This window comes from Vombatus ursinus, unplaced genomic scaffold (assembly GCF_900497805.2).
Source record: "Vombatus ursinus unplaced genomic scaffold, bare-nosed wombat genome assembly UNPS02014942.1, whole genome shotgun sequence".
NCBI classification, from domain to species: domain Eukaryota; kingdom Metazoa; phylum Chordata; class Mammalia; order Diprotodontia; family Vombatidae; genus Vombatus; species Vombatus ursinus.
Genome location: NW_020954720.1, coordinates 19,332,399 through 19,404,487, shown reverse-complemented (window position 1 = coordinate 19,404,487; position 72,089 = coordinate 19,332,399).

The following is a 72,089-nucleotide window of genomic DNA, read 5'->3' as shown; positions in this document are numbered from 1 at the left end:
AGAGGCAACAGAAAAGTGGAAGGAATGAGGTATAGCAAGGAAGCTTCAAAGTGAGGGAGACCAATTCAATTCAGTTCTGTTCAATTTTAAAAGTGCAGGTTTATACTAAATATTGGCCATACAAATACAAAACATCCTGCCTCTAACATATACTCTGTAACCATAGGTAAGTCATTTAAACTCTAGGCTACTCTCTAAAACTGGTATTTTAAGAGTTTAAAAAACCCTATTCTCCAAGGTTATTGTGAGAATCAAATGAGATAATAATTTTGACGGGTTTAGCAAAACTCGGTGTTATATAGATTATCATCATCATCATCATCATCATCATCATCATCATCATAATTATCCTATTATGAAAGCATCCTGATCTTGGAAATTTACTAAAAACCTGAGTACCCAGAAGTTTCAATAGCATAAGTAGAGATACACCCTGCTATTATGGTTATTTTTGGCATTCTATATGAATATATTAAATTATATTTACTTTTTGGTTTATTTTCTCTTCATCTTTTGTGCTAAGATGTTAAACTATACACTCATGCACATTCATACACACACACATGGGAAGAAAGGAATCTTTGGAAGATAGTTAAAGCACCAGGAGGTTTGTAGGTGGTGAGTGGGTTGTGAAATACTCACCTCATTCACTCATAAATAAATATAGTTGGGAAATATCCAAATTTTTCAACATACAATAGACTGTCTCCAATGACTTGATGTAAATAGCTGAAATGGAGACCATATGCATAATTAGAGATGAAAGAACAAGAACATGCCTTTCTGAGTTAAGAATACACTTGGATCTAGTAGGATTGGGGCTTTTAATTAAAATTCAAACCTTCTGGGATTTAAGTTTTTGTTATTTTTGGCAATATGTAATGTTTTATTTCTAAAGAAAAGCACAAATGTCTCATGAAATATCTACATTGAGTAAAACATACCATATTATCATCTGGTTCCTCTTCAGTGTTTTCATGTGACTGGACATTGATGGCCAGGCTCCTTACCTTTCCCAGGTACCAGGCATTCTTTTGTATATAGAACATCAACCATATTTGGGTAGAAATTAGGCTAACAGTGGAAATATCACAAGCTAGTTATTTGAATCACAGATCACAATGAAAGAAGAAAATCTGTGCTAAACTCACTATAAGTCCCTTTCTTTGGTAAATTTCCAAGAGCAAGGTACACACCAAGACTACAAGATAGCAATGAGTACAATAGTAGTTGGAGGATAACATGGAGAAGCCAGATATTCTTCACAATGGTGAGCAGGTAAGATAGTTTTAGATACTCTTAGGACAGCCAACTTTCCACATAGAAAGGGACATAATGGTGAATTTTCTTATAACCACTGAAATGAATGAAGAAATACCTATCAGATCTGTGTTTATGTAGAGTAGGCATTTGGTTAGTCTTTGTATTTTTCCCCCAATCAAATACTTTAACTTTAATAACAATATGGCTAATGAGATTCATGGTATAGAAAATGATCATTAACACTGACATCTGTATGTACTCTAATACTTAATGCATCTATGATTTAATTAATGTGGAGATTCCCTCCCATAGTATGTATCATAATCTATCCAGTCAGTCATTCAACAACAATTATTATCCTCTTGCTATGTTACAGGCATGGTTCTAATCACTTGAGATACAAAGAAAGGCAAAAACACTTCCTTTGCCCTCAAGAAACATACATCTTAATGAGAGTGTCAACATATAAGTAACTATCTAGGTCTATCTATCCTATGCCACTTCTACTCATGTCCTTCCATAAATTCACCATAGGGGATGCACTAAATATGCTAAAAGCATTCCTTTCTTTACATTGTATTAACATTGCATGGATATAAAGGGAAGCCACAGGCCATCTATCAGCTGACAGTTTTCCCTTTCTCTTTCTATATTAGTTATCTTTTTTTTTTGGTCATATACTTCTCTAATGGCTTCTTTTATTACTACTTTGGTACAACTAATAGCTAACATATGCATAGTACTTTAAGATTTGAAAGAGCACTTTTCAAATTTTATCTCATTTTATACACATACACACACACACACACAGAGCAAAACAAAACAAAACAAAACACAAATCCTAGGAGCTAGGTGCTATTATAATAAAACTAATTTTGCAAAGGAGGAAATTAAGACTGAGATGTTAAGTGACTTGGCCATTTCAAACATCTAAGAAGTACATAAAGCCACATTTGAACTCAGGTCTTCCTGATTCCAGCTCTAGCACTCTGGCCATTGAGCCATCTATCTGTCTATTGGATAGCATTTTTATTGCATAATTCCTTGGGTGTAAGATACTATAGGCTGTTCATATATACTACATACCTCTCCATTGCCCTTTCCCTGATCAGTCAACTACATATGATTGATTTATGGGTCACAAAGAGATAGATATAATTTATTTTTCTTTATGGCTAAACATTTAAATTTAGATATCATTTACAACCAAACTTTTTAAAAAATATTATTTACAATGATGCTTTTAAATGATAGCAATATAGATAATGATACAGTTCTGCAGTATATTTTGTGACAAATTCAAAATATGTAGTTTTCTCAATTCTCATCTTTAATGCAATTAAAAGCTATTTAATAAGTGCCTGGTGTATATAGAAGAATATAGTAGACAAAATACTTAACATAGAGAAGACACTGCCCTTATCCTAATGGCTCTTAAAATTCAGTAGAGGAAATTAGAAAATAAAATATATAAAACATGTTTTACTTATATAGACACATATGCAAATTATAATAAAAATAATACCATAGCAAGCATGTGAGATATCAGTAGGAAAAGTCATTAATAATAATGATAAGGAAGGAAATCTGGGAAGATATGCTGCAGGATGGTTGTATTTTGATTGGTTTTTAAAGGATGTTGGAGTTTTGTAGGTGAACAGGTGAGGGCTAGTATTCCATGTATGTAAAAAAAAATGTAAGCAAGGCATGGAAGTGGGATTAAAAAGGATGTGTGCCAAGAAAAAAGAAACATCTATTTAGAAAAAGCATGTTATGATACAGCACTTTAAACACTGGAAAAAAGGATTCTGACCTTTTTTTTTTTTTTAAATGAGAGCCATTGAAAGGATTTGATAAGAGGAATAAGATGACTAGGTATATGCATTGGTAAGATAAACCAAATAGTGCTACGAGGGATATTTTGAGTGAGAGAGAATGGAGAAAGAGAAAAGATCTATTGGAAGATTATTGAGATAATATTATTAAGTGGGTTTGAGGAAACATTATAAAGGCCTATACCAGGGTGGTGGCTGTGGGAAAAGAAAGGGGGAATGGATGACAGAGGACTTAATAAATGCTTAATGAGGGGTGAGAGAGAAGAAAAAGTGAAATATATAATACAAAGGTTTATAATGTGGGGAATTAGATAAATTGTGATGTCACTAATAGAAATGATGGAGAAGTGATAGGATAATGATTTAAGTGAAAGATAATAATTTTAGTTTTGGACATGAAACTGAGGTAAAAGTGATACATTTAGTTAGAGATATCCTGTAGAAATCTGAGGGTTCATGTCTGGAGTCTGGGAGACAGTTTGGGATTTGTGATCTAAGTTTGGAATTCATTTATGCAGAAATTACAACTGAAGTAAACAGAAGTTGCCAAGGAAGAGGTTGTAGGAAAAGGAGAGAAGGGTGAGGAACAAGCCTTGGAGGGGAAATTCACTATGAAGAATTTGGGAAAAGATGAAAAAGTAGCAAAGGACTGGCTAAAAAGTAGGAGGTGAATTAATAAAAAGTCATTTACATTCAGAAACAGAAGAGTGTATTGTGCATGAAATCAAAGAAATAAGAGAATATCTGAAAGGGTCAGTGGACAACAATACTAAAAACTGTAGATAATTTAGGGAAAATGAGGACAAAGTAAAGGCCATTGAATTTAATATGTATGAAGCCATAAAAGTACTTTAGAAAGCACTTTCAATAAAGTGAAATGGTAGCAATCAAATGTAGTTTATGAGAAAATAAAGAGTACATATATGGTAGGAGAGTGGAAGCTTCAGATGTAGCATTTTTTTCAAGAAGATGAAAATCACATGGTAGTTGGATAAATTGGAAAGATTATTGAATTTGTAATTTGGGAAAGTGAAACATTTTAGTAGGCATATGGGAATAATTTAGTTGAGAAGAAATAGAATTAAGGGTCTTAGAAAGGAATATTTCGCTATCTTTCTCCGTGACCAAAGGGAAGGAGAATAAGAATATCTGATGAAGCTGAATAGTCTTGAGGGATAGAAGAAGGGAACTATGGATGCTCTCATCATTTTACCTTGATTTTCTTAATAAAGAATGTACCATGTCATTTGTAATTTGTAATTTATGGGATACCTCTGCTTAGAAAGTTAAACATGGAATCCACAGAAGTAAATGATCAGATACATATTAATAGTAATATTAGAATTAATTCTATTTAGGAAGTAAGAGAACTGAGCATCACTAACTTAAATATCCAATATATTTTTAATGCAGCTTACATTGGCAATTGTTTAAGATGTTTGGATAATAATGTTAATGAGACCAGGGTAAGGGTGGGCCTAGAAAGTAGTTTTAACCCATCCAAGTGCAGACAGCTTTCTACATACAGAGAAAGACACTTCTCCAAGGTTGCAATGCCTAACATAGGCCATGTATCTTGGAAATAACTATTATTGGTCAGAACATGCTCAAGGGAGAAAAGTCTAGGCAGTAAAACAAATGTAATAGCATAGTAACAGAAGAGTTCATTATTTGTGCTATAGTTCTGAAGTACAAATGTCTTACAAAGACAACACATGCTATATTTCATATGGCTTACAGGTAAGGCATCATTAAATATCTTCTAACATTTTGTTTATAGGAGTCCTAGAAGCCTAGTTGCAAAAATATGCAATGGCATAATGAAAAAGAGAAACTAGGTTTTATGGGGTAAATTTGTTGTTGTTGCTGTTGTCGTTGTTAGTGATGAAAAAATCTAACCTTTGCTTTGTATTTCAGAGTTTCACATATAGCAGAGGTCATCTCAGTACTATCTGACAAGCCTCAGATGGTCTAAAGAAAATGGCTATGTTTTTACTGGACAACTAATTGGCATCCTTATGATGTCAAAGTCAAGGTACTCTGGATTGAAAATAGCTTTTTTCCCATAGGTGGTTGCTCAAGCTTAAGCCTAAGGCATAGTCTCTGAGTACAATAAAGAATGCTATAGTGATTGTACATATAAATAGCAGACTTGTCATCTTGGCCTGTCAAGTTCATATCTCTCATGAGTATTGAATTCATTTTAAAAATAAGAAGAACTACATAGGATAGTAGCCACTGAAGTCATTCCAGAAGAGATCGTAGAAGTCCTTGAAAAAGATATATGAAAAGCACATTAGAGGAGAAGTCAAAAGTGAATATCTTTAAAAAGTCCCACTTTCACTCACATTAGATACCACTCACTGTCCTGAAGTAAGTAGTCTAGAGCATTTTCCCCCAAGTAACCTTTCCTTGCCTTTTATACAGAGCTAGCAAGCAAAGATCATCCATTAATGGAGGACCTTGAACAATGTCATATACCCAGGAGGTGCTCAATAAATGTCATTTGATGATGGTATTTGAATAATACCACTGCTAGAAATGACAAATGTATCCATGAAATATAGCCTGCTGCCTTGAATCAAGTCTGACCCTTCTATATCTATTGAGTTCATGTTTTCTCTGCAGTCATCACAAAAATAATGGAAAGAAAATTGTTGCATTCAAGAACCTTTCCAGATGAAACCTTGGGAACTCATTTTCTAATTTCATCTTTTACAAGTGTTAATTGTATATTTAAACAGATCTGTAAATGAATAGTCCAAAGTTTATCAATGATAAAAAGATAAATAATACATTAGAAGAGATAATTGATAATAATTTATTTTTTAGTTTCTTAAATGAATATAATGTGTTACTCATATTGATCACACTAGTAATAAATTATTCAGGTATTTTAAAGCACAACAAATATTACCAATTGTAATTGAATATTATGAATTTTTTATGTGACAAAATTAGATTTTCTTAGGAAACCATCCATAGTAAATACCTTTACTTTTTTTGGGGGGGGGTAAAATAATGATTGCTTTTAAAACAATGATGGATTCTAGCCCTAAATATAGAATGGAGATGTCTTATAATCATCCTTAAGAATAAATATTTTAATAAGTTCTACCCTTAACATGGTAATTTTAAATTTATTTTTAGATTTCTTGACAATATGGGTAGGAATTTAATTTGATACATTTTATTGTTATCATATACTCTTAAAACATTGAATGGATGATGACTATATATATATGTATATGTATATGTATATGTATATGTATATGTATATGTATGTATATATATATATATATAAAGGATGGGGACTGGACATAGGATTGTATGTGTATAGGAAACTCCAGGATAAGGGAACTCTCTATCTGATTGTAGGTAAATGCCTTCTCTTCAGCTTATAGTCTTACAGAACTGCCTATATCACTCACCCAGGGTCAAACGGCAGGTACTTATCAGATGTAAGATTTGAACTCAGTTCTATTCTGGTTCTGATGCCAGCTCTATAGCTGCTATATCAAGTTGCCTCTCCTATGAAATCAAAATTAAAAAAAAAAAACTTACATACTACACTCCTGTTTTAAATAGATCTATGATAACATCTTTTTAAAGAGAGTAATTACATCTTACACATAACTTTCCTACAAATAATAATTAATATTAATTTAAAATTCTCACTAATGTTCACAATCTGGAAAAAAATTGAAAATTTAAATTGAAAACCTATTCAAATTTCCAATTGGGGGAGGGATGGTAGGACACTCACCTTGACCTGAAATAATTGTGGTAGAAAATGATTTTGGTTTGTTCATTGGAGCTTTTGTTTTGTTTGTTTTTTAATGGGCAGCAGCAGGAGAAAAGGGTGTCAATTGGGAATCCTGCAATTCATTCTCTGAGTGTAGATATATAACCAGCTGATACTGAGATTGTCTACATAGTAAAAAAAGATGCTTGTTGAATTTGAATAAGTAACTTTTTAGCTTATGCTAGAAAACTAATTTTGGTTCTAGATACTTTGTTCCTAACACAAAGATACTCTTGATAATGTCTCTAAAATTGTAACAGGTACAATACATGCCAGTGTTGATTTGAATTTGTTGTTATTCTGTGGAATGCGACCCAGTCAGAGCTCTGAGCAAACTGTACATCTTTAAATGACCAACCGAAAAAAAAATATTTCACCAGCATGTTTCCACTTTTCAATGGACTCTAACCTTGTATTTCAATACAACAATTTCCCATTTTATGTTTCCTTACATGGCATTCATAGATGAAAATGAACCATTAATCATTCTAAGCACTTTTTTACAATATCTTTGCAACAAACTCACTTCACATTTACACAACATGGCTTTTTATATGCAAATAAAGCTCCCCAGTTTCCTAAGATGTCTTCTCTGGCAATGGAAGTGATTAGATGTTGGCATTCTCAGTAGCAAGCTCATGACAAGCTGATTATCCCCCTCTGTGCTTGCAGCAGTCACAATTTGTAATAAATAAGAGGCTGTAAATTCTAGGGACCACTCATTTTCCCATTTTACTGTCTGCAGAAGCTAGTGAGAACTGGAACCCTCCAATTCTGCACTTTTGTGTCAGTTAAAATAATACATAAAATCCTTTTTCTCCCTACAAAACATAATTGAGCTATAGACAATGATTCTAATCTACATAGCATATTCTGTTCAAAGGTCAAATTAGTTGTTTTTGTTTTTTAATTCTGCACACTCAACAATTCAAGGATTTCTGGTTTTGTTGTTAGCATGGAAAATTCTGAGATAGCACCAACAAGGGCATGAGTAGTCTTGCATTTCCTTGTGGTCTTCTGTCATGGTGTTTTCTTGTGCTGCTGTGTTGCTATGACATTTTGCATTATTGTTCTGGGCTCAAGGACACAAAACCTTTCAGGAAAGAAATCATGAATAGAAACATTATTCTCAAAAATGGCTGATCATGCTATGTTGTCAAAGTGTTATATGATAGTAGGTCTTCCAAGGGAAAGAAAAATAGAAAAAAAAAGTAAAATATTTTCATTTTGTTGTTTTCTATTTTACAGTATAAATTTAGACCTAGAATTAATATTTTATCCTAAAAAATAATCCTTTAGTATTGTTTGATGAGGACAAAAGTATATATGAATGTAGAAGTAATATAGACTAATTGATGGAACTGGACAAATAATGTAAAGAGGACAAATAATAGTTGAGCTTGCTACTCAGAATATTCTTTTTTTGGTTTTAACGTGATGGGTATATATTTACTGCTTTCTAGGTGATGTGAAGGAGAAGTAAAGTTTAAGTGGAAGAGATGTTTTATTATTTCTGTTCTAACATTTAGGAATTTTAAAAAGTATGTAGGTAGATATTCACTGTTAGTCTTCACTAAGGCCAACACCTTTTGCTTTCTTTGTATATTATTTTAAGTCTTCAATAAAGTACATCCATGTAGCACTAAATAACCTAGTGTATTCCAATAATTGATTGAAGGTCTCTCTCTAGGAAAAAAAGAGTCATCAGAAGTTTACACACAATGTAGTGAGGTAGGGATCTGATAAATATAGTCTGAAAACCAAAACCTCAGAACATTGAACAGATCTACTAAAAATAAGTCTGGGAATTCTCCATAGTATAACATGTTGGCCTTCACCAGTCAGCTATCCAAAGAAGAAGAATATAGTTATTTTCAACATTATATTACAAAAATGAAATTACTTAGTAAGATTAATCAATATTAGGTGGATTTGAATAAGACATTGCGAAGATAATAGAGTGAAAATAAATCACTGAATGAGTAAATGAATATCTATAGACCCATCAACAATCAATCTGTCCTGTTGGTCAATGGACATGCTTTCTAGTCCCAGGTTACCACTCTGGGCAACTCAATAATATATGGATTTATCTTAGTTGAATCACTATCATGTCACCGATAGTGTTTCCAATCCTTTTCCACACTTTTCAATCCTGAACCATAGGCTCTAAAGATAACCTGAACTCTTAATTTGCCTGAAATGAGGTCATTCCTCAGAATACCTCACCTCCACTTAAACACTTCTATGATTCTTAATGCAACTAATTCTCCTTACCTTAATGTCTTAAAGGAAAAAGTGTCCTTTGTCCTCTCCCAGATCCGCTGCTTCATTTGTGCCCAGGATCATATCCCCTTTTGTCTACTCTAGGTTCTTGTTTCATAAATCTTTCCTTCCTTTGACTTCAAATAAGACTTCATAAGTATTTTCCTTTGTACTTTTCTTATAACATTTAGTACCAAAGTTGTGAGTGTGTGTGTGTGTATAGGGTGTGTGTGTGTGTATAGGGTGTGTGTGTGTGTGTGTGTGTGTGTGTGTGTGTGATGTCCAGTTATCAGATTTTTGAGCATCTTGAGGAAAGAGACTATGTCTTCTATCTTATTTCTCCACCATGTCACAGCTGTCTTCTCATCATGGAATTTCACTCCACCACTGGCCTTCTTACACTGGAAGTAAATTTTACTCCTTTGTCTCCTTCATCTGACTGGTCATTTCCTCCCAGAATCTGCATTTAAGACAAATGACAAGACCAGCCATGGTTTTCATTCCTATTAGGGCTTCAATCCAGATATTCCATACTCTTTCCAACAACACCTCCAACAGTACCTTGTGGTTCTTAATAATTTCCTTTATAGCAAAAATCAAGCTTTCTCTAAAAATAAAAACAAACCCAATAACTTGCAAATTGAAAAGAATTGATTGCACTACTTGGTCACTTCTAAAGTAATTGTTATTTGTTTAATTTTCATGTGTTTCTGTGGTTTATGGGGTTTGCTTGCAAAGGGAATAAACTCTTCAACTTTGAATTTTGTTTGTTTGCAGGAATGAATATTTTGTTGAAGATATATCTGTCTTCTTTTGATGATTAGGCTCATATCCATAGTACATTTTATTTGACTTATGGCCAAAAATCATTTGATTTTTGTCATATACTATTGAATTCTCTTTTGTGATTTATGGTTAGTGAATAATATTCCATTGTTACTGAAATTACCTTTCCTTCACATACGGAAGTGTTTCTGCTGACTTTGTTAAATTTGCTGTCTGCTACAAAACTATTAAAGATTAACCACATTGAACCATTTCTTCCAGTTCTGGAAATGTATTCTCTCAATCAATATCTTATATTTAAAAGTTCTAAGTAGATTATCTTGCTTTATTTCTAGATTTGACTTCCCAGATTCCTCAGAAAGAACTTATGATTCTTAAATTTTCTTCTGCACATCCTATCTTCAAAGTGAGACCCTTTTAACAGCATAGTATTCATGTCTTCTCTTACCATGGTGGTCTTTGGCTTCTATTCAGCAATATTTTTTCCAATCCAGCATGTCAGTAATTCACATCTGCTATTCCTTCTTTCAGACCTTCTACATTAAAAAAGAAAAAAAAAGTAATTTCTACCATTTATTCATTTTTCCTTTTCTGCTGTGTGTTTTGTGTTGTATAAAGAACTGTTCTTTTTTATCCTAAAAAAAATTCTAATTTCTTCTTGTGAGAGTTTCTTTTTTTTTTTTTAACAATTATGGAGTTCTTAATGTTGTTTCATGATCTTTTGGTGTCCAAACTATTCTCTCTTCAGTAACATAATATTTCTTTATCATCTTTTGCATTTAAAATATTATTTATTTTTAACATTCTTTTCTTTTTAAATTTTGAGGTCCAAATTCTCTTTGTCTCTCCCATACTCTACCCTACTCACTGAGAAGGCAAGCAATATAACGTCAATTATACATGCAAAACCGTGTAAAACATATTTCCATATAAGCCATACTTCAAAAAAAGCAAGAAAAATAAGAAAAGTGAGAAATTATACTTCAGTTTGCACTTAGGAGTTCATCAATTCTTTCTCTGGAGGTGGATAGTACTTTTTACTGTGGGTCCTTTGTGTTTGTCCTGGATCATTGTATTGATCAGAGTGGCCAAATCCTTTATAGTTGATTATTATTGCAACATTGTTGGTACTGTGTACAATGATGTCTTGATTCTTCTCACTCCATTTTGAATCAGTTCATATACATTATGTTAAGTTTTTTTTTTCTGAAATTATCCTCCTTGTCATTTCTTGCAGCACAATTTTGTACTCTATAACAGTTATATGCCATAACTTGTTCAATCATTCCCCAATTGATGAGTGTCCCCTCAATCTCTAATTCTTTGTCATGACAAAAAGAGTTGCTACAAATATTTTTGTACATATATGTCCTTTTCCTTTGATCTCTTTAAGATACTGACCTAGTAGTGGTGTTGCTGATCAAAGAGGATACATAGTTTTACAACCTTTTAAGCATCATTCCAAACTGTTTCCCAGAATGGTTGGGCCAGTTCACTACTCCACCAATGGTTCATTAATATACCTATTTTTCCACCCCCTCCAGCATTTTTCACTTCTGATAAGTGTATGTACTTCAAAGTTGTTTTAATTTGTCTTTCTCTAATCAAAAATGATTTATAGCATTTTTATAAGACTACAGACAGCATTGTTTTCTTCAAAAAATTGTCTATTCGTATCTTTTGACTATTTGTTAATTGCAGCATGACTCTTATTTTTATAAATTTGACTCAGTTCTATACTCAGTACGTAACTGAGAAATGAAGTCTTTATCAGAGAAACATGAAATAAATTTTTTTAATATCATTTCTTTACATTACCTTTTAGAAAAATATAGTTGCCCTGAATATCTCTTTTAATTAGATCTATTTTTCTTTTGATTTATCAGAGATCATGATTGTTAAGCCTGTATCTTTTACTTTAGCTGAAGCATATTAGATTTTATTCCAGCTCTTTGCTATAACTCTGTTTTAAGTGTGTCTTTTGTAAACAACACATTGTTGGATTCTGGTTTCTAATCTATTCTGCAAACTGCTTCCACTTTATGGGTAAGCTCATCCCATTCACATTCAAGTTATGATTACTAACTGCATATTTCCCTCTATCCTATTATCTTCTATTTCTTCTTCTCTCTCTCTTTTTGTCTTGTCTCTTTTTGAAAGTATATTTTACTTCTCACTACTGCCTTAACTTTATCTTCCTTCTCCTTTATTATTTCTCCCTTTCTCTTAGATCATTCCCCTTCTATTTTCTTTTTAAGTAAGTTGTATTTCTACCTACAACTAATTAGATAGATAGATACATGGATAGATAGATGATTGATAGAGTTTTTCCTCTGTAAACCAATTCCAATGAGAATGTTTCAAGCGTTGCCTGCAACTCCCTATTTTCCCTTCCATTGTAAAAGCTTTTCCTTGCATGCCTCTTTTATGTGTGAACAATTTTCCCCATTCTACATCTTCCTTTTCCTCATGCATTGCTTTTTCTTACTCCTTCATTTTTTTTAGATCACTCCAGCATAATTGACCTATACCCATGCCATCTGTCTCTGTAGATGCTTTCTAATTGCCTTAATAATGTTAAAATTCCTAGGAATTACATGTATCATTTTCTCATATAAGAATGTAAACAATGTAAACAAGTTAACTTTATGGAGTCTTTTATGATTACTCTTTCACATTTACTTTTTTTTTCTTCTCTTCAGTCTTGTGTTTGAATGACAATTTTTCTATTCTGATCCAGTCTTTTTTTTTTAAATCAGTAATACTTGAAAGTCCTTTATTTCATTAAATACCCATTTTTCCCCTGAAGGATTATATTAAGTTTTCTGGGTAGGTGATTTTTGGTTGTCATCCTAGCTCCTTTGCCTTCCAAAGTATTATATTCCAAGCCCTCTGCTCCTTTAATGTAGAACATGCTAAATTTCATGTGACCTTGATTGTGGCTCCACAATATTTGAATTGTTTCTTTCTGGCTGCTTGACTTATTTTCTCTTTGACCTGGGAGCTATGGAATATGGCTATTATATTTCTGGGATTTTGCATTTTGAGAACTCTTTCAGGAGGTGATTGGTGGATTTTTTCAATTTCTATTTTATCCTTTGGATTTAAGTTATTGGGCAGTTTTCCTCGATAATTTCATTTTTGAAATATGTCTAGGCTCTTTTTTTGATTGTGGCTTTCAGGTAGTCCAATACCTCTTAAATTGTCTCTCCCTAAGTTATTTTTCAGGTCAGTTGTTTTTCCAATGAGATATTTCACATTTTGTTCTATTTTTATGATTCATTTTTACTTTGTTTTGTTGTTTTCTTGATGTCTCATGGAGTCATTAGTTTCAATTTTCAAATTCTAATTTTTAAGGAATTATTTTCTTCAAAGAGATTTTGTACTTCTTTTGGCAAATTCTGATTTTTAAGGACTTCTTTTCTTCAATGAAATTTTGTGCCTCTCTTACCATTAGGCCAATTCTCTTTTTCAGGTGTTACTTTCTTCAGTATTTTTTTGTTGCTTCTTTTATCAAGCTGTTAATTCTCTTTTCACAGTTTTATAGAAATCACTCTCATTTCTTTCCTCAATTTTTCCTCTACTACTCATTTTTTTTTCTTTAACTCTTCCAGCAATTTCTGTTGGAATTGGATCCAAATTAACATTTTTTTTTCTTTTGAGACTTTTTTGTATCTATTTTCCCATTGTTGTTTTCTTCTGAGTTTGTGTCTTGGTCCCTGCCACCATAGTAGCTCTTTATGCTCAAATACTTTTTGTTGCTGTTGTTGTTGCTTCTGCTGCTGTTCTTTGTTCATTTTTCCATTCTATTTCTTGACTTTGAACTTTATATTACAGTTGGGCTCTGCTTACCTGGGTGTGAGGAGGCAATGTATCAAGCTGTTATTTTCAATGCTATTTCTGGATGTTGACATATTTCTGTTGATTTGAAGGTGGTATGAATCTGAGAAATGTATGCTCACTGTTCCCCTATTCTGGGCTCTGGTCTTTACTAAGGAAGGGCCCCCGGACCCCTGGAGCAGCACACACTAGTGCTCTTCTCTGCCTTGGAACAGTAACCAGGGCTACTACTCCTTTGTGACTCATCACTAGCACTCCTCTCTTCCCTGGAACTGAGAACCAGAATTGTCAAACAGTACCAGCTGTACCCACTGCCAGCAAAGGATCCCCTACAATCTCTTTTTGACCAGTTCTTTGACTATCTTACTGTCTTTGGGACCTCCAGAAGCTGCTGCTGCTGATGTCGCAACCACCACCCCCCACATGTGAGATCTGGACAACGTCTACCAGACTGTCTCCCAGGTGTTACAGATTTCTCCTGCCTACCTTTTAAGTTTTCTTAGGCCGTAAAAAAAGAAATCCCACCCTGACTTTTTGTTGGATCTGCCACTCCAAAATTTAATGCGAAGTATTATTTTAAAGTTATTAGGGATGTTCAGTTTGGTGGCTGCCTCTTATCTGCCATGTTGGCTCTGCCTATACTTTCAATGTGTGTTTTTGCACTTTTTTTCCCCTTTGTAATTTTACTGTTTTGAGCAGGGATAAGGTCATTGGCTTTGTTGGTTTATCTGCTTGTGAGCTAGGTTTATATCTATGTATTCACTTGATCTTGTAATCTTTCAGATTTTCTTTTGAATTTACTATCTCTGCCATTAGGATTTCTCCTCACAACTATTATTGGCTCCTCCTAGTTCCATTGCTTCATAAAGTCCTGAGAATGAGTTAGTAGTTACCCTTATATCTTTGAGTTTGGGGATGTATTGGTTAGCTGGACCCGAGTCCTTGAACTGAATATACCCGTCAGGAAAAGGAATAGTTCCAGTTGTGTCTGTAGTCCTCTTTCTTACAGACTTCACTTTCATTTATCTTTAGCCTATGACTTTGAGAATTACGTGATCCCTGAAGGGTACTTGGGGTATCCCTCCAGCTGGATGCTGAGTCATAAGCCTGAAAGCTTGTTTGTGTTCACTAATAGAAGTGGAAAGAATTGTGAGTTCTAAATGATCTATTGCTAATTATGGTGATACTTACTATGTAAATAGTAAATTTACATTTTATCTTTTGGCTTCAGAGGTGATGAACTTTACCTTTCAGATCAGAGTCAAATCACTTTCCCCCTTTTTTGGAGCTGAGATTTGTATTCCTTAACACAATATCCCCTACTGTTGTTGTTCAGTCATTTCAATCATGTGTGACTCTTCATGACCCCATTTGGGGTTTCCTTGGCAAAGAAAATGGAGAGTTTTACCATTTCCTTCTCCAACTCTTTTTACAGATAAGGAACAGGCAAAAAGGGTTAAGTGACTCATCCAGAGTCTTATACCTGGTAAATTTCTGAGGCCACATTTGAACACAGGAAAATGAGTCTTTCTAACTGCAAGCCCAGTGTTCTATTACTATGCCACTACTCAACCTGCAGAAATTTCCACCTATCACCCTCTGTTTTATCATTTGTACAATGAACATAATAATAGTACCAATGTCACAGGACTGATGTGAGGATCAAATGACAATATAAATAAGTATATACTTATTATGAATATAATTGTATATGTCAACTATTTACATACACATATCTACACATTTTTGCAAGTGTTAAGACACTATATATTAGTTAATAATATTCTTTATTGTACTTCTACTATTACAATCTTTTTTTTCCTCACCATCTTTGCCAAGGTTATCTAAATAAAAGAATAAAGGTAAGGTCCTTAAGATATGAACTTCTCTCTTCTCCAGATGATTGAATGATGCTAACTAACTGTGTGACCCTGGGAAAATCAGTTAATATCTTTATACCTCAATTTCATCACCTGTACACTTGGGTGTTTTGACTGCGTGGCTTCCAAGGACATTTGTAACTCTAAATTTCTGATCCTATGATCTGTGGTTCCCCAATTATAATAGATACTATTTATTTTACTTCCACTCTTGTCCTTTAGGGAATTTCTTTTTTCTTTTTAATTCCAGAATTTGTTTCCCTTTTCAGTTTTATAACACATAGAAAGTATAATTCCAACAGATCTTAGAATGAGAGATTAAGAAATGGATTAAGCTATTCCAATACCCTCATTTTACATATGAGAAAAGTGAGACATAGAAAAAATTAGAGATTTGCTCAAGGCTACACAGGCAAGAAGTAGAGTTATGATTCAGACCCCTTGTTTCTAAACTCATTGCCCTTTTTAGTGAGTTTTAAAATAAAAACATCCATTTTTTTGGGTATTCTTGTCAAGTGATTCAAATTTGTTTACATTTCCTAAGTTAACATTTACATTGGGCTTTGCATTTTTAAAATTTTGGCTAATGTTAGTTTTTTCAAAAGAACTTCAGCAGTAATCAGATTGTTTAGAAGTTCTTTTCTGTATAGGATAATGTCCAAATTTTCAGGATGCTCTTTCATATAGAGGGCATTTTCTTAGATTTGTCTTTAGGGCCTCCTTTGCCTCCAAAGCTGTTAGTTCTCTCTCCTTCTTAAAATTACTTTGTGTTGGGGCAGCTAGGTGGCACAGTAGATAGAGCACTGACCCTGAAGTCAGGAGGACCTGAGTTCAAATCCGGCCTCAGACCAAATACTTGACACTTACTAGCTGTGTGAGCCTGGGCAAGTCACTTAATCCCAATTGCCTAAAAAAAAATTAAAAATAAAATTACTTTGTGTTCAATTATTTTTAGGAACATGTGTCCACATGTGTATGCTCCCAGCTGAATATTTATACATATATATTTATATGTATATACACACATATGTACACACAGAGGCATATGCACACACAGACCCTGACACATATTCACACACATACATGTTTACTCACATACATGGAATATACGTAACACACATACATAAACATCTATATATATACACACACAGAAAGGCATACACACACACAACCTGACACACACATTCATACACTCACACACAGAATATATGTAACATACACATTTATAAACATCTATATACATATATAATACAATCTGCCAATTTTTACATCATTTCACATTGCTCTAATATTTCTTATATCATAGATTTATTGAGACAATATCCTTTGGTTTTTTTTTCAGTTTAGTACTAATATGCTAAGTTATTTCAGGTTGTATTTAATAATAAAATTTCTTTTTCAATTTTTATTGATAATTCTAATTATTCTCCTAAACTCTTCTGTCATTTATTTTATTAGACTTTTCTTCTATTCTCTGGGTTCTTTTTGTTTATATATTTTACTTTCCTGAATTTTATTTATATATGTTATAGAATTTTTCTTTTCTTCTAAGGATTTCTCTTGACCTTTTCTTGACTAAAAGAATATAGATATATCTTTATTCTTACAAGCATTTTTCTTTTATTCCTTCTTTCCTTGACCTATTTGAGATTTTTTTTCCATCTTGTTTTTTCTTTCACCTCTTTTAGTTGTAATCATGATGGTTGAAGTTTATTTAACATTTGTCTGTTAATTTTGAAGTGATAAAGATGAGAAAGACTTCAAAACAACTATTGTTCAGCCATCTTGGTGAGATGTCAGTATTCTAGTATTTGGGATGCTGATGTCAAGAAAAGAAATTGCTTGACCACAGAGTTAGAAAGAAGAACATGAAGTAGAAGTTCCAAAAGAGTGGATTTCTTTTTGTTCTCAACATAAAGAAAATCTTTCTAAGAATGGAAACAAATCTATTTAGTGCATTGTTTCAAGACATAAATGGACTCATCATTTGAGATCTTCCATAAAATCTTGTGTTATTAAATTTTAAAACTTTCACGAATAAAATTCCTGTTCAAATACAACTTGGTTTAAGATGACTGACCTCTGAAGTCTCTTTGAAGTATCACCTTCTGATTCAGTGATTAATGAATTAGAGAAGAAGAGAAAAACACCCATATAACTAGAAAAATCTCCTAGATGATTTGTTTGTTTGTCTTTTGCAGAAAGTATCTCTTTCCATTTTGTTTATTGAAAGGACCAATGTAATTAATATCTATCTAGTGAAAAGAGAGAGGATATTGTGCTTCATTCATTCATCCATTCATTTATTCATCCATCTATTTATTTATTTGTTCATTGATTTATTTATTTGTATTTATGACTAACATTTTCTACTTAGGAAATAATTCCTACTGAAGATCATGAGATTATAGATTTAGAAATGGAAGACATATGAAAGGCCATCTAATTAAAAACCCAGCATTCTAAAATGATGCAATTGAAGCTTTACTAATTGTTGGCATTACTTCGTGTTCTTATTTTTCACTTTTCATGTAGCTGCATGTATCTTTATTTTATGAAATGCTCATTGGTTTAAAAAAGTGGTAAAAACGAAACAGTGAATAGACACATTTGCCTACAAATTTTATTGATAGGCAACCAAATGTTACTACACCAAAGTGAGAAAGATCTATTTTTTTGTCTCAAAGTAATAAATTTAACTTGGTCATCCATTATGATCTAGATATTGACATTAATCTTGATTTTTTTGTTATTTTTGAAGAGTTAATAATAAAAATAAAATTGTTCAATCCTTCATTGCTATAGATTTTGTTTTCCTATCAAGAATTTTCTTTTTCTTTACCTTTGAGTATTTATGGTCTGCATTTGGCATCAGTTATTTCTGTGGGTTGCTAAAGAACACAATGATCTCTCCAGTAGGAAATTATATTTATTTACATACTAAAGGAAAAAAAACCTTCATACCATCATTTCATTAAAATTCAGTTTTTGTTGTGAATAGAGAAATTTAAAGTTGTCTAGTGTTTAAGGCTTTTGATTATAGTTACTGCAGTTCTTCATTTAAGTACTATAATTACTCTCTTTCCAAAGCCAACTAGTAGAGAACAATCACAAAGAATGAACAAGATTGTTTCCGCAATTTTGTCTTTCATTCAATTCATGTGGCAACAACCATAGTTATTTGAAAAATAAAGAGAATTATAGGCTAGCAATTCACTATTTCAAAAATACATATTTGACCCCAGTTACACAGATATGTATTGATATCTATATTGAATAATGGCAAATCTGCTGAACTGTAGTCCCTCACTATAATTTTTTTGATTTTTCTCTATTAATTTTTTAACTAACAGAAATCAATTTTCTCTCCCACCTATCCCCTTTCCCTACTTCATTGGAAAAAAAGAAAAGAAAAACAAATTCCTTAGACAGCTATGCATAGTCAAGCAAAATAAATTCCCTAATTGTCCATTTTCAAAACATACATGTCTTTTTTATACCCTGAATCCATAACCTTTCTATGAGTAGGTAGATATCATGCTTTCTCATAGATGGCCTGAAATCAAAGATGATTATGGTGCTTAGCAGAGTTCTTCATTCAAAGTTGTATATCTATACACTGTTGTTTTTATATAAATTGTTCTAGTTCTGCTCACTTCACTATGTATCAGTTCACACAAGTCTTTCAATATCTCTTTGAAATTACTTCTTCATTTATTATACCACATTAGTATTCTATCATATTCAGATATGGCAACTTTTTCATCAGTTCCTCCAATTGATGGACATCCCCTTGGTTTCCATTTTTTTCCCACAACATAAAGAACTGCTACAGATATTTCTGTACATATAGAATCTTTTGCTTTTCCTTTGATTTCTTTTGGGCTTAGGCCTAATTTTGGCATCGCTGTGTCAAAGGGCATGCACTCTGTAGTAACTTGTTCTGTATAATTCCAAATTGTGTTCCAGAATTGTTATACCAGATCACAGGACAGCTTAGGCATCTCAAATGTTTGTGTTCAAAATAAAATTCTTTATAGTTCATCAAAAATTTATTTCTCCATCCAATATTACTTTTATTTTAAAGACACCACTTCCTTGTCATCCAAGTTCACAAACTTAAAGTTAATCCTGGTTCTTCCTTCTCTCTCAGTCCTCATGGGTAATTAATTGTCATGCCTTTTGGGTCCTATCTTTTCACCAATACTTGATTTTTTTCCTCCACCCATGTAGTTACTACCTAAATTCAAATTTTCATCTGAATTTTTACATTAGTCTCCTAATTAATCTCCATTTTTCCTCTCCCTCCTCCAATCTGTTTTCCACACAAGTGTCAATTAATATCATTAAAGGAGTCAGACCCCTATTCAATACACATTCAGTGGCTTCCTATTTCCTTAGAATAAAATACAACCCTATATTATGACATTTTAATACTCTCCAACATCTGGCTCCCATCAACCTTTCACAGACTTTTCAATCAAAACCTTTTCTTATATTTTCAAAGAAATATATATATATATATATATATATATATATATATAATGTATATTTCAAAAAAAAAATGAAAAGAAAATAGATGTTAATTGCTCCCTGGACTTAACTATCTAGCTCCAATTTGTGTGCCTTTGCAATCTTTTCTTCATATCTGAAAGGATTACCTTACTCCCACCATCCCACCCCACCCCACACCCTTATCTCAAACTTTTAGAATTTTTACCTTCTTTCAAGGCTAATTTCAGGTGCCAAATTTTATAAAAAGCCTTCACATACCCACTTTGTTTAAAATTTTATCTTTTTCAGAAAGTATTTTGTGTTTATTTATGTATATATGTGTTCTATACCCAAGAGAAAATTTAATCACTTTGACCATGATGCAAGTTGGGCAGCTTTGTTTCTGTCTTTATGTCTCCAATATCTTGCATGTAATAGGTACAAAATATATCTATGTAGAATTGAATTGAGTTGAATATTTCCTCTAATATTTAAAAAAAGCTTTATGAAATATTCATTTTTATGTTTCTGTAATGTTCAAATTATTGAATAGGTTTCTAACAACATGATAGGATGAATATCTATAGAATCTAATTATAGAATTGCTAATTATTATGTTGATTTTGTCTCATTCGAGTTGAGCTGAGGATGTGGGCAGTAAATAAGCTGGTATAAATACACTCTGGCCAGCACATTTTGATATGAAATCTATGAACACTCAACCCAGAACAGCTTCTGTTCCAAGACAGCAACTCCAGGGATCTTATCATTAGCCAATAGAGCAGAGAACCTTGTGGTGGGTTGAATTTGACTCAATAAAACTGACATGACTTTCCTGAAGAGAGGAGTATTTGTGACTAGCAAGCATATGGTCTTTCTGGAAAAATTCTGCTGCAGTAAAAGCATTTAAATTTACAAAAAGAATATTCCATTAAATGTACAATTTACCTAGGGATATTAATTCAATTTCTTTTTATCAACATAATAAAACATATAATACTGTGTAAAATAATGGTAGAGACTTTGTCCACCACTTACAGTAGATTAAAAAAAAACTTTTAATGTGTCCTTGTTACAAATATTGATAATTCTTAGTTTTGCATGCATATTTTTGTTTCTTTTATTCTTAGTCTCTTTTTTTTTTCTTTTTGGAGGCAATTAGGGTTAAGTGAATTCCCAGGGTCACATAGCTAGTACCTGTCTGAGGCTGGATTTGAGCTCAGGTCCTCCTGACTGCAGGGCCAGTGTTCTTTCCACTGTGCCACCTAGCTGCCCCTATTCTTCTTTTATTATAAAATATTTTTGTTGTTGTTGTTGAAGGCTTTTACTGAAGCTATCTATATGATCATGGAATTTTTTTTGAATTTATTATTACTATAATTTGCTTTTTTTTGTAATTTGGAAACCTTTTCATTCCACCTTGTAAATGAGACTTTATAATAGTGAATAACTTGGAACTTGACTGTTCTTTTCTCTATGGACAATTTTTGTAGGTTCTATCTTCATGCAATCTTTCCATTCTTATTCTCCACTCAGTCACTGCTTGCTGTCATGTCTGACTTCCTCATTAATCTTTGGTTTTTATCTTTCCTCTTTCAATTTGACAACATATGGGTACCATTTTTCTAAAATTACAACTTACATATTCATTAGTAATATTGACATATATTTCTTTCCTCCTCTGGTATTTTAAGAAATCAGGATCTTTTTTTTTTTAAATAGAAGAAATGAGCTAAATTTATCTTCTCCAATTTGAGAATACTTTGTTAGCTTATGTAGTATAAGAAACAATCATCTTTAAAAGTTGAAAGAATAAATATCTATCAACTTGGATGAGAATTTTTTTCTTTAGTTGTTTATTTATATATTGTTCAATTTCTCATTCTGAGATTGAATTGTTTAGAGTCTTTTTTATTTTATTGATTTAGGTATATTATATCTTGCAAATATTAATCTATTTATACAAGTTTTGAGATTTGTTGCAAGGTAATTTGATAAAACATTTTTTCATTTAATTTCCCTTTATTTCTTTCTGCTGGTTATAAATTCCCTTTCAAATTTTTTTAAAATCTTGATTATTTGGGTTTCTTCTTGTTTGTTTACTCAAATTAGCTAAAAGTTCATTGACTTTTTTCATCTCTTGAAAAAAACTCATTTTAGCGATGCAATATTCTTTTTATTTCAATTTTACTTATTTCTTTTCTTATTTTCACAGTTGCTACTTTGTACTTATTGGGAAATTGCGTATTTGTTTTTTTTTTTTGTTTCACTGACTGTTCAGTGCATCAATAAGACTAAGCACAGGCAAAGTGGAAACAAAATGATTACCTTTTATTCATGATTATTCATGATATTGTGATATGATTGTGTACATAGAAAACTCTAGAGTCAAATAAAATTTAATTGAAATAATGAATAACTTCAGTAAAGTTGTAAAGTATAAAATAAATCACATGTGTTTTCTGCATTCTTAAATATAACCAACAAAACTAAACAGGAAGAGCTAGAAGAGGAAATAACATTCAAAATGAATATAAAATATTTTGTATTGTATCTCCATAAATTATGGAACTAACAATAAAATGCTATGTAGAAATAAAACATGGACTAAATAATTAGAGAAATATTAATTGCTTATGGATTTTTTAAAAAACAATATGACTTATGTCTAGATCATGTATACATTTGGACTTTATTTTATAATATGATGTGAGATTCTGATCTGCCAGCAGGATTGTTGAATAATGAGCCTGTACTCTCAGTAGTTTGTATCCTTGCATTTATCACTATCATTTTTCTTCCTTTTCTATGCAATATTGTTTATCTAATCTGTTTCACTGATCAATTTTTCTATTTTTAAGATGGTACAACATTGTTCTGATTGTTCTCTACTTTTCCCCCCTTTTTTGTCTTTAAAAATATAGGATAGCTCTCTTGGAAGGGCAAGGGAAAGAATACTGGGAAAAATCTTGGTGATGTAAAAAATTCAACATAAACTTATTTTTAAAAATATGTCCATAATCAACCAACAAGTATGTTTTGAACTCTTACCCTCTGCTCAGCAGTCCTTGTGATACATAAGGAGAAATATACAAGAAGTGTTAAAAAAAATAACTATTGCTCTCAAAGAATGAACATAAAAGAATTTGTGAATAATATTAGACAGTATATGCAAATTCAAATACAAAATTGTATAGTACAGGCCATAAATGCTGCTAGAGTTCAGAAAAGAGGGTGATATTTGAGGTCTGGAGTAATAAGGAAGGATTGATATAAGTAAGACTTTTTTTCTGGGCCTGAGAGAAAGGGTTGGATTTGGACAAATGACTAGGAGAAACAAAACCACACCAAGCAAGCAGAGCATACTAAAGGCATGAGGACAGGAATGAACAAGTCACTTTTTGGAATGTTGGGATGATTGTTCCAGATGGAGCAAGATATGTGTTTGGGAATAGTGGGATAAAGCTTAGAGAGCCAAAATGGAATGAACATTGCATTAGAAGCCAGGCGATCTTGATTTGACAAACAAATTTTCTATATAACAACTGTACAATTTAAGGACAAGCTATTCAGTCTTACTAGTCACAGCTTCCTCTCTGTGCAACAAGGAAGATAATACTTACCTTTCCTAGAGACATCCTGTCTAATCATGTGCAGTAAGAGTAAGCCTGTATAAAGGGACAAAGATGAGAGATGAGATGTTATTAATGAGGAATAGTAAATAGGCTAGATTGACTGGAACATAGAGTACATGAAGGAGAATAATATTTAATAAGCCTGAGAAGAGAAGAGGCAGCCAGGTGGTGCAGTGGATCGATCACTGGATCTAGAATCAAGAAGACTTGAGTTCAAATCCAGCCTCGGATACACGCTTACCTATGTGACTTTGGGCAAGTCATTAAATCTCTTTCTAACTTAGTTTCCTTAAATATAACGTGGGGATAAGGATAGCATCTACCTCCCAGGGTTGTTGTGAGAATAAAAATAAGATAGTATTTGTGAAGTACTTGCAAATCTCATTTTGATATAATAATGTTAATTAGTGTATATATGCCAGACTTTGACTTATTTATTGTCATTGTTTTGTCTTTTATTTTGCATTTTATTCTAGAGGCCATAAGGTGCCTTGCTGACATTGATAGCAATGATGATGGTGATGACACAATGATTTCTTAATATATGAATATATGAAAAAGAATTTAGCCCAAATATGCTAAACCATTATAGAGTTTTCACCAAAGAAATAATATGGTAAAAATGGTCTTCAAAAAAAATAATGTGGCAATTGTGTGTGGTATCAATAGGAGTGATGTTTAACTTTCAAAGAGATTAGCTAGAGTTGAGTACAGATATAATAAGAATGGATTACGGTACTATAAGCAAGAAAAAAATTATTAAAATGAAGCTATATAATGAAATGTTAATTTTATTTAGTCATTAGATTTTTAAATATGTAAATCTGTGTTCCAAAACTGGTTTGTTTCAGTATTTTTGCACATGATTTAGCAGAACAAAGAAGCCTGAGACCAATAATCTGCAAATGAATATTGTTCTAATTTAAATGAAGGAAAACAATCAACTTTCTTGTAAAACATTTTTGGTATTTAGTCTATGCATTTTTCAGATGCCACATTTTTAATAAAAAATTTGCTGTTGAAACCCTGGAGAGGAATAATTTACTTCCTGTCTCTGATTTTGGGCCTTATTCTTTAGGGTATGGTGGTAATGAGTGTCATACTTCCAACTGTCTAAATTCCTCATTAATAGGAAGTTGTTTAGGAAGGTGCATTAATCCTTTAGGTCACTAGGTAACATTTAGTACACTAAATCTGTTATGACAATTAAATGAATGAGACATTTATTAAGAAGCCTGCTTAAGTAGATTCTGCTATATTTAATTAATGACTGATTGCCCATCAAATAATGCCTTGTTCATTAGGGCATAATAAGAGTACTACAGTAGAAATATTTCCCTTTGGATTCCTGGAAGATGTAATGTCCTAACTCAAGTACCCATTTTTGAGGGAGCACACACTCAGCTCTGGAGAGAACACAAACCAGTTGCTCAAAGTTGTTCAAAAAACTGAGACATTTCCTAAACTGCCTAAATGATACCCAGAGGTTTTAGCCTATCACATTTCAAAGGTCTCCTTTTTACATGTTTCCTGAGGGATGAGAATTAAACCTGATTAGCTTTAACTAACCTCTACCTCTACCTAACTAGAGGAAAGAATTACAGGGGACAAAGGTCAGGCTCGCTGTCCTATAGGTGAAATAGGAAAGAAAACCAGATATGGTTCATCACAACATTTTCTGTTTTGAAAATAATTAGACTTATTGATGATCATTAATTAAATACCCTTAAATGAAACCCTTAATAAATGACATTAATTTAATTAAGTCATTTGCCATTGAGTATCACTTGAGTTTTTTCTAATATATTAATCTATATTATTAATGAGGGGTTTTATCTATTAGATATTAGATATTAGTATTTTCCTCATACACTTTATAATCCAGTCAAACTGATCTTCTATTATTGGACATATGTGGCATTCTATTTCATCTCTTTTCCTTTGTACTGGAAGTCTCTCATATCTACAATACAATCCTTCCTTATCTCCTTCCCTTAGAATCCTTAGTTTTCCTTCAAGCAACACTATCTACCTCCAACCTATTCTGATACCCAAAATTACTACTGCCAACTGTTTAAAAAAAAAAAACCTTATATTTGTTCTGTAGCCATTTTAAACATATCTATATATCTATATGAGAGGTTCCCACAGTTATTTGGCCTACCACCCCCTTTTGAAAATTACTCAGCACTGCCCTGGATATCTTTAACCCTTTAACTGTTTTTTTTTTAAATTTTCATCACTTCAAATTTTTTTAAAATAACACATCTTAAATTAAATAATTTATTGTAAGTTTGTGGGTTTTTTCCTGCTTTGAAATAATGATGACACAAAATTGCGTCATGTAACCATATAGTACCATATTGTAAACAAGTCATTACTCGCACCTATTCCTGCAGATACATGCTTGACTTCCCAACAATTCATTACACCCTTGCTTACCAACACTTGCTTGTTAAGACCTGTGGTGGACTTGACCACTGATTGGTCATAACTTGCATTTTGTGTGTTTATTTGGAAAATAATGTAATCACTATGACTTTAACTCTATTACACAACAGATGAAACATGCATGAATGATTTTTTCAAAATTTTCTTCTCTTATTTCTTTGTGCTTCCACATCACCCTTGTTTTTATGCAATGCCCCCCCAATCGCACCCAAAGCTACCACCACCCCCATGAATCATTCCAGCAACTCCCAGGGGATGGTATCACTCACTTCGGGAACCTCTGTACTTATCTGTCTATCTGTCTCTCTGTCTCTCTTTCTATCTGATGTATCCTTACATAGAGCGTTAGACCCTAGATGTCAGGGGCTATTTTAATTTTGTCTTTGAACACCTAATATCTAAGCATAAGGCTTGTCACATAGTAGGAGAGGATTAAATGATTTGAGCTTAGTTGAAGAAAATACTAGAGAGAATTTTTCCTTATATTTAAAATAGAAACTATAGGTTTTTGGGGAAAAAAAGACACAGATATCATTCCTCTCATTTACATGAGTATTTCTTTATTACCTTTAATTTTTCTGGTAATGTTATAATTTGTTATATAGCAACCTGCCCCATAGATTTCAATTTAAAAGTGTAATAGCAAATCACTTGCTGCTATGCCTGTGTGAAATGGCCTCCCACAAATTCCCTTCTAGACACATTTGCATACCCACTGCAAATTCTACTTTCTCAGTAGAAATTTCCCTTAATCATATCTGACCTCTCTGTCTTCTAACCCCATACCAATTACTTGACACTCAATCATAAATACTGTGTGTTGCTGTTAACTCCTATGTGTGTAAGTCTTACCTTCTCAATTAGTTTTTAGCTCCTCAAAGACAGGTACTGAATCTTTCTACTGCTTTGTAGTAACCTCTCTGAGAATCTCACTGGTCAGGTTAATTACTACCAATTAACTTGTTCATAAGAATTGCCCTAGCCGGGACTTCCAATCTATTTAGGCTTTGCACTTGCCCCCTTGCTGTGGCCCTTCCTCTCTACAGCCTGTCCCTTTCAGAAAAGCTCATTGTCATTGCCTCTGTCTTCTTACATAATAAATAGCAGATCACCTTTACATAGTAGTTAAGATTTACAATGGTTTTCCTCAAAACAAATGAGTTAGATAGATATTTTATCCATCCATCTCTCTTCTCTCTCTCTCTCTCTCTCTCTCTCTCTATCTATCAGTATAGAGAAGAGAGTAACACTGAAGGGAGAAATAAAGAGCAGAGCTTCTTGAGCAAGCAACTATTGGTGAAATACATATTTAAATTTCCAAAATTATGTATAGTCTTAAATGTGAAGACCCTTTTTTCTTCTCCCTGACAGCGCCCATAGTTTGAATTGGAACTGTTCCCTGTCTATGGTTAGGGAGATTTTCTTTTTCTTTCTCAGGTTATGCCCTTTAGAGATCCGAGACACAGAGAGCTTACATAGTGACTCATACTTAGGGCTGGCTGATTCTAGAGCCAGTACTCTGTTAGCTAGACCACTGCCTCAGTTCCTATCATCTAGTGATTTACAGACATTCCCTTAACCCTATGACCCTTCACTTACAATCAGGATATAGTTACCTGGGTAATCAATCTTCTAGCATAGGCAATCCCAATTCTCTCTTCTTCCTAAACTAACCACGCTCCTAAATCAGTAGCCCTTAAGCATATAATGAAATTCTTTCCTAAAACAGGACTGCCAGAAGTTTCAAAGTTTCTTCTTATCTAAGACCTTTCCTTTTCTTTTTAACTTGAGTTCTTAAAGGGGTCAGGTCATTTCTTGTCTGAAACTTTAAAACACAAATTGAACATTACATTAGAGTTTTAAAACAGTTACCCATAGAAATATCTATGACCCATTATAACAGTAGTAATACTGTTTGGTTCTTTATTCTCTAGCTCTCCTTTCATTAAAATTGATCAGTGACAGAGGAAGTGTTATCTTAGTATATCATAAGAACATAGAATTTCAGAGTTGTAGGAACCTTAGAGAGCTTCTAAACCAATCCTCTCATTTTACTTTTGAAGAAACTGATGCCCAAAGAAGTTAAGCAATTTGAAAGGCAGCATGATTTTGTGGGAAATCTGCTGTATTTGTAGTCAGAAGAGACTTGGGTTCAAATGCTACTCCTAGCATTTGCTAGTTAGTGATAATAGACAAATTATTTAGCCTCTTTGAGCCTGAGTTGTCTCATTTATGAAATAAGTATAATAATACTTGCCCTGCCTAGCTCACAGGGTCATGCTGAGTGTTAAATGAGATAATACATGTAAATTGCTTTACTCAAATAAAAACCTATGTAAATGTCAGTTACTATTATCGAGCAAGGTCACAGAACTATGCTTAGGCAAAGAACATCTCGAGTTCCCTGAAATGTCTTTGACAATAAAATAGACAAGGTAAAATTATTATTATCTAGTTGAAAAACCAGTTGCAGTAATGAAATATTTATCAGAAAAGATATTCTGATACTCTAACCACTCAACATTGTCACAGAAATAACCTTCAAATCTTATCAAAATTTATGGAAAACCAAATAAACTTAATCATCCACCTCACATTATTAAATCTTATAGAGACAATTACAGTATATTGTAGAAGTCTTGGGGAGTGCTGGGCGTGGAGTCAGGAAGACCTGGGTTCAAATAATTTCTCTGATATTTATATACTAGCTGTGTGACCTTGGGCATGTCATTTAAACACTGTCTTAGCTACCAAACTCCCTAGGACTTACTAAATTATAGATAGGTTGTCATCTGTAGAAAGCATTACCTTATCAGCAGTAGCCATGCTGACAAAATTATAAATTATTCTTATATTAAAATTTAGGTTATAATAATTCAGATAATTAAGCTTTCTAAAAAAAAGTTAAATTACTAAATGAATGGAATGTTTTCCCCCACTTTTATCACTAGCATAAGAAAGTAACTTTTTTTCCCCTAGATTCCATCATTATCATTGCTCACTTTGAATGTAATATTCTATAGCTATCAGATAATGTCATCAGCACTTCCATAAGAACCCTAAGAATTTAGGGGCATTGTCCCCATAAGGGATTCCTGGGCCACAATGAGAGTCCCACTACTCCCCTGCTTCCCATTATAAGAGCAAGGAGACACTGATAGTCCAAGTTGTTCATAATATCCACTCTTGGCTTAGTTTTTACAGATCAACCAGAGGCATTCTGATTCCCCAAGACATTATCCGGCCATTTATCGTGTAATAGTCTAATACAGTTATAATTTTAGGTCACCTCCAAAGAAATCATTTAACGTATGATTCTAAAAGCCTTTAGTAGCTTACAACGATTCTGAAGTAGCATATCGATTTTGAATTCCAAAGCATTCTACAAGATCTCCGTCCATATCTATTCCAACATTCCCAGCCTTTACACAAAAAAGTACTCATGCATTATTAAAATACACTACTTCTGATTGCCCCAAACTCTTTCAGTGGGTAAACCAAGCAATGTGGGAAAGGGGGTAGGGAAATAATGAGGCTGCAGTGGTTGGGTAGGTGGTTTAACTCCCTAAGGGATTCTTATGCTTATCCATCTACACTTCCCTTTTCGTCAAACACTATTTTTTTTAGGTGGTAAAGATGTTTCTCTTTATAGAAAAATTCTGTGAAGACAAAGACTGTTATATTAGCTACCTTTTATGTTTTCTTGGAGTTTGTGCAAGTACTTCATACATTTGGAGAGGAGTTGAACAGAATAGAACAGACTAGAGGGGAAATAGAAGTTAAAGAAATAGAATAGAATGCTAGAGAACAAGTTTGAAAATAATGCTATGTATTGGAAGGGAATTTTGGAAGGAAAGGGTCTGGTAATTTCTAAAAGTAGGATCTCTAAATTGGTTCCTTTGAAGGAGTGAAGCATCAAGTTTGTGCTGGGGTAGGGAGGGGTTCTGGGGGTAGACTGTAGGTTCTCTAAGAATGTATTGTCTGGATCACTTCAATACCTTAATCACTCATTGTATTAACCTATTGTATCACATGAGTGATATGCTGGCAGAAGTTTAACTGCTGACTTAAAAAAAAGTTTTAAAGTTTAATCTGTACCATTAATATTATTTCCATCAAGTTCTTAAGTCTAGACATTTCACAAAACAATAAATCTAGCCTTGATTTGTATCATTTGCTGATTTCCAAGGTGCAAATATATTTTAATAAAAGTCAGTTCTCAATATGGTTCAAGTTGGCTCCAGTGCCAATGGATCCCATTATAAAATGAGTAAAAAGGAGGAGAAAGAAGAAGGAAATATGAAAAGAGGTAGCCACTACCTCATGCACTATTTGGCTAGACGGTCAACAAGATCAGAAATACCAGGTGTAGCATAATAACCTTTTAAAACTGGAATGAATGGCTGTGTGGTCTGACATTAATGGACAGTTTAGAAAACTATGACAGTTGTGCAAAGGGGGAAAGGAAGTTGCATCCTCCACGCATAATAGTTTCTACAAAGGAAACTTTCTTTTTCATGGACAGGTTGATATAGTACGTATCGTTCTTTAGTTGTTTAGCTATGCCCAGTTCTTTGTGTGAGAAGTAAAGAACAATTTTATTTCCATATAAGGAAATTGAAGAGAAAGTAGCTCTGGGTGAGGAGCTTCAAGAACCAGCTAAAATCTGGTAAAACCAGTAGTGTTGTTGGGGAGGCTGTAAGTAGGACAAAGGTTAAGCATTACTTAGAGTGTGCTACTTAATAGGCTCATAAATACTAGCTTCTCCACCTCCAGGTGAGGTTAAGATGGCATTTTCTGAACATACAATGTATGAAGAAGGGGAGGAGAGCATACCAAAGGGAATATGTGGTGGGCATTTCGGGAAGTCTGTGACCTGTGCTAACTTCAACCAATGAAAGTCAGCTACGAGGGACTTGTGATCGGAAATAGGAACATAAGGTTTGCTCTAGCTTCTGTAGTGTGTGTGTGTGTGTGTGTGTGTGTGTGTGTGTGTGTGAGAGATCATCCTGAGTTCCACACCCACTTCCTGCAGGAAGCATATGAAAGGTTTCAACTGCTTCACTCATCCTGGTTCTGTCTAACTTAACTGTGTCTATTTGGGCACCAGAAGTTATTTCCAACATTTGTGACCCTGAATGAGGTTTTCTTGGCAAAGATGCTGGGGTAGTTTGCCATTAGTGTCTGAGGCCAGACACTAATGAACTCAGATCTTTCTGACTCCAAGCCCAGTGCTCTGACCATTGAGTCCCCTAGCTGCCTCATGACGTATGCTTATTGTGTTCCAGAACATTGCAGATCAGTACACACCACATTTCAATGTCTCCCATAAATATTTTTGGCATCCCATTATTACAAACTTCTTGTATATAGATCTGGTCATATGTATAGGATTTTATTGATCCATCATATATAAATTATCAGAGCACAAAAATTAGAAGATTCCATAGCAACTATGGTTTTCTATATAACTATCATCTTTTTATTGATCAAAAGTAAAAGTATTTACTTTTACTACTGTTTCTAGAAATGAGAGAGTGCTTTAACACTAAAAGGCTTTTTCTTGGTGTCTCAGGAGACAAATTGTATCTTAGCTTACATATGACAAGTCCCCAACTGGGCTATTGGTTATTGTTTCAGATACTGATGGCAAAGCTGATTTTGAGAAATAAAATGTTGCTTCAGATACTCATATTACAAGACAAAGTCAATGTAAATTGACATAAATAGGTAAAAAATTAGAGCTTACCAATACAGTATTTGAAGGTCTGAATCTGCATTTGAAAAGCATGAAGAAGTCTAACATTAATTTTCTTGAATGGATTTGTTTATTCAAAAATGCATATGACCCAAATTTTAAAGATGAGTAATCCACATTATTAAAGCTATTTTTCTCCCTCTTTACTTCTACCAATGTAATTTACTCAATAAAGAAAGAATATTGGGAAGATATAATTCTTCATTTTTTCACTAAATTATATACAGCATTGGGAAAACAAGAAATTCGCAACATGGTACAATAATCCACTCACTCATATGACTCAGGCTTTTGACAGAGTCAAGCATATCTGTATTTTGAAAAGGTTAAACAATTGGTAGTGGTAGACAAGTCAGAGGCAAAATGAATGCCAAGTCCCTTAGCTAGCAGTATTGAAAAAATAATCAAAGAAAATAAAGGCCATTTGGACAAAGTAGCAAGCTCTCTATCCATTCAGTTTAAAAAAATACAAGTTGACATACTTAACTTGAAATATGCTCAGTGAATATTATTTGTGATAACATAAAATGAACATCCATTGAGATATGAGTAAAATAAATACTATATATAGTATCACATGGTAGCAGGATAAGCTCAACAAAAGGTTTCTATGTTCTCCAAATACTGAAGTTCTGTAGAAGATGAGATACAAAATCAGTTATTGTTAGTTTCTTATATGTTATTCAGTTAATCTATTGTTTTCTAATATGTTGCTAGTTTAATGTCACTAAATGACAATAGAAGCATATCAAAGCATCCATGACAGAGAGGGAGTAGGAAGGGGGTACCAAGAGAGATGTGAGTTTAGCTTACGCCTCTGACATTTACTACTTGTTTGTCTGTTTGTAAGGAATGTAACCTCTTTCCATGTCTTATTTTCTTCATTTGTAAAACAAGAATAATAATATCCATCAGATCTAATTCATAAGGTTGTTTTTGTAACTAAATGGGAAAATCTATTATAAATTCCCTTATCTTAAAATATTATATAAATGTCAACTACCATCATATTCATCATCAAACATCATCATCATTGTCACCACCATCTTCATCACCATCATCATCATCATTGTCATCATCATCATCATCATCACTTGTTCACATAGTTTTGATATGGTCCAGATAGAATTGGTCCTGGAACAAGTTCTGAGAAAGTGGCAACAACAATTTGAGCCTGTAGCCCTGCGAGCCAATCAAATATCTATGAACATCTTAATATGTTGTAAGGGAAAACTAATCTAACCTCATAGGGGTTGAAGAGGACAAAGGATTAAGGAATTAAGCATATAAAACATATTCTATGTATTTTAAAGATTATAATAAAATTATTATTATTATATTACTAACTTTAAAATTATCTTTAGAATATATAAATGGTAGGAATTAGTATTTTATCATTATTAGCATTCATATAGTACCTACTATGTATCAGACACTCCTAAGTGCTTTACAAATATCTCATTTAATCCTCATAAAAATACCACAAGGTAAGTGCTATAATTATCCACATTTTACGGTTAAAGAAACAGGCAAACAGAGGTTTAGTGACTTGTCTAAGGTCACACAGATAATTTCTGTTATGAGATCAGAAAAGGGAGAGAGTACTACTCAAAGAAGTGATCAGAGAAGCTTTAGTAGAAAAACTGGAACTTCAACAGACACTTGAAAGATAACCTTAATTTAGTACATGGAGATGCCGTGAGAAACTTAGATAGAAAGGATGTCAACCAAAATTCATTTAAGTAGTAAGATGCAAGGAATATAAAGGCAACTCAATTTGGTTAGAGTAAAAGATTTCTGTTGGAGAGTAATGAGAAATAAGATTAGAAAGGTAAGCTGGAGGGACAATGTGAAGGGGCCTTGGGTGCCAAAAAAAGGGGAGTTGTGTTAAGAAAAATGTATACGCCTTGGTGGCAAAGATTATTTTTATTTTTGTCTTTGCACCCCAGTGCCTGGCACAACGTTTGGCTTATAGCCTAACAAATGTTTGTTAAATTAAGCTGAACTGAAATCTACTTAGTAAGAAACAAGGGGCCAGTGGAAGATTTAGGAAAGGAAATGGCATCAAGGGAGCTGTTTTTGGAAAATCAATCTAGGAGCAATTAGTATAACTAGAAGAGCAGAATGACTGTATATTTGAAGAATTTATGAAACTGTTATAATAATCCAGGAGTGAAATTATAAGGATCTGTGCAAGGGTAATATTAGGACAAATGTAAAGAAGAGGGTGAATGTAAGAGGCATTTCAAAGGTAGAATTAAGAGCATGTGATTAGTAATTTCCATTGATTAAATAACAAAACTACCTCTAGATATTATTTCTGTTTAAGTTGTATCAGAAAAATAAAGATTAACTTCTAAGTTTTTAAAAGTATTCTAATTATATTTAAAAATTTTTTGTAATATTCACAAAACAGAAATAATTTCATTTTGTTCTAAAAGTAGTATCATATTAAGGATATGCAAGTGTCTTTACTAAAACAAAATAAGCTGTTGAAATAAAACAAGTCTATTAATTCAGTGAAATCATTACTGAGTAGATTACAAAGTACTAATTGAGTGTAACTATGTGAATGGTAATATGCTAGATGGAGGACACAAAGAAATATGTTATTGTCTCTCATTCTCCAGGAGCTTACAATCGTAGGGAGTGTTTATATTAGGCACAGATGAAGGAGGCATCCTACAAAAGACATGAGTAGAGATCACCTATATATTCTTTGATAGGACAGTGATAGAGGATTTAACTATCAGAACATTTATGGAAGCTACTTCTATGTGTCAAAAACAGAGACAATGATCAATTTTTTTTAATGTGTCCATGACAATTCCATAGTTCTTTGTACTATGTAGCACATAAGAAGAGGAACTTTCTGACCAATAAGGAGAAATTGGCTGCCAAACTGTGCAAGTTTCAATACAGATTAAGTGAAATAGGAGGAGAAAACTAAGTTAGGCTGTTGTGCTGTCTAGATTTGAGGAACACCAAATATGGTGTTATTCTAGGGAAAATATTTCCTGAGCACTATAAGTTTTAGAAGAATTTGAATTATTGTTACTCAGTTTTTTCCTCATTTATCTTGTCCTCAATATTATAAATTCAACTTTAATTAAAATGACTCATCTTCACTTATATTGATGGATTTGAAAAGAGCCTCCTATTTGACTTTAGCTGCAGTAAAAACAAAACAAAATAAAACAAAACAAAAACAAACAAAAATAAACTAATGCAGACCAATGTTACCTAAAGGACCTTTATTTTTCTTAGACGATGAAGGTGGTAAGTGTGGGATATAATCATCTACGCAGCAACATCAAATGTGGAATACTGCTAGGAACAACGAGTCAAAACTGGATTTGAATCCTAGGTCTATAAACTTCAGCAAGTCCTTTCACCACTATAGGCCACAATGTTCTTATCTCTAAAATGGGAACAATAATAATTTCACTCTGGAGGTTATAATCAATCAGATAACAGGTATCAATGACCTCATACATGGCAACTACTGTTATACGATGTCGTTGTTCAGTGATTTTAGTAGTGTCCTACTCTTTGTGATTCCATTTGGGGTTTTCTTGGCAAAGATACTAGATTGGTTTGCCATTTCCTTCTCCAGTTCATTTTACAGATGAAAAAAACTGAGGCCAACAGGGTTAAATGACTTGCCTAAGTCATTTAATCCTGTTGGCCTCAGTTTTTTGAGGAATTCATCATTTAAGCACTTAGAGAAAAAACTTTAGGTCCTTAGTGTCTGAGGTTAGACTGGAATTCAGGTTTTCCTGACTCCAGGCCAGTTACTTTATCCACTGTGCCACCCAGTTGCCTCACTGTTATACAATATAAATCTATAAGTAGTCAAAATTATATTTGGGACAAATTAAGTTGGGTGAAGGAGAACACTTAAGATCAGAGATTAATCCAAAGGAAAAGTGTGTGATGCCAGCACAAAAGAAAGACTGTGAAGTAGGTAATGGGAAGGCCCTAAAGAGGATAAGAAGGTTCACACATGGCATGGGCTGATGTTGAGCAGACCAACATCCTCTTCTTTCCTCTTGCCACCCAATATCAGTGACAAAGGCAAGGCTTCTTTACCTATTGCTGTTTATGGCTCCTGTACACCAACGGTTTGAACCTAAAATCTATATAACAACTTCAATTAAACAAATCAACAAATTCTTATTACATAATAGCTCTGTGCTAGGCATTCTACTAAATGTGACTCAAATATAAAAAAAAAATACCTGTCCTGTGCCAAACTTGCACAGTTTGGCAGCCAATTTCTCCTTATTGGTCAGAAAGTTCCTCTTCTTATGTGCTACATAGTACAAAGAACTATGGAATTGTCATGGACACATTAAAAAAAATTGATCATTGTCTCTGTTTTTGACACATAGAAGTAGCTTCCATAAATGTTCTGATAGTTAAATCCTCTATCACTGTTCTATCAAAGAATATATAGGTGATCTCTACTCACATCTTTTGTAGGATGCCTCCTTCATATAAGAAATGATTCTTGAGCCAAATACTGAAAAGAGATTGAAATTCCAAGAGTAAGTAGGGAGAAGTGGAAGCAAGAGGCACAATCTGTGGAAGATATTGAAGCCAGAGACAGAAAGTTGTTGTATCAGGGGAATAGCAAGTGGGACACTTTGAGTGGAATGAAAAATGCAAAAGAAAAAAAAAAGATTATGAAATTAGTTTAGATAGAGATTTGATCCAGCATATGAAGGACACTGAATCTTAAATAAAGACTTTGCATTTTATCGTACAGGTAAATGAGAGTCAATGGGGATTTTTGAGAAGGGAATCAAAATGGATAAGCCTGTGCTTCAGGAATATCAATTCAGTTATTTGGAGGACAGAAGAGAGAGGGAAGGGTGTGGAGACCAGGAAAACAATTAGAAGACTACTCTAGTAGTCCAAGTAAGCTATGATAAACACATGACCTAGGAAAGCAGCTTTTTGAGTAGAATAAAAAACACAGATGTCAAAAATATTGTGGGAATAGAATCACTAAGTTTTGGCAAGTGATGGATTATGGGGAATGAAGAAAAGGGAAGAGTAGAGGCTAATTGCAAAATTTTGAACCTGGTTGAATGGAAATATAGGAAGCAGAAACAATTAAAAAAAATGTTTTCATTGGAGCGGGTTGTGGGAGTAAGATAATAAGGTACATTTTGTACATATTTCTTTTGAGGTGCTCTATAGGGCCAAGAAGACCCCTGGAGTGGAAAAACAAAATACATGAATCACTTGTGCGTGTCTGTTGTATGCTATGTAAATTTAATGAGGAAATGCACAGGAAATTGTGTTCTCTGATTATCTAAAGCAGTTTTTCCCCCAAAATGAGTTGTTTCCCACAGTGTCTGTGTTAGTAGAACTATAACTCAACAAGGCCTCAGTAGAAACTTTTTTTTACTTTATTGCAAAAACCTTTGTACCACAAAGTAGTTTCCATCTTAAATATTGTGTGCATTTAAAGCACATGTTAAAAGAAAAAAGAAAGTTTTTCTCTAAGTGCTTAAATGATGAATTACTTATTAAGAATCATAAGGAAAAATAATATTAGAGTGTTTTAAAGTCATTGCAATAACTGTGTTAGATTTGGAAACTGTAGGATAATGTTTAATTTTTTATTTCTCAAATGTGAAACGTAGCTATATCTATACTGTTGGTTCTACAAATAGTAAAAATGTATTAGTACTTAAGTAAGTTTAACTTGAAGTATTGAGGTGTTGATACGTTTCAAAATGTGTCTGTTTGAAAATCAGTTAATCTATTTAGAAATAGTTGTTTATTTTTTGTTTTATTTGATATTTTAAAATTTAATTTTCATGCTTTTATTACTCTTAATTTAAATCAAAATGTGTTCTATACATACATTGAGATCACTAATATCAACTGCTAGGATGATAACTTCATTTATATTTTTCTAATGACATCACCCTTTCATTGTTTTGGCTATATATTCATAAGCTTTTATTGCAGTTGATTATATTTCTTTTTAAGAAGCATGTACTGTTTAAGCTTTATTTCAATTCTATAAGCTATTTTACTATTCAAATCAAAATGTTCAGAAGGTAGTTATTGATGTGGGACTGAAGCTCAGCTAAAAGATGAAGGCTGAGTGTGCATATTTTGGAACAATGTGAAGGGAGATGATAATTGAACCCAAATGAGTTGATGAAATCCACAAAAGGGAGAGTGTAGATAAAGACAAGAACTAGGCCTGGGGCAAAGCCCTTGGATTACACATATTCTTTGGTAGGACATGGATAAAGCTCCCTCAAAAGAGGCTGAAGGAAAGGCAATAGAGAGTTGTGTCTTATGACTTTATATTCCTTTTTATTGTCATACCACATGATCATTGTTTCACAATTTGATTCTAAGATGTGGGAAGACACAAGACCTGCCAATAATTAGGGCAGAATTTTCTAAGCTCCAATTCAACATATATTTTCTGAAATGATAGAGAAAAGCAATAGCATCCTGATATTTCATTCTTTCCCTCTCCCATGAGTTGTTTTTACTATAAATGTTAGTCCTTTAGCTTTTAGAATGAAATTATACATAATTTAAAGCATATACATATATGTATGTGTATATGTATATATCACAAATACTTTGGGAAAAAGAAAACAATTGGCTTCCTTTTGAATAAATACTGTCATGTTTCACTTGCTTTCAGCAATGTCACATTTTCATCATTCTTCAAGGCTTGGAATTTATTTTTGTGACATAGTAAATTGATTTTACTTTCACACTAATTACAATGCAAATTGAGACTAATGGCTTATAGTTCAGATCATAGACTGAGTTATATCAGAAGTTTAATTAGTATTATGATATATTTTATTATACTATATGGTGGGCTTAATTGCCTTTTCTATTTTTCTAGTTGATGGAGATCATGATTAAATGATGAAATAGTTATTTGGGGAAGGAGTAGAAGCAAAGAGAAAGATCAATCAGTCAATCAAAAGACATTTATTTAGTGCCTATTTAATGTCTGTCATTGTGTTGGGTACTAGTATAAAAGTGAATTTAGTCCTCCCCTTGAGTTTATCAAGAGGGACAACATGTATCATATATGTTGCATGTATATATGCATACATGTGTGTATATACATGTATTCATAAGTACCGATAAATATTATTAAATATAAATTCTGTAGCATATGTTATAAAACACTTTAAGACTTGAGTCAGATGAGCAGAATCCCTGCTATATTCACTCCTACTCCTACTCCCACGCAAGTCACTGGTCGGCAATCAGTCAATCAACCAAACAACGAAAAATACATAGTTTTTTTTCCTGTGTCAAAGTGGGAAGATGTGTGAGAGACTACTTCTCTCTTTTTTTTCATTCCACTATAAATTGGTTCATAATTGCTGATATATCTTAACTGCAGTTTTACAATTCTCTTTCACTGAGCTTATATTTTGATTAAGTTACTTGAATCCTTTGTAACAACACATAGATACACAGCAGTATAAACTGCAATCTTTAGGCTGTATTCTCAGCTGTAATGACTAGTTATGTGAAGCACAAATACTTAAGTAATATTGTCTTAATTTTTTGTTTGTTTTTATGCTTATCTCTAACTTTTTTTTAACAGAATGAAATTAGCAATAAATAGGTAAGAATAGTTTGAACATACAAACACACTAATTGACAACTTCATTTAATTGATTCTGGTTATCAGAATTTTATTTTTCTTTCCTTATATTTGAATATTAAGCATTCCAGCTAAATTTGAATTAAAATTAATTTTAGGAAGAAATATTCACTAAAAGAATGGAATATTTTCATCCATCTCAACTGGAAATGCCCAGCTTTGAAGAAAGTTACACACACTGGAAGTTGCAGTACAAAGCAGACATTTTGGTGACATTTCACTGACCTTTATTAAATATTTTTGGGAAGAGATTCTTTGGAAATATATGCTACAAAATAACCAAAAGACACAAATCACATAGTCAGTTTATCATTTTACATCATTAAATAATGAGAAATAGAAAAGGAAAATATGAAATAGTTTTTTTTTCCCCAAATGGGACAAGGAGTGTATGATTTTAGTCTAAATTGAAACTGTAAGAGAAAATTCTATATTCTGATGTCTTTAAATAACTACTTTAATTGCAATTCATCATTGCATTGATACTCTCAACATCTTAAGATATATTCAATAAGTAAATATGCTCAATAAAACAAACATATTTTACTTTTATTCATAGTAGCAATAACATTTAAAGTACATAAACTTACAGGTATTTTTTATTGTATAATGTTTCTTTGCATTTTTTAATACATAAATACTTCATGAAAGTAAAATAAGTATATATAGAATTGAAATATATGTGTACATATAAATAATAGTTATTGAGAAGATAAAAGAGAAAATAAAATATTCCATGCTACCAGCAGCTTATATATAGTAGAAATAGAATAATTTCTCCTAACAAAAACATTTTTAGCCTTCCAAGATAAAAAGAAAAATTCTTTTCTACTTTTCTTTCTACAAGAATGATGCTTTTGGAGGTTCCACTTTATTGCTGTTTGCCCTTCATTATTGAAGAGGACCTATGACATCAGGAGGTGATAACATGACTTGCGAGCAAATTGGATTTAAGTGAGGCAGGGCTGTGCAAAGTCACCAGCCTAACTTTCTTCTCTGGAGTCAGCTGGGTCTGGGAACAAGATAAAAATCAGGACAACTGGAGATGGCCCAGGATGCAGTGGGAAACCTTGGCCTTTTTAAGCTAAGTTCTTTCAGAGGTTTCAGTTTGTCTTCACCTCACCAAGTCCATTCAGTGATTAAGGCTAGGTAAGAAATAAGGCAAAGAATGACTTCTTTTACTTAGTCAAAGAAAATATAATCAATCCCAGAGGGGAAGACCCTCAGGGTTTCTGGCTAAAATAGAAACAATTGCTATTTACATTCACTATGAGCCATCAGAAACCAAACAATGACCTAGTGAGGATTGGGGTGGGATCTATTGTTGGCTAATCAATGAGAGCCCCAGTGATTTGGTTTTAGGGAATGGTCTTTAAAAAGAAATCTAGCCCATAATGCCCAAGATATCTTGCAAAATTTCAGCAATCAAAATATATATTCCTTTAGGCAGAGCACCCACAGATAAGGGTATGATTCTCTATGTGGACAGAAGGAGAAGAGGCAGAGAAGAAAGAGGAGGGAGGGAGAAAAGGAAGGAAGGAAGGAGGAAAGGAGGGAAGTAAGGAAAGAAGGAAGGAAAAAGAAGTATTGCCCAACTAGAACTGGCCAGTTGGCTTCCCAGTGGGGCAGCTACCACTACTCATAGTTTGTTATTTGCCCTTCATTCTCTAAGGGAACCGATGACATCAAGAAGGTGATGTCATGGCTTGCAAATAAAATTGGATTTAAGTGAGGCAGGGCTGTGCAAAGCCATCAGCCTCACTCTCTCCTCTGAAACCCTCTGGGTCCAGTGGCAAGATATAGATCAGGAAAACTGGAGATGGCCCCCAGGTTCCACTTTAACAATGAAGATAAAGACATTGTCTATAAGGAGATGAACATCTGCTTGTTTAGTATGAATTGTGGCATAGCAACAACTGCTAATGTAGGCTGCAACTCTACTTGTGTAGTACCTGGAACACAGTAGATACAACTCTAGTCTATGAAACTGTGGTTTGTGTAATCTATCACAGAGTCTATCATAACAAATAAGTAACCTGTTTGCCATGCAACACTCTATGTATATCTTATGCATGTCTTATTTCTTCATGGAGCCTAATGTGCTTGACCCAGTCCTTATTAGCAAGATGGGGGAAAAATTGTTCGCTATTATATATAACATATGCTAAATATTTTTTTTCTTTTAACTCTGAAATCTAGAGTCTAGAAAATAGCTCTGCCAGGGAAGAAGCCTAAGACACCCAACTCAGTAATCTAAGCATACAGAAAGACTAAAAGAAAAAAGTGTTTCTTGCTTGTTAGTTCCAGATTGTAACTTTTGCAATAATATAAAATTCTGGAAAGTATAGAAAAAGATAACTATAGGACCACCACCAAAGATCTTTAATTTTTACCAGGTAGACTAGCTAATACTGGAAATGGAGTTAATGTGAAAAATGCATAGAGACACAAAGAGAAGAAGAAGGAACCATTTTAGCTTTGACTTTATGGTCAAGGTATCACGTGACCTACAGTAAACAGGTGTCTTTGAATTCCATAAGTTTGAAATGGGTTGTATCCCCAAGAGAGGTTTCTTTACCCAACTATCACACACTAGGGTGATATGAAGAGCTACAGCTCAAAAGCTAAGTATCCGTAAATTTATTGTGATGCCTAATTTCTATCTGGTTGCATTTGGTTCCTGTCCTTAAGAATCAATATGCAACTTCGAGATATAAAAACTGACCAATAAGTTAATTAGCTAGTAGAAATCACTTAGTGTGGCTGACTCATGATCATTGCTAAGAGCAGTAGGTTTTTATGTCCTATGTTGTTCTGGACTAGGGTCTGTGGAGAGTGTGTGTGTATGTGTGTATGTTTGTGTTTGTGTTCAGAAGAGCTTCCTATCTTTCTTGGCCCAGGTATCTGAATTGATGCCCATTTTGATATTTTATATCAGCCCCAAAGTAATAGAGAATCTTGTCTATTCATACAGCATTTTGTCTTTTGTATATAGTGAAGTAATAGAATGGTGGGACGATGGAGAGAAGGTTATATAGAGATGATCTTTCTCCTGGACATAATCAGGTCATTGAAAATTAGGAAGAAGGATTTAATCTTAGTTTGGTTATTATTTCCAAAGTGCTAGGCATGAGAAGGAGGGAAATAGTTCAGTGTCTTTCTGTGTGTGTCCTTAATAACTTGAAAGTTACTTTGATCATTGTTAGATATGCTAATCTAGGTTATCAGGATAGAAAAGTCAATTTTGTAACTAAGGGCAGTACCAGTTTGTGAAAGCACCTAATAGAGTTACTTGAAAACAACTAGGATGGAAAGAATGGTTCATATAAAGGACATAAAAGAAAGTCCAGAAAACTAGAATCATGAGTATTTCCAAAGGGGCAAGAGGCTTGAAGCTCAGTGAGATAGCCTTTGGAAATCCAGGCAAGGAAGAATAGTCATCATTTAGGATGTTGGGGGAAAGACAATTCTTCCCAAGATTCTTGGCAAGAAAGTGGAGAATCTGCTATTAAAAAAGGGCATAAGAAGAGCGTGCCAGGCAGGGCTCAATTCACCCTGAATCATTGGCATTAGTGAATCATATGAATGTGTGTATGTACATATATATGTATACATTTATGGTCCTACTGCTAATAGTAGAGTACATTTCAAAGTCAACAGACGCCAAAGTACACCTTATGAACATCCTACCTAAACCTTTTCCTCCTTTTGACTTCAATATTTGTCAGTCGCATTGTCATTCACTCAATTTCTCCTATTCAAAACTTTAGACTCAAGACCTTTGATTCTTCTGTCTCTCTCATAATCTATTTATCTTGGTGATTCCACCTCTACACATCTCACTTCTGCCCCCTCCTTTCTATTCCAACTGTATTTCCACCTACCAAAATCCTCCCTATTCTTCACTCCCCAGCACAATTCCACCTCCTCTGTGAATTCATAATTAATGTTCTTCAATAGAATGTAACTTCTTTGACACTCTTTAACTATCTTTGGGCACTTACCACCATAGTCCACCATATGGCATTGTTATTTGTATAGTACATTTGTTTTGAGAAGTAAAATGGCTAAGTGGATAGAGAAGTGATCTTGGAATCAGAAAAACCTGGGTTCTCCCTTTAACATACTGACAATATGACTCAGGCAAATCACTTAATCTCTAAGTGCCACTAGGCAATTCATTAAGACTACAGGTTGCAGAAAAGATGATAATTTGCCTTGGTAGAGGAAGTTCCCAGCCCACTGGAAGCTCTCTACATGGAAGAAAAAATAAGTTCTAGTCCTTCTCTTCCCTGCTATCTCCCAGTTGGCAATTGATAATTTACTAAATAAAATTTTAGAGCCAGAGATACATTAGATATCATTAAAATCAAACTTATTTTACATTTCAACCAGTCAATCAATACAAATTTAGTAAGCACCTACAAGGAACCAGGCATTTTGGTAGACAAGCAATAGCAGCTCACATTTCTGTAATTTATGTCATTTTGCCCTTTATGAAGTTCATCCTTCACAATAACACTTTGAGGTAGGTAGGACGAGTAGCATCATCCTTGTATCACAGGTAAAGAAATTGAATACCTGAGAGATATTATGACAAGAAAAATAACTGACATAATGGGTCAGTGAAAGGGCCAGGCCTCCTAATTTCAAACCAAGCACATGTTATTTTGTATTTTACTTCTCTCCCCCCTCCCTTGTTTACTTAAAAATTGAAGTTTCCCCATTATTTACAGATATAGAGAGGTAAATATTTGTTTAAATAGGCTCGAATCATGTGTGTGTAAGCATCATATTGGGGTAGCAGTGGTTTGGGAACGGCTATTTTCCTTCATCTTTGGCACAGAAAAAGACAAAATCAACTGCTCATTTTATTTCAGAACTAGAGCTTGTCATCATGGAGTCATACATTCTCAGTTGCACAATAAACCTTTAACCAAACCATCATCATTTAAAATACCTATCATAATGCCTAAAACTGCCCAGACATTTGATGGCACACAGTGTCAAAAATGCAAGAACATAAATATGAATATTTGGAGGAGATTTTTACTCAAATGGAATAAAAATGTGGTGAATCTAAGGAGATGAATGTTTGTAGAAATCTTGGGAATATCTTGTAGGGAATGCATATGTAAAATTATGCTATGAAGAAGATCCCTAAAGAGTTGTCATTGACTTAAATGATCACTAGTTTAATGGGCAGCCCGCTCATGCAGTGTTTTCACCTATGGCTAACTTCGGAGGACCGGATTGTCAATAATATGAAAGAAGAAAATGCAATTGAAGAAGCCTCTATACCATCATGCATTTGAAACCTATCTCTAGAAAGCTACAGTAGGAGCTGTATGGTTCATTGATATGAAGCATAAATCCCAGTCCAGCTCTTGAAAATGTCACAATTGATGGAGAGATTATTGACACTGGTAGGGGTGGCAGGAGAGAGGTGGAAGAAGGTACTACTGGACCAGCATTTTCCTGATAGAACTTTCTTCAGCTTCAGCTTCCCTGACACAGCTTCTTGGCCAGGGGTCATTAAACTTCCCAGACAGATGTAGTCTAGGACTCTCAGACTGGGCAAATGCCTAAGTGGAATATCTTGATGAGATACTGACCAGACTAAGTTTGAAGATGGAGACAAGGGCAGGGGCAGCACAGAAAAAAAAAAGTTAAGCACTGCTGTATTATTGTACATATTTGCTCTGTTAGGGCAAAGCAAACTTCCTTCTTTGTTAAAAATTCAATGACTTGTGAGTGCCTCATTTCTCCTAACATTAAACCTGACCTAAGAGAGCTCTGACTTTAGAGCTATACCTAAAAACTTGAAAGGAACACGAAGTATGCAAGAAATTGTGTCCAAGAGATTGTTAAAAAAATTGTCTAATTCTGAGCCATGCCAGAATTTAAGTAAATTCAAATAATTTTGAGTAAAATCTAACAACATAGTAATAAAACCTAATGCCCTAATGCTAATCTTAACCTTAAGAACTTATCTCACACTCTAATATTATGACCTAAGCTTATTCCTTAACATAAACTTATTACCAGCCTATTGGTAAGAAAGCACTTTCATCCCATTTAAAAACCCAGACTGCCTATATTTTTTGCTGGTAGACTAAAAATAAATGAATAGCAATTAATGTACTTTGATAGAGTAACGTGCTTTGAGAGAGCGTTTTTGAAGAAAGCATTTTCTTCCTTTTAAAATGTAAAAGCAAAAGCCAGGCTCAATTGAGTCATTATGTTGTCACTGGCAATGTAGCCTATGAAGAGTTCCACCTTTGCCTTTTTAATTAAAAAAAATAACAAGAAGATCAAAGTGAAGGAATTAAAAGAACATTTTTTCTACTCAATAACAGAAGCAAAAGTTCACTTCTATTCACCAGTATGACAGGACAAAACATGGAATAGAAATATTGCTTCTAACTTTAGCCAACATAGTAACAGAATGCCTACAATATTTAAGGTCAATGCATTGTACCACCAAGTACTGAAATTCAAGAAGTATAAACACTGAAGGGGTTATTCAGTTTCTGTTCTGGCATTTATGCATTCTCTTATCTTGCAAGTCTCCAACAGCCCTTGCTCTATGTGAGCATTGTTATGTCTCCAACCAAACACTCAGGTCTCTACTTGGACTGCAGTTTTCTTGGATCTTTTACAAATAATCAACAATGGCCCACAACGGAAATGGTATCCCGGTTCAAGTGGTTACTGTGTGACATATAAATTGTTAATATGATTACATAGGGATTTAACTCATTTCAATAGTTTGCCAATTCCATTAAATCTTTCTTAAATGAATGATTTATAGATTTTCTTTTAGCATTGCTGGCATTTCCTGATGATTCTATCTATTATCCTTCCTCACCCACCTCAGATTAAAATTTCCTTTGTTACAATAAAGAACAGTTAAGCAAAACAAATCAACACTTTTCCCATGTCTGACAACATATTGTATGCTGTACTCAGCATCTTATTTTGCCAAGAGGAGAAATGTATGTTTTGCTTTTAGTCTAGTCTTGAACTTCATTAAGAAAGATGTAGTTTGAAGAATGAGGCAATAGCCCTGATATACTCTCAAATGGTTAACCACATCCAGAGTATTATGATCTTTAAGAAAAATGTGGTTTGCCTACTATCTCTTTTAGCCATGTCTACTTTTGTTGCCTTTTCTGAGATCAGCAAATACTATACATATACAGACATATGTAAATGCATGTGTATATGAATATGAGGTTAAATCTCAAATATTTTATTTTGCATTTCTTTAAATATTAGTGACTTGGAACATTTTTTCAGTCAGTTTTATAAGCATTTATTGAGTACTTAACTATATTCCAAATACTGTCCTAAGCATTGGGGATACAAAGAAAGGCAAAAGATAGCTGTTGCTCTGAAGGAACTGACAGTTTAATGGAGCATACAAGCTATGTACAAAGAAGACATATATAAAATAAATTGAAAATAATCTCAGAAAGAAAGTTCTAACATTAAAGAGGACTAGGAATATAAGACTTGCTGAAACCTGAAGGAATCAAAGGAAGATAGGAGGCAGATATGAGGAAGAAAATAATTCTAGTCATGAGGGACAAAAAATGGAAAAGCCAAGTTAGAAGATGGATTGTCTTGTTCAAAGAACAGTAAGGAGTCCAGTGCACTGGATCACAGAGTTTGTGGAATCAAGTAAGTTTAAAAAGACTGGAAAGATAGAAGGGAGGCAGGTTACAAAGACTTTGAAAGCTAGGCGACTTTACATTTGATCCAGGAAGTAATAGAGAGTCACTGGAATTTACCAATTAGGGAGGGTGTGTGACATTGTCACACTTGAGCTTAAGGAAGTTGAATCTGACAGGTGAGTGGAGGATGGGTCAGAGGGAGGGTATCCCTTGTGGCAGGGATACCAACCAGAAGGGCATTGTAATAGTCCCAGCACAAGATCATGAGGTATGCACAAGTGTGCTAGCAGTGTAGCAGGAAAGAAGAAATATATATGAGATTTTATGAAGGTAGAAATAAAAAAAATGAAAATTGAATAGAGATAGAGGTTTGAGAGATTAGAAGTTGAGGATGACACCTTGATTGTGAGCCTGATGACTTAGAGAACAATGGTAGTGTTGGCAGTAATAGGAAAGTTCAGAAGAAGAGAGGGTTGGGACAAAAGATAGTGAATTCAATTTTGGACATTTTGAGTTAAGATGTTTATAGTACACCCTGTATAAATGTCTAATAGTGATTGAGAGATTTGAAACTAGAAGTCATCATGAAGTTAAGGATGGATAAAGAGATCTAAGAATCTTCTACACAGAGATGATAGTTTAATCTATGGGAACTGATGAAATCACTAAGCAAAATAGTATAGAGAGAGAAGAGAAGAAGGCATAGGACAGTCTTGATGGACACTGATAGATAATAGACATGGCACGGAGGAAGACCTAGCAAAAAATACTGAGTAGACAAAAGGAATCTGAAAGATAGGAGAAGAAACAAGAGAGTTCAGTATCACAAAAAACTAGAGAGAAGAGGGTATCAAAAAAAGTGATCAAAAGTGCTAAAAGACAAGGGGCCGCTAGGTAGCACAGTGGATAGAGCACCGGCCCTGGAGTCAAGAGGACCTGCATTCAAATCCGACCTCAGACACATAACACTTATCAGCTGTGTGACTCTAGGCAAGTCACTTAACCCCAATTGCCTCCCCCCGCCAAAAAAAGTGCTAAAGGATAAAATAAGATTAAGAGGGATGAGAATTGAGAAAAATACATTATTTTTCACAGTTAAGAGATCATTGGTAACTTTGTTGAGATCTGTTTCAGTTGAATGATAAGTTTGGTAGATATCCTATAGAAATTTAAGAAGAGGAAAGGAAAAAAAGAAAACATCTTGTAGATAGCCTTCTCAGAGTTTCACCATGAAAGAGAGTATGTTTTGATATGGACGTTAATAATTTGCATTTTTTCCTTTGAAAACTGTTTGTCAGACTTTTTTTCCCTTCCTGATCATAGTAAGTGAGGTAAGGATTGCTTTGAGCTTCCATTTGGGGAAGAGCACATGTATCATCTCCCACCAAGAAATTACATATTGTTGAGCTAATGATATCTTGGTTCCTTTTGAGATTATTGTTTGCTCACCATAGGTAATAAGTATTCAGAGTTGGGAGTGAACAAGAGACTGAGTTCATGAGATCCATAATAACATAAGTCACACCAATAACTGGAATCTGTAGCAAATTCTAAAGAATTTGCCTCTAATAGAGGCAGTACAATTGGCTACAGAAGGGTGGTGCCTAAACACAGATGAAACATTTGAAGACAGATGCAGAGAGGTAATTACTCTAACATGTTGGTGGCTTCGTTAATAATGATCCCTCATGAAAGAGAGAAGTAATGGTTATGAATTATAGAAAATCATTTATCTTTGAGGCCTGAAAACTCCACAAATGGAGAAAAGGACTCCTAGGCTTAAGAATCAGTAGTTATCCCTTTACCACACATGTGCCCTACATGTCTACTTCACTATCACTCCCCCCCCGGGAAGATTGGAGAAGAAGAATGTGTTCAACATTGTTGTTGTTGTTTCGGGAGGCGTTGTTTTGTAACAACTGTACATGCTACATAATTTCATAATGCTTTTTAGCTAATAGAATTCAACTAGTTGATTGATAATGGGGAGAATACTCATAAGGACTCATAAGTGACAGTACTTGAAATCCCAGCCTCTCAGGTTGACCTTAGAATCATGAAGGAAATAATCAGATGCTCTTTGAGTGTTAAACTTGTGAATTTCAGAGTAAGTGGAGAGGTTGTACAATCCTGTGAAGTGATCAGTTAATTTTAGGGAATCCTTTTACAGATTAAGTACATTTCAATTTATTTTCAGCAAGAGATTATGGAATCTATTTGTAGCAGGTTGACCATGCCATATTATTTTTGTACTCCCTCTCAGAAACTGGCACAGTGTCTTATCACTAGTAGACTGACAATAACCATGCCATTTATTCACTTACTTAGTGATTATGCCTTTGTTTAGCATCTTACCTTACCAGATAATATAGAACATTTCTCCCAAATGAGTCCTAGACCATCTCTAATTGCTGTATTCCAATGTAGTTTATCTTAAATTATTACTTCCCAGCAGTCCCCATATGTAATTTCCTTTTAAATAGTTTCCTAGAGTGTCTTGAATATTTGTTTGTCACATTGATTGAGGTTGCCCTGTCTGTATAATAATATATTGATTATTTTGGCTGACCTGACTAATCAATTGAGTCAAACAATTTGTTTGAATGACTTTTCCCCCCTCATTCACTTGAATACTAAATCAATCCTAATGAATAGTTATACTGCAGTATGTGGTGGTTGATGACAGCCTATTTTTTGTTTTTCCCCTTTCTTTCTGTTTTGTTTTTCTATTTCTGTCATTGAAATTTAAATGACTTTCTTTCATATTATTCAGAATTCTTTCATATTATTCAGAATTCAGCCTAGTAAAGTAGCTCCCTTTCTTTCTCCCTCCCCCATTAAATTGTTAGTTCCTCAGGGTCAGGAACTATCTTCTGTTTCTCATTGCATTTCCAGCACTTAGCAAAATGCCTGGCAAATAGTAGGCACTGAAAAATGATTATTGACTGACTTGCTTCCTCTATCTATTAATGAATTAAATTATCATTGGGATAAATTAACATTTTATCAATGGATTTGCTTTCAACAGAGAAATCTAACAGATACTCATATAATTAAAATGATCCACTGCTACTCTATCATATTTCTATTCCAAGTTTACAATCTATATCCTTATGATTTCTTCCTTCTGAACAAGGGTGTCTGTAGTACTCTTCTATAAAAATATAAATTCTTTCTTTTCCCTTCTTCGATCACCACCAAAATTCTTGTCACTATCTTCCTCCTATCCAACTTATGAATTTGTTAGCATGAGTGTATTTTCTTAATATAAAACACTAATCTTCCTCCCCTTTTATCTAGGCTATTTCTTTTGAGTTAGTTGTACCCTTCCATAGTCATATGAGAGTTGAATCCCAACCCACCAATTCTCAGGAGCATGCATGAGGTTGAATTCTTTTCCAGTTAGGAACTCTTACCCACCTTATTCATGACTTACCTGTTAAGTCATTTAAATAGAGGAATCTGTGACCTTAGGTTTTGTTGTCAGCTCTCTTCTGGAGTTCGGTCTTTTGAACTACACTTTCTTTCTCCTGTCACTCTTCTTCATGTGTTATATGGGCTACTTTTTGTGCTATACTCTTGGAAGATCTCTGCAGGCAGTTTTTGCCTTCTCCTTGTGTTTACCTCTCTTATGCTATTCTGCCTTGCTTTCAATTCCATTTAATTAACATTCATTAAGTGACTACTATGTGCTAAGCTCTGTGCTAAGTGCTTGGAGTACAAGTAAGAAAAAGATAGACCCTGTTCTAAAGGTGCTTACAATCTAATGGGGAAAAGATAACACACAAAAGGAAGCTCAAAAGAGGGTGAGAGATATTGGTGACTACTCAGCTCCAGGGTATGATGTCTCATGAAATCCAAACTGAGCAGAGTTGATGATGGAAAGTGGAGAGCTACCTGAGGAAATGTGGAGAGTTGCCTTGTCTCTCATCTTCACTCTCCCTTTTCAGTTTAAAGTCTTTAGATAAGATTTATTGCATTCCAGCCTTCAATTCACATTAGGATCTCCCTAACCATGATCAAGAATTTATTATTCTTGCTTTTAAAGCTATGGTCCAGAATTACAAATATCATTTTCACATTTGACCTTATTGTATTCTTCTTATTTAAAATTAAGATTTTTCATTGCTATTTGGAATGGAATCTGTATTTTAAAAAGTAGATTTATTATTTATTTTTAACATTCATTTAAAAAGAATTAAATCCCTATTTCTCTTCCTTCCTCCTACTTCTCCCCCCTCAATTGAGAAGGTAAGAAATGTGTCAATTATACATGTGAAATCATGCAAAATATATTTCCATATTATCCATATTGCAAAAAGAAAAGCAAGAAAAATAAAGTGAAAAAAATTGCTTCAATTCCCATTCAGACTTGGTCTTTTCTCTCTCTGGAAGTGGATAACATTTTTCATCATGAATTCTTTGGAATGGTATTGATCCGAGTAGCTAAGATTTTTTTTGTTTGTTTTTTGTTTTCTTTTCTTTCTTTCTTTCTTTTTTTAAACAACTGATAACCATTTTTACTGTTATTATGTACAGAGTAGCTAAGATTTTCCAACTGATAACCCTTATTGCTATTACCATGTTCTCCTGGTTCTATTTGCTTCACTTTATATCAGTTCATATAAGTGTTCCCAGGTTTTTCTGAAACCATCTCTCTTAGCATTTCTTTTAGTACAATAGTATTCCATACACAATCATATATGACAGTTTCTCCAGCTATTCCCCAATTGATGGATATCTCTTCAATTTCTAATTCTTTGCCGCCACAAAAAGAGCTGCTATAAATAGTTTTGTACATGCAGGTATTTTCCCCTTAGCTTTTATCTTTTTGAGATACAGATTTAGTAGTGGTATTGCTGTCTCAAAAGTTATGTACAGCTTTATAGCTCTTTGGGAATAAATCCCAATTGTCAAAAGATATGAACAGGCAATTTTCAGAAGAAGAAATTAGAGTTATCTATAGTCATATGAAAAAAGGCTTTAAATTGCCATTGATTACAGAAATCAAAATTAAAACAAGTCTGAGGTACCAACTCACATCTATCAGATTGTTTAACATTTTAGAAAAGGAAAATGACAAATGTGAGAAGGAATGTGGAAAAATGGGACACTAATGCACTGCTGGTGGAGTTATGAACTGGTCTAAACCTTCTATAGAACAATTTGGAGCTATACCTAAAGGGCTGTAAAACTAAGCTTATCTTTTGACCCAGTAATGCCATTACTAGTCTGGATTGCAAAGAGAACAAAGAAAAGGGAAATGGACCTATGATACAAAAATATTCATTGTTTATTTTTAATAGCATAGATCAGAAGTATCAAATACATACCTGTGGGCTGAATGTGGCCCAAACCAGATTGTAATATAATTGGGAAATGTATTTGTAATATAATTGAGAAATATATATATTATATATATATAATATATATATATATAAACAATGGAGTAAAGCCATATAAGATGTAGTTTATGAATACAGAATGCCAAAAAATGAGCTTTATTAAAATCAGTAGTTAAATCATGAAGCTTTTTGTACAAACATAAGGCTAAAGAAACAAAAGAGGAGAAATATATGATCATTGAAGGCTATCAAACTAAAATTAATCATTTTATTCCATTTTTAGAAATCACAAGCTCAGAAAATAAATGATAAATGGCTTGTATGAGAAAAGGCAATAAAATGGGGAAACTCATAAAGGAATTATGCCATATTTTCTAAGTAAGTGGTATCAAATAGAATCAGGGCTATTAAATTGTACCTAAGGATCCCTACAGGCTATATACTGATTTAAAAAAAAACACATTAACATCATCTATGACTTGCTGCTTAAAACAAAGGTTTAAGGTCTCTAAAGTTATTAGCTACATATAGTATCTTGTCATCTTTGCTCAGCTACAGGTCAAAATAACTGCATGTTGGTAAAAGTAAAGCTAGGAGGTAGCTAGCTAGTTAAATGGACAGAGTACTGAGCCTGAGTTCAGATCTGGCTTCAGACACTCACTAGCTGTGTGACCCTGGGGAAGTCACTTAACCTCTGTTTGCTTTAATCCACTGGAGAAGGAAATGGCAAACTACTTGAGTACCTTTGCTAAAGAAGAAAAGAAAAAGAAAAAAAGAGCAGGGTTACAAAAATCAGGCATTACTAAACAACAACAAAAATATAACTGTCCAATTTAAACTCACAAATAAAGCACATTTTATCTGTTGTGGCCACATCATGGCTTTTGCAGGTTTTGTTGACAGTCTCTAACGGTCACTTGAAAAGTTTTTTACTTCTTAGGTCAATATCAAGTGCGTTTTCAGACAGCCTGGCAAGAAAGGATCCAGAGATATTTCAACCAAAATAGCAACAAACAGACCTGAGTATATTTCTGCAGTGTTGACAGTTTCTATTTCCATAAAACTGCCCAGTGTATGACCCTTTAGTAGAGCTTAATTTACAGATTTCTCTTGCAATGAACCACCTATCGATGGTATCACCTTGTCAATTATGTAGCTGCACATCAGAGAGGTAAAACATAGACTATATTGCTCCAGGGAGTAGATTCTGAAAAAATGAAATTTTGTGAGTAATGTTTCCCCTCATTTCTGTTTCCTGCTACACAGAGTGAGAAGGAAGACTTCACTGGCCAATAAACTGCTCTAATTTGCACTCCAATTGTGGAATTTCAGATCTTCTAGTGTTTTGCATTACACCAGGTCTCATGTCAGTATGACAGCTTTAAAACAGCAGAGCCAATACTGTGGTCTATGTTAACATAATGTTATGATCTACATTAAAGTAAAACTCTGAAGTGTTCATCTTGGAGAAAATGAATAATCTGATCTTTTAGTAAATTTACTAATGTATCATCTTTTTAACCATGTTAATGTTAAAAAAGAAAAGTTTTGATTGACAAAGCACCCAAAAAGCTCAAGGTAGTCTACTTTTTCCCCAAGGTTTAATTCTAAATACTTAAGATAGACTGGGTTTCTAAAATTCTGTCCTTTAATTTGTCTGACAAATGCATGAATCCCAAAGATTACAAGTACTCTGTTTTTGTTATAACACAATCTTGGCAACTCAAAAATCAGCCTGTAGTATGATATAGAATGGGATGCAAGGGAGTACCCTTCAATGTGCAATTTCAATGTTTTGATCATTTTACTTAAACTGAGAAATAGGGAAGCTCATAGTCACGTATTTATTTAGATTACCCACTAAAACATTGATTTATGCCTTCATTCATTCATTAACTGCATTTTGTTGTTGCTTGACAATGAAGAGAATGACATCACCAGAACTGAAAATTCTGTGCTCCTGGTTTCTATCAATAACAAAATAGTCAAGTTGCTATATCTGCTCGCTGTTTTCAGTCACCCATTTGTACCTGAATCATCCTTTGTGAAATAGTCTGTTAGTAAGGTTGTACATCTCTTATCATTAATCCCAGCTATGTGAATCACCAATGACTCATCAAACAAGACACTCACCCCAGTGTATCTGCCACCTTTCACACTGGAACATCAATGACAATAACAACTAACATGTATAAAATATTTTTCAGATTTGAAGGCATTTTTCTCACGATATCTCACTGAGGTAGGTAATGCATGCATTGTCATTTTTATTTTAAAGATGAGGAAACTGGGGGACAAAGAAGTAAAATTATTTAAACTTAGTGACAGAACCAAGATTAAAATCTACATCATTTGATTATAAATCTTTCTACTCTTTCCAATACTGTTTAAAAAAAGTCATTTGAACAGCACATGCCATTTAAATATATATTTTTCTAATGAGAATTATTCTCTGGCTCTTGACAAGTTTAGAGGTTCAAATTGAAAGATGTTTTCACCACAGAAAAGAAATGAGACTGTAGGTAGGAATAATAATAATAATAACAAAAATAGCATTTATATAGCACCTACTATGTGCCAGTCACTGTTTTAAGCACTTTTTTTCAAATATTATCACATTTAATCTTCACAACAACCTACTGTGATAGGTGTTTTATTATCCCCATTTTGCAGTTGAGGAAACTGAATTAGACAGAAGGTAAGTGGTTTGCCCAAGGTCACACAGCTAGCAAATATCTGAAGCCACATTTGAACCCAGATCTTCCTGACTCCAGACCCAGCATTCTATCCACTGTGCTGCCTAGCTGTCAAAATAAGTAACAGAAACAAGATTTTTTTAAGCCTTTTAAAATCAGTAACATAACTTCATCCCATGCCTGACATGTTTTAGCATCTGTACTCTACTCCCTTTTCTGTCATTCTCTATCTTCTGAAAAATACATAGAGAAATACATAGAAAAATACATAGAGAAATGTGACCAACATGGAATTGGTTACCATGGGTAAATTATTGGGCATGTATTCAGGAAGAAGTAGATTCAACTACTCCCTTTAACCTGAGGGGAAGATTTATCAATTTTGCTCAACTAGATGCAAATATTTGCATAATACAATGAAAATACTTACTTACAAGCTTCTAAAGCATCTTTGAGGCAATCTAATAGTAAATAAGAAAATACAACAGGCATATATGTCCTTTATCTTATTCTTACATGGTTTTAATTTCTTCTCCTAAATCCTTATGTTTTAAAAGCTTTTTATTCAACATAATTTAGATTATGAATAGAGGGTATGACCACATATATCAAAACTGTAGTTTCTTGAGGTTTTATTGATCAACATTTTGTCTAAACCACTGTGGGCAACATTTCTTTCTGGAACGATGTTTTGGTTCCATTATATTCCATGTATTGAATTCTTCAGCATATTTTACATGCTGTTGACATTTCTAGCACTGGGATTTGTTTTCTCTTAGTTTACAAAGGTAAATACAACTTCTTTATTCTCATAATTTTAGTCATGTAATTTTGGCTTTCTTGGTATCAGGTAGATGCCAAATTTTTAAGACTAGTAGTGAATTGCTACATGTTTACTATTACTTCATTGCATTATCCACATTGGTCAATATGTCTAAGCTTTTTTAAGCCTAACTATTCTATAATTTTTGGGAGTGATGACATTTTAAATAGCTTTCATGAAGCCCTATCCTCCAGAAATTATGTAAAATTTGGTTCCATTCAACAAATCCAAAGGCATATACATGTTACCAACTTCTATTGATACTCAGTGATATCCTCTTCCAAAAGTATATGTGTAAGTTTTTTGACCTGTTTAGTTATGCCTTCTAAGAATGTCTATCAATCCTCTTATTCTTTTTTTTTTGTAAAGAAATGTTAATTTTATTATTGTTGCCATAGGATGATGGGTCTTATGTTTATTTAATATTGTAGTATGCTTTCCAAATTGGTTATGGTATATTTCACAGTTCTTAAAGTATATATTAAGACTGTTATTTTTTAGGTGTTAATTGATTTAAATGTTCTTGCTACTCATCCTTCATTTCAGGATTCTAGTAAGTCTCTTAATGTATTCAGCTACAGTCTTCTTTTTCATATCTTTATGCTTAGTGTTTTTTTTTTACCAAAGCATTTGTAAGTTTCACCTTTATCCATTGGCTCAATATGATTTCTAGATTCCAGTTCAAACTTTTTAATTTATAATTTTTCTGGTTTTATATCGAGTTTTTTGTTTGTTTCTTTCTTTCCTTATTTTGCCAAAATTATATTTTGATATCATTGGGAAATAAATTCACAAAAAGAAATTATTTAATTTCCACCATGAAGTACATGCCATGTACAATAAATGATAAGATGCTTTAACTTATAAATCATAATTAATTCTTTTAAAGAGAAGAGAAGAGATGAATTTATGTTATTGTTGTTGTTATTGTTGTTTAGTTATTTTCAGCTGTATCCAACTCTCCATGACCCAGATTGGGATTTTTTTGACAAAGATACTGGAATAGTTGGCCATTTCCTTCTCCAGCTCATTTTACAGATGAGGAAACTGAGGCAAAGAGGATTAAATTACTTGCCCAGGGTGACATAGCTACTAAGAGTCTGAGGCCAGATTTGCACTCAGAAGATGAGTGTTTATGTCTCCAGGCCTGACACTTTATCAATTGTGACACTTATCTGACTTTTTAGATACAGTGGATGAGACCATACAGAGGAAGAGTCTCCCTACTTTACACCCCTGCAAAAAAAAGTCATGTTTTAGATCCCTTGTTCTTGACATTATTAAGTTGGTAGTGTGTTTTAAATAGTGAAGAATTTTTTTTAACAACTGAGAAAAATAAAATTTCAGTTTATTACTGGACAACATGTTTTACATGTACATCAAACAGACCAAATTTTTTTTCAAACAAAACAAAAAAAGAAAAAAAAAAGTGTAACATCAGAGACAAAAAAAAGAAAGAAAAATAAATACCTTTTATCTTTGGCCTTTTAACCATCTCATACAAACCAACTATTTATTGAAAGCTAAGTTTAGACACATACAAAAAGTTATTGGAATGCTCAGAATAACATTGCATTTTTGTCATCATTTTTGCTTTTTTATGCTTTTTTTTTCTTTTTTCTCCTTTGAGATCATAAGGAACATGGTCATACCACAAGTAAACTCAGGACAGAGAACGTGTCAAAGGCTGGTCATCTGAGATAATAGAAAAATGGCTGACCTCCCCGCACCAACAATACGTAAAAAAAAATATAAAATGTAAATAAAAACAGAAATAAATGCTCCTCGTTAAAATACTTTTAAGAAAAAAATGCAGGGCCTTGGAATTTTTATCTGTTCTTTTTGCTTCCTCCCCTGTTGGCAATTCTCCTTGGTGGTTGATATTGATCAGTAGGTCAGGAGCATTCTGGTTATCTGGTTATCTGGTTATCTGTAGTGTGCCATTGGGCCAAGTATCTCTACTTGAAGGTGAACGTGTTTAGATTCTGAGATGGGAAGTTGAGGGTGATTAGGTCACAGTGGCCCTTTCTTTTTTTTCTTTATCTCTATTTCTCTCTCTCTCTCTCTCTCTCTCTCTCAATTTAAAATTTTCCTCTTTTTTTCTTTGCAAATAAAATGAAGAATTTAACCATGTAGATATAAAAACTCTGAGGTTCTCACTGTACTTTGGTTTATTTTATGTTTCCAGTAAATAAATAGGACAACGGTGAAAGGCTTTTTCATAATAAAAAAGGAGAGGGGGAGGGAAAATATTATAGCATTTTTAGGTAACTTGTTGAATAATTGCAAAATCAATAGTAATTTGTTTTTTACACACCTGGAACTTTTATGCCTATATTTTTTACTACTCATCCAATTATTTTTTTGTGAATGCTTAGAGATTCATGTGGTTTTTCTTTCGGGAGGTGGTACTAAACTGTGAATACATTTATAAAGTACATAAACATATAATTGATTAATTATGTGGTTACTAGTATTCTTATCTTTTGGCAAAATATTTGTGGTACCATTTCGTAAGAAAAGGAGAAATTAAGGTGACTTCTAAGAAGCTGGTATGGTGCTTTACCAATAACTAATACAACACTGAGAAGTTTTTGAGCTTTGAATTATGTATATCATCCAAACCTAACTTCTTACAGTTTTTTTAGTGAGGCTAGTATTTTAGGGACCTCCCTTATATAACTCTTTTGTCATTCTTTGTATTTATAGCAAAGACTTTATGATTCTTAGTTGATGTGACTTGTGTTTTCATTATTTTGAATTTTGTATAACCATATAGATAAGTCATAAATTTTCCACATCCTTGTTCTTAGAGAGTTATTTCTTGCTTCTGTTTTCTCAAGTCTCAGGTCTCTGTAATGAATTTTTTGTTTGATGTTGAATTATTTGTTTGTGTGTGTGTGTGTGTGTTGCTTAGATTCCTTGTATTGCCTTAACCTTTTAATTCCTGAGAAAAGAAAAAAAATTGTGATAAACTTTTGTTTACTGCATTCTTTTCAACATGTTTTTTTTTTCTTGCCTTTAATTATGCAAAATGATGTTTGAGATTTCTACTGTTTGAGTCATCTTGGTTCTGATATTATCTTCCAAATTCATTTTATAATTTTTAAAAACTATCCCAAGTTTCTTCTTCTGGGATGTGATTGATCCTCTTCCTTAGACATATTTCTTGATAGCCCCACCTCCTATGGCAGCGGCTACCACATATACTTCTCTGGGCTGGTCTTGAAATGGTTATGTGGGAGAATGCATTTATTCATATGGCTATTGCAAATGTCAGCTTTTAAAATGATTATGTAATTTGTATAATTGGTCTGCTAATTTGGTTCATTCTGTTAAGCCAAAGAAAGGACTTTTTGAAATTCCAGCCTAAGCATGCCTATCTCCTTGTCAAAATATACTTTTTTAAATATTGGTGCTATTTTTGTCAACTATTTTTATTAGGTATAATTATTAAAGTTTGCATTAATATTTAGAAATCTTAGATTTCCAGTAAACTTAGTGCTTTGTTTGTGCCTTTATTTTGTCTAATTGAGCCTTAAGCATAAAATTTTATTTTGAATTGTTTGATTTCCCATGATTTTCTTGAACTGCTGTATTGGTTAGCAATATGTTATTATTTTCCTTGAATCTAATGGAACCACTCAGCAAAAACCAAAATCAAAAACAAAAACAAAAAACAGTACAAAGCTTTTTGTTCCCCATAACTTTTGAGATGTTTCTAATTTTGTTATAATACTGGAATACAAAAAATATTCATATTTTCAGTCTATTTCATATGCACAAACAATTTGCTTACAATTAAAGTGAGTAAATCATATGTGCATATGAAATGAACTAATATATGACTGTATATATTTTATATATGATTTGTTCTCATGTGACTCGTCTTCTTCTGGTGCTAAAACAGTAAGGAGGACTGCCATATTCTCTGCTCTCCTCTGTGTTAAGTTGTTTATCACAGCACTACGTCCAAATTCTTATCAGGCCTTCAGAGTTGCCAGGGTAGTCTTAGGGCACACAAAATACCTGCTGTATGCCACCTTGACTAGGATTCCCTTACTGTGCCAGTTGCTCCTCCACTGTGACCAATGGGTTTTTCATCTTTCTTCCCCTTCCTTTCCCTCTTCCTTTTCTTGTCAGTGGCTCTTCTATTCTTTAATGTAATTTGGCCTCCAAAAGCCAGTACCAGAAAAGGCATTGAGCAAAATTCTTTATGTTCCATGTTTAGATAAGGATTATTTCCTGCTTGAAATCAAGAATACTAGTCACCTAATGCTCTGAGGATAAAGAAAAATGAGCATTTTCTTTTTGATCTTGAAAAAAATCACCACAATTTTTTGATGTTTGTGATAAATATAGAAAAGTATAATACAAAGTATATATTAACTTTAATAAATGCAAAAGGAAAACTTAGGTTTTCAAGCTGCTGACTGTTGGAAGATCATAACACCATTGCATAGTTTGGGAGATTTAATATACAAAAAACAAATTTCAAGCATTTCTGTCATGTCTCTTGCTTCACTTGCCACCAATATTTTCATCTCTAAAATGCAATGGAAAAACACTAACTTCTTTGTTTTTATTTTTGTTTAGTTTCAATTTAATCTTGGAAGTATTATAATTTTTTATGTGGAAAAATTATAAGGAGGATTAGGTTAGTGTTCATTTGATTCAATGTAAGTTTCTTACATTTTTTTCACACAATATAGATATTTATGCTAACTTTCTTCTATTGAAAGTTTTCCTGTTTCATGTAGTTTAAAAATACATTTTATAAAAATCAATTAACAAGCAAATTATCTTTTTTTATAAATCCTTTATATATTGTGTCCCCCAATCAGAAAGTGAGCTCCTCGAGAGTAAGCTCTAACTCTTTCTATTTGTATTCCCAGCATTTAGCACAGTGTATAAAAGCACATACTAAGCACTGATAAATTATTTTTTCATTCGTTTATTTTATTTATCCCTGCCTGAACCTCACTAAAGTTTATAACTGCCTATTATTAATTAAGGTCCCCTGAGGAAGTATTTTACTTCAAACTGTTCAAGTATCATGGAAAGACAAAGGACTGGCAATAAAGACTAATTAGAGGTCTATAATATTTCCTAAGGCACCATTATGAGTCATTGAAAGACAGGATAGAGTACCAGGAAAGATTTTATTTTCCCTAATGGCTTTGAGAATTAATAGCATACTATTGCTGTTTTGTACCAGATGTTTGCCTGGAGATATGAAAATACCTTCTTATTCATTCTGCAATTCCAGTGTTATTTCACTTGATTTTCTTTTATACAAGTTCCAGGTAAACTGACTCTCGGTTTCTTGACTTCATGCAAAATAGGCTTCCTTCTAAGCCTAAAACATAATCTCTTCATTTATCTGCATATGGAAATCCTTGACATTCATCAATGTTAGGTTCATATGCTACTATATCCATGCTTCTTCCTATTTTTTGCAACATATTATGCATGCACACTATATATATATACATATATATACACACACAGACACATATATATGTATACACACATACATATACATACACACATATATATTTCCTTTTGTTATCATGTTCTCTTTTATCATGACCTTGGCCAAATCATCTTTTTACCTCATTTTTCTCCCAACATTACTCATCTAATAAATAAGAGAGAATCACATTACAAGATCTCTAACTCCCCTCCCCATATTTACAACTACTGTATATGTTCAATGTAATTTAAAGGTGAAATAAAACATAGCTCCTATTGATTACATTTGTTTCTTTATTTTGTGTTCTATACTACTATCATAAAAATGATTAGATAGAAATATTGTAATTTTTCTTCAGAAAACAATGTTTTTTTAGTCAGTACCCAAGATATTGTACTTTTCTATAAAGTATTTCTTTTGATTTTTTTAGTCTTCCTACCTTATGCAAAACATTATTGCTTCATTCTCCACAAACATGTATTTCCTAACACACTATGATGCCACCTTGAAATGGAATGTTGTTGGGCTTTTTGTTGTTATTGTTTGTTTATTTGTTTTCACTCCCCCTACCCTAGACTTTATCTACCTGCACATTTTCCAGAAGCAGAAATATAGTATTGATTTTTCTGCCAGTCAAATTCATCAGGCAACAATAGGGGCTAACAGAGACAAGTGGAATAAATTCTCCTAGGAGTATGAAGACGTTAGCTCATACAATGGTACTTCAGAAAAGCCAGTAATTCGCTTGCCTATAAATGAACTCCTTTCTATTCATTATCCTTTCCAATTTTCAAAATCATGCAAAAAAAAGTGGTTTAATTTTCTTGAGGTAATAAAATAAATAAGGCAGGGAATGTTCTAAAGAAATCAAATTTACTATGCGGACACAATTTCAGGGGGAGCATCTGCTAAATGCTTTACAAAGTTATTTAGGAAGCATCTTTTGAACATTTTCAGAGCATGTTTTTGTTCATCTAGGATATATGTGCACGTTTACTCATAAATATTTTTAAATTAGAATTCCTTTTCCAACAAATTCCCCATTTAGTTTTAAATATCTCAAACAAAGTCACTGAGATCTTACCAAGAGTACACTTTAAGAGCCAGCTGCTACCATTTGGAAGAAAATGTGCATAAATACAGATTTCAACAGATCTTTTCTTTTTAAACTGCATAGTGGTGGTAGAACTTGTACCAGAATTACTCTCCTACATAATTTGAGGTTCAATTATCAGCCTTAACTTCATTCTTTAGAAATATATAAATTCTATTTCTGTAGGAACTTGTGAGAAGGTTAAAAACTACTAGCACAAATTTTTCTCAGAAATTTGGTGGGCTCTATATAGCATGTAACCACCATGAGTCCAACTTTATGCACTGAGAGAGTACAGAAGGGGACCAGACTAGACCACCAACATTGATATAGGGAAGTCTCCTGTTAGGGAAATTTTCTCTACATTGCGGGTTGGAACCTTCAAGGCAACTCATAAACACAGAGTTGCCTAGAAAAGCAATGCCAAACTCCCTGTTGAGGTCTGAACCAGATGAAAATGTAAATGAGAAGTGCTTAAGAAAATAAATAAATACATAATACAACACAGATAATGTTAACTTTGTGGTTTTCTAAGTTAATTTGTGGCCCTCACAAAATCTATTTGAGTTTGATAACCTAGAGCACTAATAGATAAATGACTAACCCAGGATCTATACGTGTTAGGAGTAGGACTTCAACTTTCACCAAACTGATGAAACGAAATATTTTCTTTTTCAGAATTTGTATTGCTAAAGATAGATTTATAATTTGTAATATAGGATCTTTTGGTATTTTATTTAGTTTGAATCCTTTAATGCACACATTTTAAATAATTTTTTGAAAATATTGTCTCAGTATTAAAAATGTGTCAACTCTTGAAGACTAACAGATCAAGGTACTTTGGGAAAGGAAAAAAAAACTATACCCAATAATAAAGAAGTTGATTTATTTAATAGTAATCAAATGTATTTGTTTGAAAAATCTAAACATGTGTTTTTTTCCTTTATATTGATTAAATATTTGGATAACAAGACTATACATATTTGTTACAAGGGAGAGTTCTATTCTAGAAGTGGATATGGTAGTGTTAGTAGGTTTGAGAGATATGGAGAGAGAGAGAGAGAGAGAGAGAGAGCATCAATAAAACTTTTTTTAATGCACAGAAGAAAACAAATGCAAAAAGATCACAAACAAAAGCAGTGCTTTTGGTACTACTACATACATCTACACACACAATGTGTGTGTGTATGTATGTATGTGTGTTTATGTATGTATTTATACATATGAATGAAGGTTACATAACATATATAATAACAGAAGTTTAAAGGTTCTTATACAAACCCTTTCCTTGTTCTTCTTCTTATACTGAAATGTTTGTGATTGTTGGTGATTATTAAGTTCATAATAAAAAGGAATTTTCATTTTAAAAACAATCCCAAAGGGTCATTAAATGATGTTGTAAAATAAACATAGCATAGCATACCAACTTATTTTTACATAACACAGATACCTCCAAATAATGGTCCCACTGGTATCTCAGACTAAACATGTCACAACTAGTCACAACATCTTTCCTCCAAAACCTGCCACTCATTACAATGGCCCTATTTTTTTTTCTCATTGCAATGCCTTCCTCCCCAGTCATTTCATTTTGAAATCATAGAGTTATTTTAACCTCTCCTTCTCCCCTGGACCCCTACCAATGCAAACAATGACTGCTCTCCTCCTTTATCTTCATACCGCTTCTTCTCTAGTTCAGACCCTTGTCACTTCTCAGTGGGGCAGCAGGGCTTTCCTCCCTTCCTTCCTTCTTTCCTTTCTTCTTTCCCTCTGGTGCTTTGCCAAAAGGGAAGGTAATTTTTTTTTTAATTTCTGAATGTTTTTGTTTCCTTTTCTCTTAAAGACCTGCCTTAACCCTAAATCACTCTGGCTCTCCAAATCACTCTAGGTCTCATTGATTGGCCAATAATAGGTGCCAGGCCATGTCCTACTTGGTCATTGTTTGGGCCCCAGTTGACTCAGAAAGAATGTATTTAGCAATTGTTTCTGTTTTGACCAGAAACCATGAGGGTCCCCCCTTCCTAAGTCTATTTTTAAGAGGCTATTCTTTTCCTCATTTCTTATTAAGCCTTAATCAATGAATAAGCTTTGCCTCAGTCAGAGTCCTGTTAGAGACCTTAGCTTGAAAAAAAATCAAGCTTCCCCATTGCATCCTGGGATATCTCCAGTTCTTCTGATCTATATCTGGCCACTGGATCCAGATGGCTCCAGAGGCATAAGTGAGGCTGGTGACTTTGTACAGCCCTCCCTCCCTTAAATCCAATTCACTTGCATGTCATGACATCACCTTCCTGATGGCACAGTCCTCTTTGAGAAGGATGGAGAGCAGCAGCAAGCAACAGGCAACTTCTTAGGTACTACAGGGATTGTTAACTCACATTATTGATCAGGAAATGGAGCCTTAGAAAAGTTATTTACCCTTGTGCATGCAGTTAAGAATAGTTGAAGATGGAATTCAAATTCATATCTCTTTTATTTCCAAATTCTACACACTTTCTTTTACGTCACATTGTCTCTTTCTTGACCATGTCACATTCCAAGTCTATCACATTTACTATCATAATGTGCATCTACTACAACTGTTCCTTCTACACACCTGCTTTCTTTCCCCCAGAGGTCAGTTCAGATGCTATCATCTCCATGATATTTAACTACAATGTTGGTGAAAGTGATTTTCTTCCTTCTCATATTTCTTGAAATATAGCTTCTTTGACCTTACAATATTAGACCTTACATCATCTTATATGTTTCATTTGGCTGAAATTTCCTTCAAGACAAGGAATGTGTTTAAATTTTTGAATTCCCTAGCTTCAAGTCATGGAAACTATATGCATGTAAGAAGACTTTGTTGAGCAAACACTTAGAAATGCTCATTGAATTAGAAGCTTAGGAGAGCTGCAATCCTGTGATGTGGTTCCTAATGTCATGGTTCTGATGGGGTATGGGCCCAAGCTGAGACCTTTGCCCTTTGACCCCAAAGGAATTTGGGTCCCATTTGTCTATGGTCCCAGAAAATTCTTAAACTTTCTTTGACCTCACTGTGGTCTCAAACAGTTACCTGAGGCTATACTCCAGTCAATGGCCTTTCCTTATCTACTCTTCCTACCTCCCTTTGAAAACCTAATGAAGATATTTCCCACCTTTGATCTTTTCCAGACCCCATTCAAACTTATTCCCATTGCCTATTCAACCTCTCAGACATTCCAATGGGAATTCTTCCCCAAACTCACCTAAACAGCTTCAAGATCTTTCTCCCAGGCCCTCCTCTGAACTCCTAAAATTATTTGAGTGTATATAAGATCCACACTGGCCCCCATTTAAAGGCTAAGCTTTTCTCATGCTCATTTGTCCTTATGGGCATCACTAACATTCAGATTCCTTAAGAGTCTGGCCTTTATGGCTTATCCATAATAAACTTTGTCTCTGGTTGAAAGAAGATTTAGGTCAAATTCTTTTGGGCAGGACCTGCGTGTCATGATTTTGGGGTTCCAGCACCCCTAAACCTCTAGACCTCATCAGTTCTACTGATAGCTTTCATCAATGTTGCCAAGACTATTGGTAAATTCAGTGGTTTTTTCCTAGTTGTCATCAGGCTCAATGAACTTTTCCTAAATTTTTGACACAGTTTATCATTTCTCCTTCTCCTGGATACTCTTTTCTCTTCTTTTATGATTTTTTTTTTGCCTTTTCTCTAGCTTGTCTGATCCAAAACACCCAATCATCCTCTGCAGTGTGGATTAATTCAAGTGCATAGAAACATAACTGTCTATATAATGACAATTATCCAAACGAAATTGAAGGTCAATTCCCTTAATGAATACAGTGATCTTAACATTTGGTGCTATGTAAATGAGTTATGGAGACAGCTAAATAGCTCAGTGGGTAGAGTGTTGGATCTGGAGTCAGGAGACCTGAGTTTAAAACCAGCTTTAGACATTTACTAGCTGTGTCACCCTGGGCAAGTCTGTTTGCCTTAATCCACTGGAGAAGAAAATGGCAAACCTCTCCAGTATCTTTGCCAAGAAAACCCCTTGGACAGTACTGGTGTCTACCATGATCTACAGGGTCATGAAGTTGTAAATGTTTGAAAAAGAAAATTTAACTGATTCATTTCCATTTGACATCTTGAAGAATTAAAGAAATAATCTGATAAAGCAAAATTTAAGTCAATAAAAACTATAAATACAAAATAGTTAAGTAACAAATGAATCTTAAATACTTTTACAAAACTAATGGCTGACATAAGGTGTTCATTTTGAATTGAAAACTAAGTTCACATAATCACAGAATTAAATAGCAGGTCACCTTGCTTATCATTTTGCCATTAATGACTTCTTACCTGCCTTATCAACTTCAATATATATTTCTAGTGAAATTGATTCCAAACCTTTCTTAAAATAACCTTGTATTATTCTCTTTTCTTATGTAGCCATTAAATTGACCTATCATTCATGTTTCATAAGGTTACATATTAAATATTAGTTACAAAGCCCATCATATTTTTCTATTATGGAAGATGAAAGGAAGGTTATTATAATACATTATTTAATTAAACTTGGTAACATTTATAATCTATTACAATGACTTAATAAGTTTTCAAAACTCCATTCTGGAAAGTTAGAAAAATGAAATGTATGGGTATGTGGGAGTTTTCTGGAGAGGAAATAAGATACATAAATAGTTGAAGACTAAGGACTTCCGTGTTATATCTAATTTGACCTAATGAGAAGTACCTCAATCAACTCTCAATAAGATAGAGGATGAAAAATTACTTTTGGAGATATCTTTTCAGATTGGCATCTTAGTCACTTTTGTGTTATCCCCTTGGTAATAGATTTTCTGATTTAGCTCTAAAGTTTTTCAGAAGTAATTATTAAAATAGATAGCATTAAGATCTTTCTTTCATTGTAAAACTTTTATGTTAAATAAGAATTGTCTAAGTTGTCAAGGGGTTTTACCAATTTGTGTCAATCACATAAGTTCATAATTAAACACATTTCTATTTTGAGAGAATGATAAAATCTGCAGAGTTTCCTTCAATATGAATCAGTGAAAATAGGTCTAAATCATATGTCATCTTTGAATATTTTGCATCCTTGAATAATTCTTTTGGTTATCAACATATATGTATCACATATCTCAAAATTTTGCATATCATTCATAATGTTTCAATCCTCAATTATTATAGAAGTTCAAAAGTAAAGCTATAATCATCAAAGATTACTACATCAATTACTTACAAACACTACCCCAAAACTATGGTCATATGCCCTGAAGGCAAAAATATAGCGAAAAATGAAGTAGATGAACTAGAAAAAGATATAGCCATCTGAGAGAAAGCTGAAATGGATGTAGATAGGAGAGAAAAGAGAGAGAAGAAAATAAATGCAGGTTAAAAAGAAATAACCATGGAGAAACTACCATCAATAATATAGAACAGGTGGAGCCAAGATGGCAGAGTAAAGGCAGGGACTCACCTGAGCTGTCCTAAATTCCCTTCCAAATAGATTTAAAATAACACCTCAAAATGAATTCTGGAATGGCAGAACAAAAAGATGGGGTGAAATCATTTTCCAGCCCAAGAAAATTTAGAAGGTTGGCAGGAAAGGTCTGCCTCACTGCAATGAGAGTTGAACACAGTTTAGAGCATGCCATACTTGAGCAAGCTACTAGCAGGACTTGAAAAACAACTACTGCAGCTCTTAGCCCACAGATGGTAAAGTGGGTGGACAATTGGTCAGAAAGAGATTAAGGGATTTTTTGCTGGTACTGGGTGCAGGAATCTGTTGCATTTCCCACACAGGGATACAGGTCATAGAGCAGGGTTGCAGCATTAGGGTAAGGAAGAACACTAGTCCACTAGAGCATGTGGCTCCAGGGGAATGGGGATCATGGTCACAGGCCCAGGATGGAGAGTGCTTGTGATCATTCACAGAATGGAGCATATGCCAAGAGAGCAGTGACCACACCTCTCCTTAGATCATATCACCTTGAAAGAATGAAAACTTACATGCCACCAGAACCAGCTTTGAAAGCAGCAGCACAAAAAACCTAAAGTTTGGGATGATGACCCCTTCACCACAGCAATAGAGCTCAACTTTAAATTAAATTCAAAATAACTTTAAAATAAGTTCAAAAGTCAAGAAATAAGCTGGGAAAATGAGTAAACAACAAGAACCTGACCAAGAACCATGAAAGTTATTATAGTAACAAAGAAGATCAAAACACAAACTCAGAAGTGGACAATAAAGTTAAAACAGCTATATGGAAAGCCTCAAAGAACAATGTGAATTGATCTCAGGCCCCAAAAACATTCTTGGGATTTTAAAAATCAAATAAATTAGATAGAGGGAAAATTGGGAAAAGACATGATAGTGATACAAAAAAATAATGAAAAAAGTGTAAGGAGCTTGGTAAAAGAGGCACAAAAATGCTGAAGAAAATAACACCTTAAAAATAGACCAAATGATAAAAGAGGCACAAAAATCCATTGAAAAGAAGAAAGAGGGATACACTGGGAGAAGCGAAAAGGGAGATGTAGAATGGGGTAAATTAGCTCACATAAAAGAGCCACAAAAGAACTTTTACGATGGAAGAGAAGATATGTTTGAAGGGGTGGCAGACAATGCTGGAACCTTACTCTTATTGGGATTGGTTCAAAGAGGGAATAACATGCACACTCAGTTGGGTATAGAAATCTATCACACCCTACAGGGAAGTAGGAAGGAAAGAGAATAAGAAGGGCAGGGCAGACTAAAAGTAGGAAAAACAGATTGGTGGAGGTGTTGGTCAGAATCAAAACACTTTTGAGGAGGGACATGGTGAAAGGAGAGAGAGAGCAGGATAAACAGAGGAAAACAAGATGGAGAGAAACACAGAGTTAGTCATCATAACTATAAAAAAAATTAGAAGAAGTTTCTCTGACAAAGGTCTCATTTCTCAAATATATAGAGAACTAAGCCAAATGTATAAGAAGTCATTCCCCAACTGATAAACAGTTAAAAGATATAAACAGTTTCCATATGAAGAAATCAAATCTATCTATAGTCATATAAAAATGTGCTAAATTGCTATTGATTAGGGAAATGCACGTTAAAACAACTCTTAGGTACCACCCCACACCTATTCTATTGGTTAATATGACAGAAAAGGAAAATGACAAATGTTGGAGCAAATGGGTGAAAATTGGGACACTAAATCATAGTGTAGTTGTGAACTGTGTAACCATTTTGGAGAGTAATTTTTAACTATACCTAAAGGGCTTTGAAATCATACATGCCCTTTGATTTGGCAATACCACTAGTAGACCTGTATCCCAAAGAGTTTTTTTTTAAAGGAAAATGTACAAAAATATGTACAAAATACTGTACATATGTACAAAAATAATTATTGTAACTCTTTTTGTGGTGACAAAGAATTGGAAATTGAGGGCATGTCCATCAGTGGAATGACTGAACAAGTGGTGATGTATGATTGTAAAGGAATACTATTGGGCTATAAGAAATTATGAGCAGGATGTTTTCAGAAAAAAAAAAAAAAACTTGGAAAGACTTACATGAACTGATGCAAAGTGAAGTGAGCAGAACCAGAACAATGTACAAGTAACAATAAAATTGTACAATGATCAATTATGAATGACTTAGCTATTCTCAGCAATACAATGATCAAGACAATTCCAAAGGACTTATGATGAATGCTGTCTACCTCCAAAGAAAGTACTGATGGAATCTGAATGTAGACTGTAGCATACTATTTTTAAACTTTCTTTTTCTTTCTTTCTTTTTTTTTTTGGTTTGTGTTTTCTTTTACAACATAACTAATATGGAGAATTTTTTTGCATGACTACATATGTATAATCTATATCAAATTGCTTGCCTTCTCAATAAAGAGAGAGGGAGAGAATTTGGAACTCAAATTTTTATAAAGTGAATATTTAAAATTACTTGTGGAAAAAATAAAATATTTAAAATAAAAATACAATCAATAGTGTACACCTTAAAAACGAATCATAGTTATTATAGTTGTCGTATGTATATATTTATTGGAAGCATAGAATTTCTAAGATAGTTCCTTAGATGATTTACATTTATACTTGTGGGTCCTATAAAGGAAGAGGACTAAGGAATAAGAGAGAATATAGTCAAATTTTAATAACAAACTTCTACTGGATGTTTGCCATTGTGTAGAAAGTTATGTACTAATTTACATTTTTCTTTTACAGAAAAAAGATTAAGTGGGATTTAATTAACTCCTGTTCACCATGATGTCTGGTTGGAGGAGGAAGGATTAAAGTGATAAAATCCCAAACTAAGTGTTACCTAAAAAATAATCAAGTTACTGAGTCAAGACTGAGTCAAGAAAGTATTTCTACCAGGCAGTGAAGGCATGGCAAAGTTGTCAAAGAGTAAAAATTAGATCTATGATGTACCAGGATAATTAAAATTTCAAGTTACAAATACACTTTTAATACCTGTTACACAGAAAGCTAACGTTAGGACAGAGAGGTAGCACAATATAATCAATAGGAGGTCCTATATTTAGAATCAGGAAAATATGGGTTCAAATCTGACCTCAGGTAGTTGCTATTGTGTCATCTTAATCAAGTTATGTAAGCTCCCTTGCCTCAGTTTACTCACATATAAACTGAAAGTTGTAAGCCCTCTTTTTCTTTTGTATTGTTCTCTTCATCCCTAAATCTATGATTATTTTCCTTATATCTCCATAGTTCTTTCTAATCTCCCTTTATTACTTTGCGATATTCAAAAGTAAAGAGAGTGTTGGGGATTATCTTAGAAAAAGTTGATGCCTAGATAATTTGTGTTATTCAGACTCCAAGGATTACTTCCTATCTGACTTGGTCATTAACCCATTCCAAATCAACCTTGTACAGTAAAGAAATGGCCAGAGGCATTTTTGAGTAGTTATTGAATCCCTCTGATTTTGCTACCTGAAAACTATGCTCAATCCAAAAATGCAAAAGAAGAAATTAAAAGTGTTATACAACTCAGGCAAAACAAAATTAAAATAGAAAAAAATTGTTGGATAAAATATATCTCAACTTAGCTGCATTATTTGGGATCATTTCCTATATTTATAGATTTCTGGTACTGAAAGAACCTAAAAATTGTATTTGTTCCATCTTCTTTCCCCTAAACAGTATTACTCTCCAGTGATTCCATATATATCACTGTTTACTCTTAAACCATAATTTAGAGAACCATTAACAACATATAACATCACCTAATCATTATGTTAAAGAATTTCTTATAGTCTGCCTTCATCTTTCT